Source organism: Lampris incognitus, chromosome 5, assembly GCF_029633865.1.
Source record: "Lampris incognitus isolate fLamInc1 chromosome 5, fLamInc1.hap2, whole genome shotgun sequence".
NCBI lineage: Eukaryota > Metazoa > Chordata > Actinopteri > Lampriformes > Lampridae > Lampris > Lampris incognitus.
Window position 1 is genome coordinate 47,756,611 of NC_079215.1, and position 54,036 is coordinate 47,810,646.

Sequence of the window (54,036 nt, forward strand, 5' to 3'; positions counted from 1 at the left end):
ATCCAATCCCGCACTTTACGGCATTAAAGATGTAGTGCATTTAAATCGTATTTCCAATATAGGTCCACCCCTCCATCATGTGCTCTTGAACTGTCTCCTCTATTGAGAGCTCATTCGCGCTTGTTAGTATCGCGATACCGGGTGAGATCTCGGTCTAGCCACATGACCCATCATAACACACACAGGGGGCGGGGCCGCGCACTCAGGGGTGAGATCATGGCGGCTGACGGAGAATCGCTGGAGTCCTGGCTCAGTAAGTTCATCCCTGGGATGGGGATTTTCTCAAATTATGTACATTTTAGACAGTTACGGGTTTCATGTACGACGAGAGGCGTGTGGTAACGTTATGGATACTCACATAACGACGCGTCCCCCCCCCCCAAAATAACTCGCTGTCAAAAACAGCTGCTGTGCGCGGAGGGGTGCTGCAGGTCAGATGAAGCTGTTGTGACCACATGCGTGGAGTTGTTGTCAGCCCTTAGCTTCACTGAGCTGGTGATACCCAAACCCTATTTTCTCTTAGTCCCACGGAGTTATTTTGGTTTTCTGGATAGCAGTCTGCCTGTTGTCTTTATAGTCGGCGTCTGGGTAACTAAATGAATGAGCTGAGTTGCCTTCGAGTTTAAACAGATCAAACACCACGGAACCGTCTAACTACACGAAATCATATGTCGAAAACGTGTTAAATAATCTCTAGATTAATGTGCACTGGCCTGTCCAGACCTCGATTCTTGCAAGGGGACGTTTTGAGGCTTGGAAGTCGAGGATCGACGAACCCTTGGATTTAAATCCCTCTATCACAACCAAGTACCAACCCATGGGCAGACTAGCCTTTGTACAACGAGTAGTTAGCTAACGCTGTGGATTAACGTTGATGTTAGATGATATATTTTTCTTTCACAGATAAAGCCACCAATCCCTCCAATAGACAAGAGGATTGGGAGTTTATTATGGGATTCTGTGACCAAATCAATAAGGAACTGGAGGGGTATGGTCATGTTCAGTTAATGTATTTTCTGTGATTCATAGCAACTGATCACTGTCTTATAGATTACTGCCCATGTCCCTGCACGGGCAAAGAAATAGAATAAGACCATTAAATCTCAAAGAACCTATACTACTGGTGTCTACTAAGACCAGAACAAGATTCCCCTCCACTAATCTAATATTTTTTTTTCAGTCCACAGATCTCTGTGAGATTGTTGGCTCACAAGATTCAGTCCCCACAAGAATGGGAGGCAGTACAAGCCTTGACGGTATGTGGCTTAACCTTTTTTTAAGTTTAATATTAAGTGTTATTATCCAAAGGAGTTGAATCAAGTGCAACTGGACTTGGTATATATCCGTGAAGACGTTTCGCCTCTCATCCAAGAGGCTTCCTCAGTTCGCGCCTTTCTGACTAGACGAAGCTAGTCTGACTGGCTGGTGATAAGACTCAGAATTTGTCCTCTTGGAGTCGTTGTCAGAGCTATAGATGTCCATGGCTCTTTGTGTCCCGATGTTTATATCTATACATCTATAGCTCTGACAACGACTCCAGGAGGATAAATTCTGAGTCTCATCACCAGCCAGTCAAACTAGCTTGGTCTAGTCAGAAAGGCACGAACAGAGGAAGCCTCTTGGATGAGAGGCGAAACGTCTTCACAGATATATACCAAGTCCAGTTGCACTTGATTCAACTCCTTTGGATAACCATGACCTGGATGAATGAGAACATTCACAGACATCAAGTGTTATTATTATTATTATTATAAAAACAACAAGTATATAATATAGTGTATACATAATAGATAAATGTATAGCATAGTTTGTTTCTAATATATTAGTACATGATATAATACAAGAGCATAAGATATAAAGTTATGATAATATATAAGCAATATAATCTTACTACTACTACTACTTTCAGCTGCTACCGTTAGGGGTCGCCACAGCGGATCATCCGTTTCCATTTCTTAGGCAATATAATACAATATATAAGGATAATAATGTATTAATTATTCAGCCATAACAAAAGTCTGTATAGTTGTGACATAGCTGTTGTGCATACACGTACCTCCTCCAGTATTGTATTTATTATTTAATTTATTTTGTGAGTGATATATTCAAGTACTAGAAGCTGCTGTAAACTGGTGTCAAATTCCTCATATGCATAAGCACACTTGGCCAATAAAGTTGATTCTGATTCTAAAGCATCTGAGCACAAGATGAAGAAATTCATCTGTGTTGTATCACTATTTTATACTCACTGCCCCCTCTTCTTGGAACTCCCTCCCCAAGCATATCAGACACTGCTGCGATCTGCCCACATTCAAGTCATTATAATCCGGACTTGCCTCTTCAGACTTGCTTTCATCTGTGATTTATGTGGTTTATGATGTTTGTTTTTCTTCCCCTTTTGTATCTGTCTAAGTCGGAGAGTACTGCTGGTGTCATGTGTGGCTGCCGCTTCTCCCTCTCGTAGCACCCCCTTCCCATCCACCCCTGTATGTTTGCGTTATGTTTATCTGTTGTCTTGTTTCACCCCGTTTATTGTAAAGCGACTTTGAGTGTTAGAAAAGCGCTATATAAGTTTAATTTATTATTATTATTATTATTATTATCCTTTCCACTTTTGCAGGTTCTTGAAGCTTGCATGAAGAACTGTGGGGGAAGATTTCGCAATGAAGTGGGAAAATTTAGATTCTTAAATGAATTGATAAAAGTGGTTTCACCCAAAGTAAGTAACTTAGATGTCAGAAGTCACCCATCCGCTAATATTGGTGCTCCATACTATTCTAAACTGTAAAAAGTTATTCCTTTTCAGTACCTCGGGGACAGAGTCTCAGAGAAAGTCAAGGCCAAAGTGATCGAAATGCTGTACAGTTGGACGATCTCTCTATCAGATGAGACTAAGATCTCTGAAGCTTATCAGATGCTGAAAAGACAGGGTAAGAACTGGGATGGGAAACAACTTTCACAATTCAATATAAATGTATTACTAGCAAGTTAAAACACAATGTGAGTGCAGCATAATGGCAATATAACATCAAAAATCTGGTTATTAAAAGAATTAAGGTTTTCCCATTATTAGAATATGAATGTTTCCTTTAAGGTATCAAAAATCTGGTTATTAAAAAGTTCAAGGTTGTCCTGTTGTAATTAGAATATATATGTTACTTTTTAGGTATTGTTTCAGTTGACCCAACTCTCCCCCCTGATGGTACACTATCACAATCACCTTTATCACGTCCCAAGAATCCAGTGTTTGCTAATGAGGAGAAGAGCAGGGTAAGAAGAGATCTAGCTTTAAGATGTAATAGAACAGAGTTTAACATTCAAAAATACACTACTAGCACCCACACAAACTTTTTTAGATCAAAGGCTTTGCATTACTCAAATAAAAATGGCATCATAGGGGTGCATTGAGGGTGTTGAAATTGCTCCCTTAATTTCAAGAATGTTTGCATCAGTACTGTTGATGTCCTTGTTTCTCACGGGTCCAGTCACACTGTGACATTCACATGATACGGTCCCAATTGCATGTTTATTTTGCTTCCACTCAAGTTGATATATGAATGAAATTTGTTTGTTCAAGTCCTGGGAGCTCAGTTTGCTTTGGCTGCCCCTGCCTGAGTCGTCCGTGGGAAAGAGGTTAAGATATTACTGATTTTATTGGTTGTACTCTCCTGTTCCTGCAGAGATTAACAGAGCTACTGAAGAGCAAAAAGCCTGATGATCTGCAGGAGGCTAACCGTCTCATCAAGAACATGGTCAAGGAGGTAAGACTGTAGTATTAAAGGAATATTTTTTGAAGGCTATTGCTATTTTATACTCCCCACTTACGTAGTACATAGATAGGTTTCATTTTCACAGTCGTCCATCCCTTTTTACTTCGTGGACTCGAGGCTCCATTTTGTCATCTGAAGTTTAATGCAATTAATGGGGGACAAATCCACAATCCTTGTTCATTGCAAAAAAAGAAAAACAACACTACGGTTCATAGTTTTTATTGCCAAATTCCCTCTTAGTGTTTGCTTTGTTGTGTCCCAGAGGGAGTGACTCCAGTCAGTAATTGCTTGTAGGCTTTGTTTCAGGAAGTAGCAGGGTAGGAAATAACCATAACTTTAAAAACGACCGTACATTTTTAAAATGACCACTCGAATTTGCTATGATAGACTGCTATAGCATCATGGTAGCTTTGGCTGAACTGCGGAGTGGTTTGTTTTTGCACTTAATGAGGATTGTGGATTTTTCCTCCTTTAATTGCATTGAACTCTAGATGGCAAGCCTGTATGTCCATTATGAAGAAAGGATGGATGACTGAAAACGAAACCTACTTATCTACTACATGAGCAGTGAGTATGAAATTGGGATAGATTTCAAAAATTCAGAACTATTCCTTGAAGTGAAACACAGCAGCTCAAGGTTGAGGAAGTTGTCAGTCACACTGTATGTCCATGTAAACCCTTGCTGCTGTACTTACACTTCAGTTTGTAAACATTGTCTTTTGCAGATGTAAAAATCCACTAGGTTTCCTTTTTCAGGTGAATATTAGACACAAGCTAGTGGCTGTGCACTGAAATGTACACATTTCTTGCTTTTAAGTAAAACGCATGGGTTTGAGCAGCCATTTAGCTTTGACAAGTTCTGTTGGTGCCAGTAGTCATTTGGGATGTATGCCATTGAGCTTAGGCACTTGTCAGCAGCCCCCAAGATGTAAAAGTATTTTTTTTCTTTTTTTTTTGAGGATGAAATGAGAATGCTGAAACAGAAGCAGCAAAAGAGCACCCTGGAGGAAGTCAACAACAGCGTCAAACTCCTCAATGAGATGCTATCTCACTTCAGCACAGACGACTCCACGGATGGAGATAAGGAGCTCATTAAGGTTTGTTTCCCTCTCATCTACCACCAGTCACTGTTTCTAAATCATCTATTTCTTTCCATTTCCATTGGTCACTGTAGATGCGGTAGAACCATTAAGATTGTTCCGAAATATATGGCCCATATCCGTCCTGCACTCCAGGCAACCTAAAGCGAATCCCTGCTGTTAAATTTAAAATTTTATGTCCAACATGGTTGTGAGACCAGCTATGTTATATGGTTTGGAGACAGTGGCACTGACGAAAAGACAGGAGGCGGAGCTGGAGGTGGCAGAGTTGAAGATGCTAAGATTTTCACTGGGAGTAACGAAGAAGGACAGGATTAGGAACGATTATATTAGAGGGACCGCTCAGGTTGGACGGTTTGGAGACAAAGCAAGAGAGGCAAGATTGAGATGGCTTGGACATGTGTGGAGGAGAGATGCTGAGTATATTGGGAGAAGGATGCTGAATATGGAGCTGCCAGGGAAGAGGAGAAGAGGAAGGCCAAAGAGGAGGTTTATGGATGTGGTGAGGGAAGACATGCAGGTGGCTGGTGTGACAGAGGAAGACACAGAAGACAGGAAGAAATGGAAACGGATGATCCGCTGTGGCGACCCCTAACGGGAGCAGCCGAAAGTAGTAGTAGTAGATGTCCAACATGCACACTTTGTGGAGTTTGATGAAAACGGTGTCACTAACTAAGACAGAAAACGGTTAAGGATTGATTCACATCATAAATTTGGATTTTGAACAAGTTACATAAGTCTTTCTTATAAGCTCGACTGGTGGTTCCGCTTCTCTTTATGGGTTTTTTTTTCTTTTTTCCCACGCCAAATGGTCTCTTGGATGGGTATCAGTAACGGTGCTACTACTACATTAACGGGACTACTACTCTTACCAATACTGCTTATCGATATGGTACTTTAACAGTACTCTTATCAGTTCTTTTTGTTCTTTTTTAAGCGAAATAAAAAAAGCAATCAAGAACAGATTCAACATTGCTTTATTTGCTCATGCTTGGACAAAGTGTTACTTTTCATCATTAACCCATGTTTGTATAATTTAGTTAACTCCGTGTGGGCTCTAGGCGGCTAGTATACATAACGCACGTGAGGTGGATGGGGCAACGAGAGATGAATTGCGAGCTAGGCAGTCAAAAACTGCATTTCTCTGCCTGTACTTGATGCACTTTCGCTAGATGTTTCCTAAGATTGCTTGTGTTTCCACCTTTACATGCAAAAGACTTGTTGCACTTGTGGCAACGAGCATTGTCAGCATCGTCTCTAGTGAAGTATAAGCAGACTTCTGACCATTTAGTTCTTTCTCTGCCATTGTCTACTAAGAGCAGGCTGTGTGTGTGTGTGTGTGTGTGTGTGTGTGTGTGGGGGTGAAAAGAGGAGCCGAGTGCGTAAGTCTCCCCTGCCGGTACATAGCCTCTCTACCGCCAAGACTCCTGCAGTGCCTCCTCGTGGCCACACACGGTAACTGGGTACCTTGCGGTCCCTGGCTAAACTGTAGGGGATCTCGGAGCTACAGTGGTCCCCAGAGGTCTAATGCGCAGGCCCATGTGAAGTGGATACGCCCTGGCATTGACCAACCACTGTCCCACTGCCTTGTGGGTAAGTGTAGGACGACAAAGGCTAGGGGAGCACACCCTGAGAGATAAGCAACGTGCATGGCGGCGCACGATAGGCGGTCCTCTGACAGACTGGAGCTCCGGCAGCCTCCTGCAGCTGTGGAAGAGTGCTGGTCGTCTTGGGCCCCCCTTGCCACCGGATCCCACCCTCTCACAGTGAAGAAGTGCTGCTGGGACATGCGCACCCCCAGCGGCACTGTAAATAATCTCTTTGCGCAGGTATCCACCTCTGCCTCGGTGAGACCAGCAACCGGAATATGGATCAAAGTCTGGCGGCGATGGGGTGTCTGGTGACGGGAGCAGGTATGAATGCACTGGAAGCTCCTAATCAGACCCCTGCACGCCAGCGGCACAGGGCTATTCATGGTCGCCAGCAGCTGGGCTTGAGTGGCAGCTGCTCTCGGCAGACCCCTGTGTGTCTGAGCAGCCCTATTTAGGAGCCACACTGCTCACCCCAACTGGGGAGGGGCCTAGAAAAGGTGGCCTAAACATTGCCCACTCAAAACATCCTGGATAGGCTACCGCACCTATCGGGACATTCCACTCTGCGGTCGAAATAAAAAAAAGAAAATAATTCCCTTTAAACTGGCAACATGGAACATAAGAACTCTGCTGGACGTTAATGCCGAAAGACCTCAGCGAAGGACTGCACTAATTGCAGCGGAACTCAATCGCTACAATATTGACATTGCTGCACTCAGTGAAACCAGGTTCCTGGATGAAGGCTCCCTGAAGGAGGACACCTACACCTTCTTCTGGAAGGGATACCCTGCAGGAGGACAACATCAGCATGGTGTGGGATTTGCAATAAAAAACAGCCTCCTACCAAGACTCACTGAAACACCGATTGGCATAAGTGAAAGACTCATGTCGCTCAGGATCCCTCTGGCCAAGAAACGTTATGCCACCCTCCTAGGTGCCTATGCACCAACACTGCCATCAGAGGATGACGTAAAGGACCGCTTCTATCAGTCACTAGATGAGGCTCTCCGTCATATACCCAAGGAGGACAAGATCTTTTTGCTGGGCGATTTCAATGCCAGAGTGGGGAAAGACAACAAGGTGTGGAGTGGTGTCATTGGTGGGCATGGCATTGGGAAAGTCAATGCAAATGGACTGCGCCTCCTAAGCCTCTGTGCTGAGCATGGCTTGACCATCACAAACACCCTCTTCCAATTAAAAAACAAGCACAAAACATCCTGGATGCACCCACGCTCCAAACATTGGCACCTATTGGACTACATCATTGTGAGACGTGCTGATACAAAAGACGTCTTACTCACTCGTGCAATGAGAGGTGCTGAGTGCTGGACAGATCACCGGCTCATCATGACCAGGCTCCAGGTGGAGGTACGCCCTGCTGTTCGTCTCCAAAGGTCAGGAAAGAAGAGGCTTGACTGTACCCGGCTAGAAAAGGCTGAGGTCCAGAACAATCTCCGCCTCTCTCTGGCTGAAAACCTGGAAGACATTGAGCTTCTCTTGAGCACGGATGATTCCATTGACAGGAAATGGTCTTCCGTGAGCTCCAGACTCTACAAGGCAGCATCCCAATCCATCGGTTACAAGAGCAGAAAACACCAGGACTGGTTCAATGACAACACAGGCACAATAACTTCCATACTCAAAGGCATGCATAAAGCACACAGTGCTGTCCTCAACAATCCCACATCAGCTACACTCCGGCAACAATGGCAAGCATCCAGGAGAGAGGTGCAGTCAAAATTGCGTGCCCTGCAGAATGAGTGGTGGATATCGAAGGCAAATGAAATACAATCCCATGCCGATAGAAATGATATGCACAACTTTTATGATGCAGTGAAAACCATCTACGGCCCAAGAAACTGCTCTGTCTCCCCCCTGAAGTCTGATGATGGTACCACCCTCATAAAAGACCAGAAATTCATCACAAAAAGATGGGCAGAACATTTTGAGACTCTTTTGAACCAGCCCTCCCCAACCGATCCCTCGATCTTGGATGAACTACCTGTCCGCCCCACCATCCAAGACCTTGACCTTCCACCAACCTTTGAAGAGGTTCATTGTGCAGTTAGGTCGCTGAAAAATAACAAGACCCCTGGCCCTGACAGTATCCCTGCAGAGATTTTTAAACAGGGAGGCTACCTCTGCACCCGTGCACTTTTCCTGTTCATCTCACACGTATGGAAGAACGAAACTGTCCCTCAGCAGTGGAGGGATGCTAACATCATCTCCATATATAAAGGCAAAGGAGACAAGTCCCTCTGTTGCAACAGCCGTGGCATTTCACTACTGGCTGTTGCTGGAAAAGTCCTGGCCAAACTCATGTTACACAGGCTGGTAAAACACATCTCAGAGGAGCTGTTGCCTGAGTCACAGTGTGGGTTTAGGAGGAATAGGAGTACTGTGGACATGGTGTTCACAGCACGGCAACTCCAAGAGAAGTGCAGGGAGCAACATCAGAACCTCTTCATAGCCTTCATCGACCTGTCAAAGGCTTTCGACACAGTCAACAGGGACATCCTATGGAACATCCTCCTGAAGTTTGGCTGTCCACGAAAGTTTGTCAACATCCTTCAAAGATTTCACGTGGGGATGATGGCACGTGTGACCATTGGAGGCCAGGAATCTGAGCCCTTCAGGGTGTGCACCGGGGTACGTCAGGGGTGCATCCTTGCTCCAGTTCTTTTTAACATCTTCCTCCTGTGTGTGACATTGCTGCTCCACAAGGAAATCAGGAAGGACAGTGGGGTTACTGTGGACTTCAGACTAGATGGAAACCTATTTAACATCCGTAGGCTCCAAGCGGTCACAAAAATGACATCGGAGCACATCATTGAGTTACAGTACGCAGATGACTGTGCAGTTGTGGCCCACACACCCGAGGCACTACAAGCTACCCTTGCAGCTGCTACAAGGGCGTATGGTAGGCTGGGGCTCTCTACAAATGTGAAAAAGACTGAAGTAGTATGCCAGTGGGCATCTACTCCTCCATCTCATTCACCAACCTTCAACATCTCCGACAAACCACTTGCAACAGTGGAATCCTTCAAATACCTGGGCAGCTTTCTCTCTGACGACTGCAGCATCGACAGGGAGATGCAAAACCGGATTAAACAAGCGTCATCCTCTTTTGGCAGACTTAGGAGAAGGGTCTTTCAAAACAAAGACCTCAACCTCCACACCAAAATATCTGTCTACTTGGCAGTTGTCATCACGACTCTCCTCTACAGCTGTGAGGCGTGGACCCTGTACAGCCACCACCTCAGGATGCTTGAGGCCTTCCACATCAGATGCCTACAATGCATCCTGAGGATAACCTGGCGTGACCGAGTGCCCCATACTGAAATACTCCGCAAGACCAACTGCATCAGCATGGAGGCTACCGTCACCCAGCACCAACTTCGATGGCTCGGTCACGTCATCAGGATGCCAAAGGAGCGCTTACCGCGTAAAGTGCTGTATGGCCAGCTACATCTTGGCCGCCGCTTGGCAGGGGGCCAGAAAAAACGGTACAAAGACCAGCTGAAGACCATCATAAAGAAGTGCGGCCTGAACCCGAGCCAGCTGGAAGACACTGCCGCCCAACGCTCCATCTGGCGGCAGCTCTGTCAACAAGGGGTGCAAAACCTCGAGAAGGACCGCGGTGATCGACGGACCAGAAGACGTCTGAAGAGACATGAAGCCAGTACCACACGTACACCCCCAGTCAGTGATTTCACCTGTTCTGTCTGTGGCAGACATTGTGGATCGCGGATTGGGCTTTACAGCCATAAGAAGACTCACAAGTGACAGAGGCAGGATTGTCATCATCGGACACGACGGACAACCTAAAGGAAGGAGGAAGGAGTGTGTGTGTGTGTGTGTGTGTGTGTGTGTGTGTGTGTGTGTGTGTGTGTGTGTGTGTGTGTGTGTGTGTGTGTGTGTGTGTGTGTATGCACGTGCATCTGACAGAGCAAGGCAGAGAGCTGGCCCCACCCCTCGGCTTGCACATACGACAGGCTCTGAGAGAGAGAGATCTCTCTTCTGGATTGGTATTAGCGAAAATGCATCATAGACAAATGTCTTAAATCTTATTGCAAATTAGAAACAGAGTTGGTGAGATAAAAGGTGCAAGATAACATTTATGTAGCCTAAGTAAAGAGGAAATTTCTTTTTTTTTCTTTTTTTCTTTTTCTTTTTGGATTCCCCACTTTTTCTCCCCAGTTGTACTTGGCCAATTACCTCACTCTTCCAAGCCGTCCCGGTCGCTGCTCCACCCCCTCTGCCAATCTGGGGAGGGCTGCAGACTAGTGGAGTCACCAGCCACTTCTTTTCACCTGATAGTGAGGGAGTTTTCCCAGGGGGACGTAGCACGTGGGAGGATCCCGCTGTTTCCCCCAGTTCCCCCTCCCCCACCGAACAGGCGCCCCGACTAACCAGAGGAGGCGCTAGTGCAGCAACCAGGACACATACCCACATCCAGCTTCCCACCCACAGACACGGCCAGTTGTGTCTGTAGGGACGCCCGACCAAGCCAGAAAAGTGGGGATTCGAACTGGAGATCCCCGTGTTGGTAGGCAGTGGAATAGACAGCTATGCTACCTGGATGCCCTGAAATGTATTTTCTTAATTTTTCCAATAATGACAGCAGAACCGTTAACGTCGGCCCTTATCAATACTACAGTCTTTAATAATTTAGCACTGGTGCCCATTTAATACCGGGTTTTGGTACCCATCCCTACTCTTGGGGAATACATAAACTGCATTTACCATGCTTGTCTTTTCAAAAGCATCATATTGTTTCCCGATGGGGGACTAGCTCTCTGCACAATACATTTGCCTGAGATTGCGATGCACAAGCATGAGCAATCTGCTATGGACTGGATGCTGTGGACACTGTTCACCTCAGTACAGTTTCTACTGTTGGGATTTGCATAGCGCTTGCTCAACCAATTCTTTGCCAGCAGTCCGATCAAGAAAGCTTACGTGATATTCTCTACCATAATACACACCCTCAACATTGCCAAATAACCACTTTGCACTCACTTAGCTGTTTATAGGTGTTGTCTGGTCTTGCTATAAAACAGGGTTCGTCAAAAGGCAATCCATCCCAAATGGATTCATTCATTATCCATAATCGTGAATTAAGCAATTGTTTATATACAGATTTTGTTTCTCTTTAGTGTGCGTGATCATTATGTAATTTTATGTACAGTGGTTGAATGGCTCCTCTAGAGCTGTTTATCAGTGAAATATTTCATATGCCTCCAATTTGTGGACTGGTACTTCTTTCCCAGTGATACTGTTATGCCTGAATGAATATTTAGTCTCATAATGCTTGACTTCCCATTGTTTGTCATTCTTTCTTACAGGATTTGTATGGTGATTGTAACAAATTCAGACGGATTGTCTTCCAGCTCGCCACTGAGACTGAAGATGACGACAGCAGCTTGGGTGAGAATTCTTCCAGTTGCAACTCCATTGACTTTGTGAATCACGTTTCATGACTTCAATTGCCCATCTTTGGCAGGTTTATAATTTACAAGGGTCATGGCATGACACTAGACCAACATGTCGTCTTCGTTCTGGTCGGTTCTGAAACTTGTGTGTGCAAAACTTTGCTGTCACTGTCAAGGAAATTTGATTTTGTCAGTATCACAGTATGCTATGAACTATGTCCAAGTCTGACCTTTGACCTCATGCATTTACTAGGAGTCATCCTGCAGGCCAGTGATGACCTCTCCCGTGTCATAAACTCCTATAAGGAGATTGTGGAAGGGCAAATCATCAATGGAGATAGAGAAGAAGCGCTTAAAACACCATCGACCAAACAGAGTAAACATTATCACTGTCTAAGCAAAATTTTGTTTATGTGACCTGTGTATTTCTTAATATTTTGACACAGAAGGTAATATCTATCACTAATGACTACCATCACTCATCTTCCTTGCATCTTTACATTGTTGACATTACATCTTTGTTCTCTCTGTCCTTTCTGTCTCTGTACTGCCTGTCGGACAGACTCCAAACCACCAGATGGCACCACAAACCAGTCAGAGATCCTAATCGACCTGGCAGGTCTGGACCTCCAGAGTCCTTCTTCACCTGACCAGCAGTTCATAGCCTCCTCCCACTCCATTCCTGCTGATCTGCTCCTTGGGTCTGATACCACCAGTAGACCCCAGTTCCCGAGTATCAGCAAATCCTCCACAGCACTCTCCCTGCTAGATGGAGAACTATTATCTCTGGGTAACATATCACATAACTATAGTCAGTCCTATCACTCATGCTACATTTTTTTGTTTTTTTACACAACAGTGATGTGCCTCTCATTAATTAGATGCAACTATTGTTACTACTACTACTACTTTCGGCTGCTCCCGTTAGGGGTCACCACAGTGGATCATTCGTTTCCACTTTTTCCTGTCTTCTGCATCTTCCTCTATCACCACAGCCACCTGCATGTCTTCCTTCACCACATCCATAAACCTCCTCTTTGGCCTTCCTCTTTTCCTCTTCCCTGGCAGCTCCATATTCAGCATTCCTCTCCCAATATACCCAGCATCTCTCCTGTACACATGTCCAAGCTATCTCAATCTTGCCTGTCTTGCTTTGTCTCCAAACCGTCCAACTTGAGTGGTCCCTCTAATATAATCATTCCTAATCCTGTCCGTCTTCATCACTCCCAATGAAACTCTTAGCATCTTCAATTCTGCCACCTCTAGCTCCACCTCCTGTCTTTTCATCAGTTCCACTGTCTCCAAACCATATAACATAGCTGGTCTCACAACCATCTTGTAAACCTTCCCTTTAACTTTTGCTGGTACCATTCTTTCACAGATAACTGACACTCTTCTCCACCTACTGCACCCTGCCTGCACTCTCTTCTTCACCTCTCTTCTGCACTCCCCATTACTTTGGACAGTTGACCCCAAGTATTTAAACTCATCCATCTTCGTCACCTCTATTCCTTGCGTCGTCAACATTCCGCTGTCCTCCCTCTCATTTACGCATAGGTATTCTGTCTTGCTCCTACTGACTTTCATTCCTCTTTTCTCCAGTGCATACCTCCACCTCTCCAGACTCTCCTCAATCTGCACCCTACTCTCGCTACAGATCACAATGTCATCTGCAAACATCATTGTCCACGGAGACTCCTGTCTGATCTCGTCCGTCAACCTGTCCATCACCATTGCAAACAAGAAAGGGCTCAGAGCCGATCCTTGATGTAATCCCATCTCCACCTTGAACCCATCTGTCATTCCAACCGCACACCTCACCATTGTCACACTTCCCTCATACATATCCTGCACCACTCCTACATACTTATCTGCACCTCCCGACTTCCTCATACAATACCACACCTCCTCTCTCAGCACCCTGTCTTATGCTAGCTCTAAATCTACAAAGATACAATGTAACTCCTTCTGGCCTTCTCTATATTTCTCCATCAACATTCTCAAAGCAAACATCGCATCAGTCGTTTTCTTTCGTGGCATGAACCATACTGCTGCTCGCTAATCATCACCTCTCTTAACATCGCTTATATTACTCTTTCCCATATCTTCATGCTGTGGCCGATCAACTTTATTCGTCTGTAGTTGCTACAGTTCTGCACATCGCCCTTGTTCTTGAAAATCGGTACCAGTATGCTTCTTCTCCACTCCTCAGGTATCCTCTCACTTTCCAAGATTGTGTTAAACAATCTAGTTAAAAACCCCACCGCCATCTCTCCTAAACATCTCCATGCCTCCACAGATATGTCATCAGGACCAACTGCCTTTCCACTCTTCATCCTCTTCATAGCTTCCCTCATTTCCTCCTTGCTAATCCACTGCACTTCCTGATTCACTATCCTCACATCATCCAACCTTCTCTCTCTCTCTCTCTCTCTCTCTCTCTCTCTCTCTCTCTCTCTCTCTCTCTCTCTCTCTCTCTCTCTCTCTCTCTCTCTCTCGCTCTCTCTCTCTCTCATTTTCTTCATTCATCAGCCCCTCAAAGTACTCCTTCCACCTTCTCAGCACGCTCTCCTCGCTTGTCAGCACATTTCCATCTCTATCCTTGATTGCCCTAACATGCTGCACATCCTTCCCAGCTTGGTCCCTCTGTTTAGCCAATCGGTACAAGTCCTTTTCTCCTTTCTTAGTGTCTAACCTGTCATACAACTCAACATATGCCTTTTCCTTTGCCTTACCACCTCTCTCTTCGCTTTACACTGCATCTCCTTGTACTCCTGTCTACTTTCTTCATCTCTCTGACTATCCCACTTTTTCTTTGCCAACCTCTTCCTCTGTATAATTTGCTGTACTTCCTCATTCCACCACCAAGTCTCCTTGTCTTCCTTCCTCTGTCTTGATGTCACACCAAGTACCTTCCTAGCTGTCTCCCTCACTATTTCTGTAGTGCCTGCCCAGCCATATGGCAACTCTTCACTACCACCCAGCGCCTGTCTTAACTCCTCCCTGAACTCCATACAAGTCTTCCTTCTTCAACTTCCACCATTTGATCTTCAGCTCTGCCTTCACTCTCTTGCTCTTTTTGGTCTCCAAAGTTATCCTACAGACCACCATCCAATGCTGCCTAGCTACGTTCTCCCCTGTCACCACCTTGCAGTCTCCAATCCCTTTTAGATCACGCCTTCTACATGAGATATAGTCCACCTGTGTGCACTTTCCTCCACTCTTGTACGTTACCCTGTGTTCCTCTGTCTTCTTGAACTATATATTCACCACAGCCATTTCCATCTTTTTTGCAAAATCCACCACCATCTGTCCTTCCACATTTCTCTCCTTGACACCATACCTACCCATCACCTCCTCATCACCTCTATTCACTTCCCCGACATGTTCATTGAAGTCCGTTCCAATCACCACTCTCTCTTCCTTGGGTACCCTCTCCACCACGTCATTCAACTCACTCCAGAATTCTTCTTTCTCTTTGATCTCACACCCAAATTGCGGGGCATATGCACTGATAACATTCATCAACACACCTTCAATTTCTAGCTTCATACTCATCACTCTGTCCGACACTCTCTTCACCTCCAGCACACTCTTGATATACTCTTCCTTCAGAATTACCCCAACCCCATTTCTACTCCCATTCACACCATTGCAGAAGAGTTTCAACCCACCTCCGATACTCCTGGCCTTACTCCCCTTCCACCTGGTCTCTTGCACACACAGTATGCCTACCTTTTTTCTTTCCTTCATATCAGCCAGCTCTCTCCCTTTACCAGTCATAGTGCCAACATTCAAAGTTCTGATTCTCACCTCCACACTCCTACCCTTCCTCCTTTCTCTCTGCCTCTGGACATGCCTTCCCCCTCTCCTTCGCCCAACGGTAGCATAGTTTCCACCAGCACCCTGCTGGTTAACAGTACCAGTGGAGGTCATTGGTAACCCGGGCCTTGACCATTCCGGTATGTAAATCTTATCTATTTATTTGATTTGGCAAAGATTTTACACCGGATGCCCTCCCTGACTCAACCCTCCCCATTTATCTGGGCTTGGGACCGGCACTAAGAATGCACTGGCTTGTGCATCCTCAGTGGCTGGGTTAGATGCAACTATTGTTAACACTTTAAAAAAAAGATAACTCTGTGAACTTGCAGGGATGTATGTCATTGGCTGGAAAGAAAAAAAGTAATGAAATGTATATGTTTGTTTCCAGGTCTTAATGACCCTGTTTCTGCTCTAAGTACATCAGCCATACCAAAAGATGAAAACTGGAATGATCAGGTGACATCTTTTCAGGTCAGCATATTATGAGCAACTGACTTCCAGCAATGTTAACTCCCAGATGTCCCAGACTGTTCCTGACTAATAATGATTACATTTGTCATCATTTGCTCTAGGAATTCGGCCTGAATTTGGACCTTTGTGGCATCAGTTCTGTTCCAGCTACTGCACTTTCAATGCCTGAAGCTGTTGCAGATGCTCTCTCCACTACAATAGCAGCAGTTAGCCTTCCTCATCCTCCAAAAGCAGATTCCACCTTAAGCTTCCCTGGCCCGGTCTTCTCTACACCGCCTTTGTCCACGGAATTGGTCTCAACATCAGTCATCCTCCCACAGCCAATCCTTGGTCCCGAATCTACAAGTGAACCCCTGGCTGCTCTTTTCCCATCACACAGCACAGCCTTCACCTTGCTCCCATCTGCTGCTACATTAACCAACCCAGCCATCCCACTAAAGGTATCCGGTTCAGGTTTCTTCTCTCCCAGTGCTTCTGCCCAGTCAGTCTCTCTCACCCACACTCAGCAAGACTTTGACATGCTGGACCTGGGCCGCCCTAAAACGTGAGTATTAGTTTAATTGAACGATTTATTTATTGGGCTAGTCAGGACTGGTTTTGGAGAATTCTCACATTACAGTTGAAGATGTGATGGGCTTTGTTTGACTTTTTAGTTTCATCCAAACACAAATGTAGTATCTTACAACTTGTAACTGTTATGACAACTGCAGGGTTCCTATTGAAACATGGAATGGTAGTTAATTTTGTCATTAATCTGTCATTTAAAATCTTACGATTAGTCAGCAAGTTCTTTGTTGTCTCTGTAAATCTATAAATGATAATTTTGTCATTTAGACACTGATTGAGTCTTTTGTAAACCATACAGTATGCCTGGCACAATGGACAATTTGCTGGGCATGGGCGAAAGTTTGGCTGCTTCCACTGCTTTGTCTTCTTGTCCTGGTATCCGGCCTTCTACATCCATCCTGCCGCTTGTGGGAGGGATGCAAGCAGACTCCATTCAACCATTTGTAATGGGTCAGGCTGATGATAGCCCGCTGTTACGCTCCCTGTCCCCCGTCCTTCCCTTGAGCCAGGCCAGTCCAGCTTGGGGGCAAGAGATCTCCCTGGCTGATGTCCATGTCTCTCTGGATGCCATTAAGCCAAGTGGGTACCAAGATATTTTAGAACCTGAATTACTTTATGTTTATTCATATATATAGTGTTATGCTCATAACCATTTACCATTTTATGACAATACTGTTGAACAATTGTTTTTTCTGACTGTAATAAGTAGATTCTGCACTATGACAATAGCAGAACATATCGATTAAAAAAGCTCTTGCTTTTATAAAATGAGAATGATGATGATGATGGTGCTCCACAGGCCAGCCACAGTACGAGCTCTTGCAATTTACCGGATGTTTTGTTTCAGTTGTATATCAAACTATCACTGTATAATCAAATGTGATTGATAAATACTACTCGAGATCGGGCAAACAATTTATGGATTATACAGCCTCCATCACCTTCCCCTACCAGTGGAAATAAAAAATAAACAACGTAGCTGGCTGAGAACAACGGAAATTTAGCGGGAACCGATGCACTCTGCAGAACAAACACTGGTGGTAGGCGATCTGGTAGTCTTTCCTGACTAGCAAGACAGCTCTTAAAACCTCTGTTACCATAGCTGTGGCTTGTAAATGTCTGCCTGTTCAGGAACAAGATTGATAAGGTCCTGCTACTGATCCAAACTAAGGTGGACTTTAAAAATTGCTCTGCGATCTGTCTGACAGAGACAAGGCTAGACGAGCCTATTCCAGACTCAGCTGTGTTCTCCCCTGGATTTACAATACATTGGGCCGACAAGTCGGCAGCACTCAGTCAAAAGTCCAAAGCAAGCAGCATCTGCTTCATGATCAATGACCGCTGGTGCAATGATTCCACCCATCACTATCAGTACAGCACCCCTGGCTTGGAATACATGTCCATCAAATGTAGACCATACTACCTACAAAGAGAGATTGCATTGGTTATAATGACAGGTGTTTACATTCCACCCATGCAGGCAAAAGAAAGCGGCCCTGAGCCATCCATGAGCTAGGCAACATATCTCCGATTAACAATAAAACCACCCTGACTCAGACATAATAGTGTTGGGAGATTTTAATAACACTGACTTATCACAAGAACTTACACTTTACAAACAACAGGCTGACTGCCTAATGAGACAACCAGATTCTAGACCCCTGCAACCGCTCATTAACTGCAGCTTACTCAGTGTATGCAAGAACGCCCCTAGACAACTCAGACCATGCGATGATCTACTTGGTCCTGACTTATAGACAGAAAAGTAGAATTGTTAAACCACAAACTAAAACCGTTAAAAACTGGTCCAGTGAAGCAATTGAAACACTAAGGGGCTGCTTCGAATGTACCAACTGGAACATTTTCAGTGAGTCATGTGATACATTAGATGAATACACAGATACATACATAGGCTTCTATGGGTAAAGCTGTATGCCATTTAAGTCAGTGAGGTGTAAACCTTGGTTACGTGTGAATTACTGGAACTGCACAAAAAGAAAAATGCTTCCTTCAGAAATGGAGACAAAGCAAAATACAAAGCGGCTAAATTTGAACTCAGACCTGCAATAAGGAAAGCCAAAGCCACATGTGCCAAAGATCTTGAGGGAAGATTTCAAGTCAAGCCAATTTTATTTGTATAGTCCATCACAAATTTGCTTCAAGGGGATTTACAGCAACACAACATCCTGTCCTTAGACCCTCAAATCTGGAAATTGACAAGATTTCCCAAGAATGATTCCAAGACGATACAGAAATGTCTCCAGGAAATGACAAATTGCAAAAAACGCTCAATCTTTCCCTGACACAGACCCTAAGCTGCGACATAAACTGAATGCTTTCTGTGCCCGATTTGAAAAGCCCATTGCTTTCTTGGCCCCAACACAATCTTCAACCTATTTACCCCCACCTTTTATAGTTGAAATAAGTGAGGTCAGCAGCGTGTTCCACAAACTGAACAAAAAGAAAGCAGCAGGCCCAGACCATCTGACCCTAGCTTTACTCAGCAATTGTCTAGACCAGTTTGCTCCAGTATTTACTGACACCTATAATATCTCACTCTGTCTGTCAGTAAATGGTCCCTGCCTGTTTCAAAAACTCCACTGTCATTACCATCCCAAAATCAGCTAAGATCTCTAGCCTCAACGCCTACAGGCCAGTAGCCCTGTCATCAGTGGCCATGAAAGTCTTTGAAAGACTAGTCCTGGCTTACATCAAGTCATGCACATTTTCCTTGATGGATCCACTACAGTTTGCATATTGTCCAAACTGCTCCACAGGTGATGCAGTCAACCTGGCACTGCACTCACTACACCCTTCAACACCTGGAATCTAATCACTGCTGTTTATTGACTTTGGTTTGGCATTTATACCATCAACTCCTTCTCCTGTTCAAGAAACTCCAGGACATGGACATCAACCCTTCTGAGTGCCTTTGGTTTTTGGACTTTCTGAGCGACAGTAGCCAGGTTGTTCAAATCGGCAATCTAGCGTCTCACCCCCTCACCCTCAGCACAGGGGCACCACAAGGATGTGTTCTGTCACCACTGCTCTTCCCCCTCTTCATGAATGTCTTTGTATCTACTGACAACTCCATTAAGATACTGAAGTACGCTGATGACACCAAGGTTGCTGGGCTCATTTCCAAGGATAATGAAATCCTCTTATCGTCAAGTGGTAGAGTGTAATCACACGGTGTAAGGATAGCAACCTGGTCCTAAACATAACCAAAACCCAAGAAATAGTCATAGATGGGGCGTCCGGGTAGTGTAACGGTCCATCCCAGTTCGAATTCCCGTGTTGCCTCCGGCTTGGTCGGGCATCCCTACAGACACAATTGACCTTTCGTATAGTCCCGCCCCCCTTAGTTACTGTTGCTATGCCCGTCAAGCATTTCAGAACTATCCAGGAAGTAGCCGGAAAACACTAAAACATGAAGGAAGAAATCAGCGCATTGTGTGGGTAAAAGTAACAGTAATAATACGTTAGCTGTATTAGCTATCAATAATAACTAGTAGCAAGCTTAGCTTGGAGCAGACAGGTATTTTTGTTGATTTTGGATTGATTAAACTGGCCATGGGGTCTGCTATACTGCGAAATCTATTGCCGACATTGCGCTTCTTGTGTTCTGGGTTTCGGGAAGGTAAAGAAAATTACACCCCCTCCAAACTTTTCAGAAATCTAGTATCCGATTTGCAGATCCCATGGGCACACCGTTTCAGCATTTTGCTGTGTGTTTGAAAGCTTGACGGACCGTTGCTAAGGTAGAATTGGACAAGCACCGTTCTGGGCCGGTACTTTGCGAAAGGTAGAATTGGACAAGCACCGTTCTGGGCCGGTACTTTGCGAAAGGTCAATTGGCCTTGTCTGTGGGTGGGAAGCCAGATATGGGTATGTGTCCTGGTCGTTACACTAGCGCCTCCTCTGGTTGGTCAGGGCGTCTGTTCAGGGGGTGGGGGGATTTGGGGGAATAGCGGGATCCTCCCATGTGCCACGTCCCCCTGGTGAAACTGTTAGGTGAAAAGAAGCGGCTGGCAACTCCACATGTATCGGAGGAGGCATGTGGTAGTCTGCAGCCCTCCCTGGATCAGCAGAGGGGGTGTAGCAGCAAATGGGAAGGCTTGAATGAGTGGGGTAATTGGCGGGATACAGTTGGGGAGAAAGGGGGGGAGGTCAAAAAAATAGTCATGGACTTAAGACGGAACAAGACAATAAAGAAACCAATTCAAATCAACAACCAGCCAACTACCATAACCAATTCCTTCAAATTCCTTGGCATTCCCATCAGCAATAGCTTGAAATAGGACATTAATTCCAACCACCTCATCAACAAAGCCCAAAAGAGACTATACTTTCTCAAACAACTCAAAAAATTCAGAGGCACACAGCATTTACAGGTACAGTTTTACACCGCCATCGTTCAGAGCACCCTAACCCTGTCAATAACGAGCTGGTATGGAAGCACACCCAAAGATGCAGTAAAGAAAAAGCATCAAGAATTACCAGCTGCAACCGCTCTTCGCTGCACTTCATATGTACCCAGTTCATCATTAAGTTCATCATTAAGCATGCAACCAAAATAATCAAGGACCCCCGCCCCCCTTCCACCCAGCTCACCGCCTTTTCCAGCTAACTCTTCACTAGGTGGTGCTATAGATCCTTGGGTGGAGGGACAGAACGCTTTGACAGAAGGTTCTTTCCCCATAGTGATTCAGAAACTGAAATTTATCCCCTAGGCCCCCCCCCCCATGATGCGGACTACTCAGTCAATTAATCAAGTTGCATTTTTTTTAGGGCGCTTTTTCGCTGCAACAGCCTGACACTTTGTCCTTTCTCTGGTGACTTTAAATGTATATATTTTACTTTGCACTGTTTTGTACTTTCCTGTCTGTCGTCTTTGCACTTCTGCTGTTGTGTGTAGTGAATTGTAATGATTTCTTCAATACTTGTACTGAAAGCCAAATCCACCAGCCTAGCTATGTGGTAATAAAAGAAACTTGAACCTTGAAAAGTGGGGAAAGAACAAAGTTTATATAATTTAATCACAAACACATCTAGTCTTACACTTTAGCAAATGACTGCATGCTTGTCATTGGAGACATGATTCACTTTTATCAGATCACAAATATACATTAATGTACAGATAAACATGCCTGTGTATCCAGCCAATCTTATCAAAGTTGATAAGTTGACCTCCCTGAGGTTTCTTTTTCCCCCCTCTATTGACCTTCCTGAGGTTTCTTCATATTGTTTCTCCATGTTAAAGGTTTTTTTTTTTTAGGGAGTTGTTCCTTATCCGATGCTAGGTTCTGAGGACAGGATGTTGTATTACTGTAAAGTCCCCTGAGGCAAATTTGTAATTTGTGATATTGGGCTATGCAAATAAAATTGGCTTGACTTGACTTATCTCCGAGATATACAGATACACAGGGAAATGTAACAATTCTGCAAGTGTAATTAACACTAATACAAGAATTATAGTTTTTCTAATTGACGGTTCAATACCAGTAGCTGTAGATGTATTGTCCTTGATTATGATGCTGTTTTTGGACTGAAATAAACCGCTGTGGGCAGCAAGTAAATGGCTCAGTAAACTGAACAAGACACAAATAAAATTTGACTAAATTTAAAGGAAACTTTCATTGAAAGACAATGAATAAGCCCAACTATGTTGTAAGTAAAAAGCCTCTCTTATTTCTTTAGTATATACGTAAAGTCGGTAATACTTTATCTAAGGGGGTCGGAAATTACCTAATAATTTCCTAGTAATAAGGTGGTAATTATCATTTAATTTCTTAGAAATAATGTTGAAATTTCCTAGCAATAAGGCGGAAATTTTTATAGGTAATTTTACAGCTAACCCTAACCCTAACTACAAGGTAATTTCAACCTTATTTCTAAGAAATTATGTGATAGTTACCACCTTATTACTAGGAAATTACAAGGTAATTTCTGACCCCCTAACATAAAGTGTAACCATGAAGTCTAATATAGTGACAGGAAAATGGAGGAGATAGTTTGCTAAACATTGCATTTTATACAGTTGTATGCTGAACAATTGTTTCCTATATGGTACTTGAGGCGAGTCATGGCCCAAGCTGTCTGGCTTTTTTGCTCTTGTGGCAAATTTTAAGCATTGATTTTTATTTTATTTTTTTTACTTTCTATGTCCTCAAATAACGAGTGTTACAAGTGCTTGATTTTAAGTTCTTTGATACATGCGCAAATAAACAAAAGAAGGAATAAAGCCAAATATAACTCGTGGCATTGTAAACTCATATGTATGTCCCTTTAGCTTGCTGACCCACAAGGCTTTTCTTGAGAAATAATATATATATATATATATATATATATATATATATATATATATATATATATATATATATATACACTACCGTTCAAAAGTTTGGGATCACATTGAAATGTCCATATTTTTGAAGGAAAAGCACTGTACTTTTCAATGAAGATAACTTTAAACTAGTCTTAACTTTAAAGAAATACACTCTATACATTGCTAATGTGGTAAATGACTATTCTAGCTGCAAATGTCTGGTTTTTGGTGCAATATCTACATAGGTGTATAGAGGCCCATTTCAAGCAACTATCACTCCAGTGTTCTAATGGTACAATGTGTTTGCTCATTGGCTCAGAAGGCTAATTGATGATTAGAAAACCCTTGTGCAATCATGTTCACACATCTGAAAACAGTTTAGCTCGTTACAGAAGCTACAAAACTGACCTTCCTTTGGGCAGATTGAGTTTCTGGAGCATCACATTTGTGGGGTCAATTAAACGCTCAAAATGGCCAGAAAAAGAGAACTTTCATCTGAAACTCGACAGTCTATTCTTGTTCTTAGAAATGAAGGCTATTCCATGCGAGAAATTGCTAAGAAATTGAAGATTTCCTACACCGGTGTGTACTACTCCCTTCAGAGGACAGCACAAACAGGCTCTAACCAGAGTAGAAAAAGAAGTGGGAGGCCGCGTTGCACAACTGAGCAAGAAGATAAGTACATTAGAGTCTCTAGTTTGAGAAACAGACGCCTCACAGGTCCCCAACTGGCATCTTCATTAAATAGTACCTGCAAAACACCAGTGTCAACATCTACAGTGAAGAGGCGGCTGCGGGATTCTGGGCTTCAGGGCAGAGTGGCAAAGAAAAAGCCATATCTGAGACTGACCAATAAAAGAAAAAGATTAAGATGGGCAAAAGAACACAGACATTGGACAGAGGAAGACTGGAAAAAAGTGTTGTGGACGGATGAATCCAAGTTTGAGGTGTTTGGATCACAAAGAAGAACGTTTGTGAGACGCAGAACAAATGAAAAGATGCTGGAAGAATGCCTGACGCCATCTGTTAAGCATGGTGGAGGTAATGTGATGGTCTGGGGTTGCTTTGGTGCTGGTAAGGTGGGAGATTTGTACAGGGTAAAAGGGATTCTGAATAAGGAAGGCTATCACTCCATTTTGCAACGCCATGCCATACCCAGTGGACAGCGCTTGATTGGAGCCAATTTCATCCTACAACAGGACAATGACCCTAAACACACCTCCAAATTGTGCAAGAACTATTTAGAGCAGAAGCAGGCAGCTGGTATTCTATCGGTAATGGAGTGGCCAGCGCAGTCACCAGATCTGAACCCCATTGAGCTGTTGTGGGAGCAGCTTGACCGTATGGTACGCAAGAAGTGCCCATCCAACCAATCCAACTTGTGGGAGCTGCTTCTGGAAGCGTGGGGTGCAATTTCTCCAGATTACCTCAACAAATTAACAGCTAGAATGCCAAAGGTCTGCAATGCTGTAATTGCTGCAAATGGAGGATTCTTTGACGAAAGCAAAGTTTGATGTAAAAAAAATCTTATTTCAAATACAAATTATTATTTCTAACCTTGTCAATGTCTTGACTCTATTTTCTATTCATTTCACAACATATGGTGGTGAATAAGTGTGACTTTTCATGGAAAACACAAAATTGTTTGGGTGATCCCAAACTTTTGAACGGTAGTGTATATATATATATATTATTTTTTTTTGTAAAAAAAGACCAGGCTTCAAGCGCAAAAAAAGTGAGAAATTACAATACCGGAATATTTCTGTATCCATTATTTAAAGTTAACATTCAGTTAGATTTATAATTATCTGTAGCTTAGCAAGAAGATAGCGACTCAGATGGTCAATAGAAGCGTTGGGTGAAATATTTCACAAGCGGTCCCACCACATTGGCTCCGTTTAAAAAGACAATTAGGACACTGAGGATTGACTGATACCAATACAAATGAACTTGACATCCCTGCAGCAGGTTTGAGCAGACTCATGGGACTTGCAGAACTGTTAACTATACTTCAGTCTTTAGTACCTTGGCGTTATATTCACCAGTTTGTTTCCCCCTGTTTGTGTACTCATTTAGGCAAGGTGTGTCCCATTACAGCATACGACAAAGATGGCGTCCGTGTTCTGCTGCACTTTTCCACTAACTGTCCACCTGGCAGGCCTGATGTACTTGTGATGGTTGCGTCTATAATCAACACAGCCCCACTGCCAGTCAGGAATATTGTTCTGCAGGCTGCTGTGCCAAAGGTAATGCTGGCGTATCCATCTTTCCACACAAATTACCAGGACAGAGTCGCATGTTGCAGTTAAGATAAAACATACGCACTCAGAGCCAGACTGTCCTTGTAAAGTCAATTAGTTGGGTGAAAACAACCTGTTACTCAATTGTGGGAAGCTGTGGAATTCTTGTGTGTTGATGTCTGATCTGCCCCCTCTTTTTGTTCCTCTCTAGTCAATGAAAGTGAGACTGCAGCCTCCCTCAGGAACAGAGCTGGCTCCGTTTAACCCAATTCTTCCCCCTGCTGCCATCACTCAGGTGGTGCTGCTAGCCAATCCACTCAAGGTAAAACTCAACTTGGATTTTTGTTGTTTTTTTTAATGTTCATTTGATTATTTATTTATTCTTTTGTGTATGCATTCAGAGTACAGCTGTTAGGTTGTTTTTGTCTATACACAAGGGATAACCATGAGGGAAATAATTTTTAATAATTTATCTCTAGTCAAATGGTTAAATGTGCATTTGACCACTTTGCTGTCGCAGAGCCATTTTTGCTGTGCAGCGGTAACACTGCCGTGATCTGATTGCGTGTGCATGTGTGTGTGTGTGTGTGTGTGTGTGAGAGAGAAAGAGAACTGAGAGAGATGCAGACTAGAGGGCACCAGAATGTTTACATACTGTAGAGCAGAGGTTCTCAAACTTACTACTCAAAGGTCTGCGTCTGATTTTTATTCAAGGTCAGAGATCCGGAACGATAGCCAATAACAAAATAACATTTATTCAACTCACAACTTTTAAGCAACATACATTTAAGTTCAAGACAGTTAAGATAGAAAAAATACATTCAAGCCTAGTGGAAGAAATTACATTCTTTGTTCACTTAAATGTTGTCATTTCCTGGTCTTAGAGGCTGCATTACAGTAAAATGACACCATTTTCTGAACTTTTTAGGCTGTTTTAGCTGAGTGAAATGAGCCATAAATGTCTCTACCTGCTCGGTCAACCATCATTAAGACTAATGTCAAAATTTTATTGTGTAAATATCTTATGAAAGCACCAATAGTCACCCTTAAAATTTTGTCACATTATCGACATCAAGTTATTCAAAAATGGTTATATTTGATTTTGTCATTATCGCCCAACCCCAGTGGAAGTAACATTTCTATCCATTCACTGAATGACTGTCATGATCAGAACTCTTAACACAGAGATAGAAGAAGTGAATATAGGAAGGCTGAACGTATATGGAAAAACTCTAAACCACCTCCATATGAAGGAGTTGCTATTGAATCTGAACCAAATTATTAAAGATGTGGGAGCTGCTTACTTTTCTAACTTGATTAATATTAATAAACATAATCCAAAAACATAATCCAGTTGGCCGTGTCCGGTAAACTTACCGGGCACGGCCAACTGGGAGGAGACCCCGGGCTAGACCCAGAACTTGCTGGAGGGACTACATGTCCAATCTGGCCTGGGAATGCTTTGGGATCCCCCAGGAGGAGCTGGAGGGCGTTGCTGGGGAGAGGGACATCTGGAGCGCCCTACTTAGCATGCTGCCACCACAACCTGACCCCGGAAAAGTGGCTGAAGATGATATGAGATAATAATCCAAGCCCTGTGATGGCCTGGCGGCCTGTCCAGGGTGTCTCCCCGCCTGCCGCCCAATGACTGCTGGGATAGGCTCCAGCATCCCCGCGACCCTGAGAGCAGGATAAGCGGTTTGGATAATGGAATGGAATGGAATCTCTAATGTGTAGATGCATATTTATGTGTATAGTGTTATATGTGTATGGGTACATTTACTGTATGTATTCTGGCATTTTAGGGGAATCGGTGGGTGTAGGATTGGCTAGGCCTGGGAGAGCTTTTGTCTGTGTATGTGCAAGTGTATTGATGTTGTTTGCTTTATGTATTGTATATTTGTGTTAAGGCCCCCCTTGAACTGGTTCGTCTCAAGGGGTTTATCTTTCTAATAAAATATTACAGAAATGGTTGGAAATGGATGAAATACTTAAAATGTGATTTATATGAAGGCACTTCTAAGACTGGTTTTGTTTGTCATTGCCTTATATGCATGTCTCATGCATACAAGGGAACAAAATTACGTTTCACAGGGCCCTCAGTGCCAAATAAAAACAAATAACACACAATAAATACTAAAAACAAAAAGTGCATTAAAAACAAGAATTACTTCACAGACCTAAACATCACAAGCCCACCTGACACGGACTTCTCTTTAATTTGCTCAGTATTGTGTGGATATATTAGTCGAGCATTACATAAATGTGGAGAATATAACACTTTTTAGAATGTTTTCACACTTGGGATGATAGTTTGAGTCTGAAACCCTGAGATTGTTTGTCTAATTATTTGTCATTACTGCTGCTTTGGTTTCTCACTGAAAATTCTACCGAACTTTGGTGTAGTTGTGTAATACTGCATGTCATCATTGTCAGCCATTTTAAGGCCACTGTCCGGTATTGGTCACTTTACATCACAACATAGAAAATGGTGTGCTCTCTGAAGTCTTGGTTTTGCTCATGTTAAATTGGTGCCGCTTCGAAACTATGGAACACCATGAATGGCCTGGGTGCATCACGTGCAGTCATACTGCATCAGTAATAGGAGGCACTTTGCTTGAAAGAGATGGTTTTTGAGAACACAGGCAAGCAATTAGATGTGCATGTTCTGGAAAACTTTTTTTTTAAACTTTTTTCCCGCATGTTCTCCCAATTGTACCCGGCCAATTACCCCACTCCTCCGAGCCGTCCCGGTCGCTGCTCCACCCCCTCTGCCAATCTGGGGAGGGCTGCAGACTGCCACATGCCTCCGCCGACACATATGGAGTCAAGTCAATTTTATTTGTATAGCCCAGTATCACAAATTACAAATTTGCCTCAAGGGGCTTTACAGCAACACAACATCCTGTCCTTATACCCTTACATTGGATAAGGAACAACTCCCTAAAAAAAACCTTTAACATGGAGAAAAAATAGGAAGAAACCTCAGGGAGAGCAACAGAGGCGGGATCTCTCTCCCAAGATGGACAACGTGCAATGGATGTTGTGTTTACACAATTTACAGAATTTACAGAATACAACATTGAAAGAGGATAACAGAATTATAATGGAATTATACAATTTATGAAGAATATGATGCCCAGGATGCCAAGCAGTGTCCAGACGCCACCGAACATCCCCAGTACCCGAACCACGCGACCATTATCACCATGCAAAAAAGAAAATTAGTCACACATCTTAGTGAGAGAAGGATATAATATTGAAACAGGATAACAAAATTATATAGATTTATAAGATATATAAAAAGAAAACCTGATGAGGGGGATGCCAAGCAGTGTCAAGGTGGCAACCACCGTCACCATGGAGACCTGGGAGGAGGACAGACTCCACATGCACACAAGGGAGACTCGCATGACACCATTCACACTCAGAAAAAGAGAAAGGAGAAGACATCATTCAGAGAGAGAGAAAAGACATGTGAGAGAAGAGAACAGTTTGCAATAGTCAGTCATAATCAGTTAAGTCGTCAATTAGTCATCTATACACTACAATCTCGTCGGCAGAACAGTGGTTGGTAAATTCATTGAGACAGAAACAGACCCGACATTCAGTACAGGTTGTGAAGAACTCAACTTAAAGGCAACTAATTGTAAACTAAGGCAAAAAGATGAATTTTAAGTTTGGATTTAAAGGACTCAACAGACTCTGATTGTCTAATGGCAGCAGGCAGGTTATTCCACAAGAGCAGGGCCCGATAGGAAAAGGCCCTGCTCCCAGCTGACTTATTTTTAACTTTGGGTACACACAGGCGCCCTGTATTCTGAGAGCTAAGAGCTCGAGATGGAATGAACGGTTTAAGGAGATCAGACAGGTAAGATGGGGCAAGCCCATTTAGGATTTTATAAGTCAGCAGAAGCACCTTGAAGTCTGATCTAACATGGATAGGAAGCCAATGAAGGGAGGCAAGAATTGGTGTAATATGGTCACATTTTCTAGATTTAGTTAGGATTCTAGCTGCAGCATTCTGAACCATCTGAAGACTTTCAGTACTAGAATGCGGCAGACCTGAAAACGGAACATTACAAGTCTGGATGAAACAAATGCATGTATTAGCGTCTGCACCAGCCATGGACAGGAAAGACCATATTTTAGTGATGTTACGTAAGTGTCTTGGCGGTTTCTTTAATTAGCTTATCAAAAGAAAGGCTGGGATCAAACGTAACACCAAGAGTCGCCAGCTGCTTCTTTCACCTGACAGTGAGGAGATTCGCCAGGAGGACGTAGCGCTTGGGAGGCTCACGCTATCTCCCCCCCCCCCAAACAATTGCCCTGACCGACCACAGGAGTTTCTGCAACACTTAATCTACATTTTCTTGGCAGATTTAAATGAGAACAGTTGGGTTTTGTCTGTGCACGTTGTCCGTCTTGGGAGAGAGATCCCTTCCTCTGTTGCTCTCCCTGAAGCTTCTGCCTTTTTTTTCTCCCTGTTAAAGGTTTTTTTTTTTTAGGGAGTTGTTCCTTATCCGATATGAGGTTCTAAGGTCAAGATGTGTTGCTGTGAAGCCCGCTGAAGCAAATTTATAATTTGTGATATTGGGCTGTACAAATAAAATTGACTGACTTGTGTTTAGTTACCGGAGTCAAGGCAACACACACCCACACACACACAAATAAATGCATGTGGATTATAAGAGGGGTAAGCCTCTTCCCTTATGTGCACAAGCTGTTTGTGCTCTTGCTACTAAATAAGTACTTGAGATATTTTCCTAAATTAGCGTATTTCCAAGCATTTAGTGGCAGTTGGTGACAATTGAGTAAAACAAACTGTTCTATTACATTTGAACTGGTTTTAACTAACTCATAGTAGCTCCAGGTGAATGAGGAATCAAAGTCAAAAACAACAAAATAGAAACTTGCAATATTGGCTCCCTACCAAAAGCACTGTAATGTGCACTATTACAACAACCAAGTTGAGATATGATAAAAATTATTTATCATGATAAGTCATTTCTACCATGTTAGACACATAGCAACATAATTTTAGTTCATAAATTTAAAAAAAAGTTTACTGCTTCTTTAAATAAGATGTCAAAAGGAAGTTAATTTTTTAAACAACTGATCTTAGTAAAAATGTTGGAGCGTTAAGGCCTCTATAACTACATGAATTATAATAATGTTGCTTTCCCACTTTTAATTATTATAGCTGTTTATTGGCAGCTATAATATGCTTATACATGTGCTCCGTGTCTGTGCTGTGAATGAACGCTGCTCCGCCTTATTAGGCAATGCATGACTACCCTTAAGGAATGTGTTATTGAGCCTGCACTTTTTATATTAACGTGGGGTGAGCTGGAGCTGTTGGGTTGGCGCTATTGCACAACCCAAAACAAATACTCTGAGCTGCATGAAATGGGCTTACAACAAACCATACTAGAAATATATAAATCAGAAGCTCATCCTTTCACCATATTTGTAAAACTCTTGAGGCTATTGTAAACTAGATTAATCAGAAGTCACAGTGTCTGTGTTCATTTCATGTACATATTTTTATTCCATGTATATGTAAATAATAAATGTGTACATATTTTTATTATTTTTATTGTATATTATATAGTGGTGCAGTGGTTAGCGCAGTCACCTCACAGCAAGAAGGTCCTCGGTTCGAGCCCCGGGGTAGTCCAAACTTGGGGGTCGTCCTGGGTCGTCATCTGTGTGGAGTTTGCATGTTCTCCCCGTGTCTGCGTGGGTTTCCTCCAGGTGCTCCGGTTTCCTCCCACAGTCCAAAGACATCAGGTGAATCGGCCATACTAAATTGTCCCTAGGTATGAATGTGTATGGGGGGGAGGGGGCCCTGTGATGGACTGGCAGCCTTTCCAAGATGCCCCCCCCGCCTGCCACCCAATGACTGCAGGGATAGGCTCCAGCAGTCTGCGACCTTGAGAGCAGGATAAATGATTTGGATAATGGATGGATGGATGGATTTTCATTCCATCTCTTTTTAAGACATGAAGAGTTGAAGCAAACGACTTGGATCTGTGCTTGAGAAGTGTTGATCTGATTTGATAGTGATAACTGTTTACAACACTATGGCTAAATTGAAGAGACTCAAATAGTGGCTGTGATCCCATAATGAAGGATTCCGAGATGAATACCAGTTCAGAATAAGGAGGATCTTTTATGTGTGAAATCTGTTTTGGGGTTATTTGTCACTATAATTTATAAATGACTGATAATGGCTATGCAAAATGTAGGCAAATGTTGTGGCATACAGCTAGCAAGCAGAGAGAGAGATTGAGCATTGTTGAAGGGGGAGAACATGAAGTGGTCCAGCTGGTCAATGAGAGATTCTTGCAAGCAGTTAAACTCTGCCCAGATCCCTCTATAAATGTTATTTGGCAAGACTGCACAGGCTAAGCTTTCGATTTTAGACCGCTGCATTCTTCTCCTGAAAACTGAGCCGCAGCCATGCCCTACAGAGAGGGTCATTCAACATGGTGGGAATAGGGGTGTGCTTTTGCATTTGAAGTATTTAAACAGCAAAAATAACCAGTGATAGAAATAATTCTTATTTAAAATTCTTTCTTTTTTAAAAATTATACGCAAATGCACTAATATTTGATGGCTTTTTTTTTTCGTTATACAATGCAGCTTTCTGTTTCTCTTACAAAATAGTTTTTGTTGTTTTGCACAGTTGAAGACCTTGCTCAGTGTGAGTGAGTGAGTGAGTGAGCGAGTGAGCGAGTGAGCGAGTGAGCAAGTGATTGTGCAAAATGCATATGGTCCCCTAGTTACATGCATGTTAGGGTTAATACTCCTGTCTGTGCCCCTGACTTAGGCATGGCAAGACGAACTGGAGTTGGTCCCGGGGTGCTGCACGACAGCTGCCCACTACTCCTAGCTACACAACTAGTATGGGTTAAATGCAGAGGAAGAATTTCCTCCAAAAAAAAAAGTTACAGCTGCTCAATACAATTAAGTTGAACACTCCATTGCAGGGAAAATGTAGTGACATTTCATTCATTTTGCTGGTGGTTTATCATCCATTTTTGCTCTATTCATCTGGGGTCTGATATCTGTGTGTGCTGTGTGAATCAACACACACATACACACACACATGTTTTTAATTCTATCAGTCACTGAATTAAAATGGCACACTTTTTCTTCTTTTCATGGTAGCGTGACAGTAAGTGAGAAACTTGAGATTTTCAATTCATGGCCGTGTCTCGCGGGTAAAACTGAGACTTGACAGGTGTGCATGTTTATGATCAAATACAGTTGCCCTCGATGCCTCTCACCATTTTTCATTTCAGCGAGCATGCAGACATTTTTTTATTTCAGTATAAAGTGCTGCAGTTCGCAAGAGGTTTGCATTAAGCTGGAAGGCTAACTTCTTTTATGCATTTTGCAGGAGAAAGTTCGGATGAGATACAAGTTGACGTTCACACTGGGAGAGCTGCAGTGCACAGAAGTTGGAGAGGTGGACCAGTTTCCTCATGCTGAGAAATGGAGGGCACTATAGCCCTTTCTGTCCCTTCAGGGTAGCCACACACTACCCATATTCATGTAACAATTTAGCCTCCTAATTAATCATGGCAGCTAAATGTTCAAAATGAAGCCATTATTAGAAAGCCTCCTTTGAAAACTTTGAAAGACTTTATCCATAGTCTTTTATGTAAGTTTGAGGTTTTGCTACTTCAGTCTCTTTCCCAACCAAATACTGTGGCGTCTTTATGCATGCTCAATAATCCAGGTAAGAAAATCACAGAAAGTCGAATCAGTTCATCTGGACACAACGTTTATGAAGAGAGAAATTTTTCATCACTCATCTAAGTGACCTCTTCAGTCTCAACTGACTGCAGGTATCCCCACCCTCATAAACAATACAGTGGCATAACGACCGAAACCAATGATTGGTTTCATATGCAAATTGCTTTGACCATTAATTAGAGTTACAATGGCCATGTGTACTATTCACAGAGGATTGGGGAGTGTTTGTAATACAGCATTGTAAGATGATGACAGATGCACTCTTAGCGCCCCCCCCCCCCCGGATCAGGGATGATGGTCATTCCCTCTTCACATAGATGGCCTCTTTGATTCCTCATTCAAACCAGCGCTCCTCCCTATCAAGGATGTGCACATCCTCATCCTAGACTTTGGTGTACACATAGTCCAAACCACAACTACTGAGCCAGAGGAATCCAGCAATGATGCAGTAACGCATGGTGTGGACAACTTGAGCATAGGTCAACAAAGACTTTCGTGTGGGAAAACATTATTTATTATTAAGTCATTAGGCACTATTACCATTAAATAGTTTGCCATTTTGTTCGCTGTTAACATTAAATCCCGTCAACCGTCTTTCAGGGTTTTCAGAACTGTCTGCAGAATTTTTGAGTTTCTGTCGACTTCAGTCAGACACTTGGCATAATGTTTGGTTTCTTGGTGATATAAATGAAAGGGAGGCTTGAAATTGAAGTCAAAAGTGGACAGCAAAAGCAAGGTCACATGAACATGTGTTCAGAAAACCCATTTTCACATGATGGTTGTGAAGGAATATGTTTCCTGTTAAACTGAAATGAACTCAAGGAGACAATGGTTCCACTGTTACTAACTGAAGAGGTTACTCATCCTATCCAGATCTTCTGTACTAGATACTTCTAAGTGATGGTAATATTTTGGGGTGTCATCCTACCATGAAAGTTTCCAAATGTCATTCCGCATCATTCATCAGGATATTTTCTTTGGTTCTAAAGTTATTTAATATATTGGGGCAGGCATGTGTTGCAGTCATTCAGTATTTATTTCATTTTGTGAAAATGTCTTATAGGTTCAATAGTTTAATGGTTTGAAACTTTGCTGGATTGGCCTTTCGCGTAAATATTCACTGCCTAATTCCTCATGTTTCTACCCATGATGTGACATTTACTTTCAGTATTGCAGTCATGATGGTCAAACTCACTAATACGCTTTTTTAAGACACTTTAAATTGCAAAATATTTAGAGATGTCTTTCAGACAATGAGTATTGCAACACACACACACACACACACACATATATACACTGCTCCAAAAAATAAAGGGAACACCTAAAAACACAATATAGACCTCGATGAATGAAATATTTCAGCTGAAAATCTTTATTTATTAGACAGAGGAATGTGTTTAGAGCAAAATAACCTAAGAATGATCAATGGAAATCAAAATCATTAGCCCATTAAGGTCTGGATTCAGAATCATACTCAAAATCAAAGTGGAAAATGAGAACATAGGCTGATCCAACTTCTGTGGAAATTCTTCAAGACAATTCAAAATGAGGCTCAGTAGTGTGTGTGGCCTCCACGTGCCTGTATGCACTCCCTACAACGTCTGGGCATGCTCCTGATGAGACGACGGATGGTCTCCTGAGGGATCTCCTCCCAGACCTGGATCAGGGCATCGGTCAACTCCTGGACAGTCTGTGGTGCGACATCGCGTTGGTGGATGGTACGAGACATGATGTCCCAGAGGTGCTCGATTGGATTCAGGTCTGGGGAACGTGCAGGCCAGTCCATAGCATCAATGTCCTCGACATACAGGAACTGCTGACACACTCTGGCCACATGAGGACGAGCATTGTCATGCATGAGCAGGAACCCAGGGCCCACTGCACCAGCATATGGTCTGACAATGGGTCTGAGGATCTCATCCCGGTACCTAACGGCAGTCATGGTACCTCTGGCTAGCACGTAGAGATCTGTGCGGCCCTCCAAGGATATGCCTCCCCAGACCATCACTGACCCACCGCCAAACCGGTCATGCTGGAGGATGTTGCAGGCAGCAGAACGTTCTCCACAGCGTCTCCAGACTCTCTCACGTCTGTCACGTGTTCAGTGTGAACCTGCTCTCATCTGTGAAGAGCACAGGGCGCCAATGGCGAATCTGCCAACCAAGATGTTCTCTGGCAAAGGTCAATCGGGCTGCACGGTGTTGGGCTGTGAGCACAGGCCCCAATTGTGGACGTCGGGCCCTCATACCATCCTCATGCATTCTGTTTCTCACTGTTTGAGCAGAAACCTGCACATTAGTGGCCTGTTGAAGGTCGTTTTGTAGGGCTCCGGCAGTGCTCCTCCTGTTCCTCCTTGCACAAAGGACCAGATAGCGGTCCTGCTGCGGGGTTGTTGTCCTCCTGCGGCCCCCTCCACGTCTCCTGGTGTACTGGCCTGTCTCCTGGTACCTCCTCCATGCTCTGGACACTGTGCTGGGAGACACATCAAATCTTCTTGCCACAGCACGCATTGATGTGCCATCCTGGATGAGCTGCACTACCTGAGCAACTTCTGTAGGTTGCAGATACCGCCTCATGCCACCTCTAGTGGTGAGGGCACTAGCAAAATGAAAAACTAACCAAAGATCGGCCAGAAAAGATGAGGACAGGCAAATGGTCTGTGGCCACCACCTGCAAATCCATTCCTTTTATAGGGGTTGTCTTGCAAATTGTCTAATTTCCACCTGGTGGAAATTAGACAATTTACCAACAGGTGAAATTGATTCACAAATCAGTGTTGCTTCCTAACTGGGCAGGTTGATATCTCAAAAGTGTGATTGACTTGGAGCTACATTGCATTGCTTATGTGTTCCCTTTATTTTTTTGAGCAGTATATATATATATATGTGTGTGTGTGTGTGTTCAGATGCAGGAAAAAAAGTTTTAATACATAGCAGTATATGCCTGTTTCATACGTCGCGCATTCATCAGCTGCTAATGTCTATATATATATAGATATATATAGAGAGAGAGAGAGAGAGAGAGAGAGAGAGAGAGAGAGAGAGAAAGAGAGAGAGAGAGAGAGTGTTTTTCCGCAACCCGTCAATGCTGTTGATAAAAGTGCTCAACAAATGAGGAGCGGGATATATAAAACTTTGTTAAAAGAAACACTCAGTGGTAGGGAAAGTGCTCAACAAATAAGGAGCAAAATAATCCAGTGAGTCAAGTAAATTATGAGACAGTACAAGCCTGTTTCATGCCATAAGCAATCATTAGCTGATTGCTGCTTGTACTGTCTCATAAAGAATTTACTTGACTCACTGGATCATATTCATATATATATATGCGGTGCGGTCGCCTCACAGCAAGAAGGTCCTGGGTTCGAGCCCCGGGGTAGCCCAACCTTGGAGGTCGTCCCGGGTCGTCCTCTGTGTGCAGTTTGCATGTTCTCCCCATGTCTGTGTGGGTTTCCTCCGGGTGCTGCGGTTTCCTCCCACAGTCCAAAGACATGTAAGTCAGGTGAATCGGCCATACTAAATTGTCCCTAGGTGTGTGTATGTGTGTGTGTGTGTGTGGGGGGGGGGGGGGGCTGTGGGGCTGTGATGGCCTGGCAGCCTGTCTAGCATGTCTCCCCATCTGCCGCCCAATGACTGCTTGGATAGGCTCCAGCATCCCTGCGACCCTGAGAGCCGGATAAGCGGTTTGGATAAGGATGGATATATATATATATATATATATATATATATATATATATATATATATATATATATATATATATATATATAGATTGTAGGCCTTTTAGCAGCTGAAGCCCAATCGCCCAATTTTGTAACCAAGTGCAAGTGGGGCTTACCAGAGGCCAGGATCAGCTCAGCATATCACTACACAAAGTTAAATTGCTCTGTTTATTTGGTGTAGCCATCCAGCTAAAAATTTATTTCTGGAAACAAGAAGCGAAAGTTCATATTTTATAATGGGCTGAACACAATGCATGATAGTGTTCCTGCTTGTCCTATTAGACTATTTGATAGAAACCAGGCTAAAGAGGTAGTGTATTTCCCCTGAAGCAGCCTGAAATATTTATAACATTTTTACAGGAATCCTGGCAATGATTTTTAAAGGAATTGAGGAAATAGGTTGGTGTTTCACAGTCTTGACATGAATACACTTAAGATTTAAGCCTACAATCTCCCTCAAACAACTGTGATGCAATATTTTTGTAATTTTGGAAAATTAAATTCTTAGAGCACTACTGACATTTGTTATAGATTGTTATTCTTATTTATTTGTCACAATAAGTTAAATAATTGTGTAATTGGGGGGGGAAAGTTGTTGCGCATGAAAAATAAAAAAAAACATTTGAATTTTCACCCCTCTCGTCCGCTTTCTTTTGGGGGGGCGGCTTTACATTATTATCAGTACTTACGGGTTCACTTTTGATGGGCTATGTTGAGATATGACACCAGTGTATTTGTATGACTGTGTTACTGTGTACTATTATTGTTTACGACTTTGTTTGTCCACAAGTGGGCGGTGTTGCGCTTGCATGCGCGGATTGATTACGTCACTGAGACGCTGTTCATTTTTCTTCTTCTCCCAAACTACCGAATAAACGGAGGCTGCATTTTTTTCCCTCCTGCAGAAGTTCGGTAGTCAGTACGATTCTTTATAACGGTTTAATAATCCACTTCATCTGCGCAGAGATAGACATAAAGTATTAGTCTAGTCTTTTAACAGGTTATGGGCCCAGATAACGTTGGATTATTTAGTAGCTTGATAAAAGAAGTACACAAAGTGTGATAACCTCGGATGGCGGGATGCGCGCAGGTTAGCACGGAGTAGCAAGTTAGCAAGTGTGAAGCTAGTTAGCATCGAGAGAAGCTATCGGGAAGCTAACGGAACGCTAAGCTAAGCTAACGCTACCTAGGGAGATGGAGCGAAAGAAGAGCAGGTGGCCCACATTCAACGGACAGGCCGATGAGTATGAACTGTGGGAAGAGCGAATGCTCTGTTGCATGCATGGTGTGGGGCTGAAAACCACCATTCTTACCGAGCCCGCGGGACCTTTGACAGCGGAAGAGCAGGCCCTAGACGAGGAGCGGAACGCGGACGTCTACTGCGCATTGGCGCCTTTATTGGACAACACAAGCTTGGGACTGATCTTCAGAGAAACGAAGAACAACGGTAGAGAGTCTACGGGTGTTGCGGGAACATTACATTGGTAAGGGCAGACCCCGGATTGTCACTCTGTATGTAACATTGACTGGGCTAAAGAAAGCTGATAATGAGACGATCACCAAATACATTATCCGAGCTGAACAAATCATTACGGCTCTCAAAGGGGCGGGAGAAGCACCGAGTGAGGGACTAATGATGGCCATGGTGATGAGGGGGTTACCCGAGAGATATAAGCCATTCACTCTAATGGTGACACATGGCGACAGTGAGTTGACATTGGGACAATTTAAGGCCAAATTGAGAAACTTTGAGGCGGCAGAAGATGTAGCTAATGCTACAGCATCGGACGAGACGTCCGAGAGGGTGATGAAGGCCCACGCAGCGCCTAAGAAAAAGCCAGTGAAACGCTATGAGGGAGAAGATGATCAAACGGTGTGCTGGCGATGCGGTGACAAAGGCCATCGGAAATCGGACTGTTCACGCAGCTTCTGCCGGATCAAGGGTCACACGGACAAAGTGTGCAAGAAGAAGGACCGCGCTGATGGAGCCAGATGTGCACGCGAGCAAGGTGGCGGCGGCGGTGGTGGTCACGGAGCAGGTCGAGGTCAGGGACCGGGGAATGCTGCGGAAGAAGACTACATCTTCAGGGTGCAGGCTGGAGAGACCAGCTCAGCAGGACCAGGACGACGGCAACAGTTCAAACCAGGATTGATTGTGGACTGTGGGACTTCTTCCCACATAGTTAATGATAAGAAGAAGTTCAAGAGCTTTGACAGCTCGTTCGAGCCAAAGAAACACTGCATGGAGCTAGCGGACGGTAAGCGCACCTTTGGTGTGGTGCAGGGCAGGGGAGATGCTACGGTATGTCTGCTCGACAGTGAGGGGCGACGGTGTAGAGTGACACTGCAGAACGCACTATATATTCCATCGTACCCCCAAGAGCTCTTCTCTGTGAAGTCTGCGACAGCACACGAAGCCAGTGTGTTCTTCGAAGAGGGCAGAGGTGCCCTGATGTCACCGGATGGTACCAGGTTTGACATTTTTGTACAGGGGAAAATGTACTATTTGCAAACTGAATGTGTTGTTGAAAAGTGCCATGTGAGCCATGATATAGAAACTTGGCATGAGATAATGGGCCACTGCAACTATGACGATATCATAAAGCTACAGGATATCACTGATGGTATGCATATAAAGGGTAAAGTGTTTAAACCTGACAAAGAGTGTGCAGTATGCATAGAAGGGAAGTTTACCCAAAACAGGAACAGGAAATCTACAGACAAAGCCAAGACACCACTGGAGTTGGTAAACACTGATTTAGCCGGTCCTGTGGCAAACGAGTCCATTAATGGTTTCAGGTACATGCAATCATTTACAGATGTGTGCACAGGGGCTGTGTGTGTTTATTTCTTAAAAACAAAGAGTGACACAGTGCAAGCGACCGAGAAATTTCTGGCAGATGTAGCTCCCTATGGGACAGTGAAATGCATAAGGTCGGATAATGGAACTGAGTTTACAGGCAAGGAGTTTCAAACCCTGTTGAGACGGAACAAAATAGGACATGAGACGTCCTGCCCATACTCTCCCCATCAAAATGGCGTTGCAGAGAGAGAAGGACGCACACTATTCGAGATGGCAAGGTGTATGCTAATGGATAGTGGTCTACCAAAGAGCCTCTGGCATTATGCTGTACAGGAGGCAGCCCACACCAGAAACAGATGCTTCAACAAGCACACAGGCACTACGCCATACACAGCAATGACAGGAAAAAAGTGCAACATGGCTAGAATGCAAAAGTTCGGGACAGAATGCTATGCTTACCAGCAGGACAAGGGAAAGTTAGATTCTAGATGTGAGAGGGGGCGTTTTGTAGGACACGACAAGAACAGCCCGGCCTACCTAGTCTACTACCCTGACCAAGAGAAAGTACAGAAACACAGACTAGTTAAGTTTGTACACAAGGCAACTAGTGAAAATGAGACTCAGACACCAGGTCTGCACCCAGAAGACTGGGTAAGAGAGAGAAAGTCTGTTGAGACAGCTGCAACTCAGCCTAGAGTACAGAAAAATGTACAGACTGACGGTACACAGTCAGCACCCAAGGATGATGACGAGGAGCACCCAAGGGTGACATCACAAGCCTCAGCCAATGGGAGGTACCCCCAAAGGGAAGGCAACCCTCCGAGATACCTGATTGACTATAGTCAGGGCGACAGTGATGACAGCTCACTCACTACTATAGATTATGCATACAGGGCAGTGTGCGGTGTCCCTCTGACCTTTAAAGAGGCCATAGAATCGCCAGAATCAGAAAAGTGGTCCAGGGCAATGGACGAGGAAATGGAGTCTCTAAGAGACAACAAAACATTCACCCTTACGAAAGTGCCAGAGGGCAAGAAAACAGTGGGAGGAAGGTGGGCGTATGTGATAAAGACAGATATAGACGAACACGACAAGTACAAGGCTAGATTTGTAGCAAAGGGATATAGCCAGAGAGCTGGGGTGGATTATGGGGAGACATTTTCGCCGACAGCCAACCTAACAAGTGTTCGAGTGCTTCTACAGAAGGCGGCTCAATATGACTTGATTTTACACCAGATGGATGTAAAGACGGCCTATCTTCATGCCCCCATAGACTATGACATATACATGGAACAACCTGAGGGTTATATTGAGAAGGGAGAAAAACTAGTGTGTAAACTAGAGAAGTCAATCTACGGCCTCAAGCAGTCTGGCCGCAATTGGAACTTACTGTTACACGAGTGTTTGACAGGTGATGGTTTTACACAAAACCAATCAGACCATTGTGTGTACTCCAAGGAGTCAAAGGAAAGGATGTCATTGGTGTATTGCCCTACAGACGAAATGGTTGCGGATGTAATGACGAAGCCCGCATCCAAGGTAAAACTGAAGACATTTGCTAAGGCAATGTTGGTGTGTGAAATGTGAGTGGTATGGGTTATACCAAATTTCTTTTCATTTGTTCTATGAATAAGAAAAGGTATACAGTAAGCACATGATTCATAAGTGGGAGTGTTGAGATATGACACCAGTGTATTTGTATGACTATGTGTTACTGTGTACTATTATTTTGTTTGCGACTTTGTTTGTCCACAAGTGGGCGGTGTTGCGCTTGCATGCGCGGATTGATTACGTCACTGAGACGCTGTTCATTTTTCTTCTTCTCCCAAAACTACCGAATAAACGGAGGCTGCATTTTTTTCCCTCCTGCAGAAGTTCGGTAGTCAGTACGATTCTTTATAACGGTTTAATAATCCACTTCATCTGCGCAGAGATAGACATAAAGTATTAGTCTAGTCTTCTAACAGGCTACCTCAACTATTACAATTCATAATATAGACCCTTTTACTGTTTGTAAACCGTGATGACGTAGGTGTGGATGCGCGCGCATTTAGGCAACGGAATTATGGTGGAGTTAGCTAGTTTGTCAAACTATTGTAACCGGTTATTTTCTTGCCCGGTGCGGGATTCGATACGGGGTGTACTGCACCACAAGGCGACATCACTAACCGCTCGGCTAAAGGGTCAGATCCGTTAGCTAGGAGCTAACGTGTCTTATTAGTAGTTTACAGTCGTCACCCTCTCCCGGAAGCGCGCCCTCGCGCTTTGTTATTCTCGCGCTCCGAAGAGACTTCTGAGGATCTGCGCACTTCCGGATCCCACCGCTGCCACCAATGTAACCGGTTATTTTCTTGCCCGGTGCGGGATTCAATACGGGGTGTACTGCACCACAAGGCGACATCACTAACCGCTTGGCTAAAGGGACAGACCCGTTAGCTAGGGGCTAACGTGTCTTATTAGTAGTTTACACTATGCAAGGGGATTAGCGAACGGCAACCGACTTCTAGATCCGTGTGGTATTACCGAGTGGGTGGAAGACGTTACTAAGTGGCCTAATATCCAGTGGACAGATATATATATATATATATATATATATATATATATATATATATATATATATATATATATATATATATATATATATATATACATACATACATATTTGGTGGAGAAACCGAGCGTATACACAAGAGAGAAGTTGCGGGCATACAAGTCACTGGATGCTTACAAATATGTTGTCTGTGGTGACGTACAAAATGTAAAATACCATGACATAGACTCTGAGTTTTGTGTCCTGAAATCCGAAGTCTTGCCAAGTCAAAGACAAGGACACAAGACGGCTATGTACGAGGCATGGGTCATCATAAACAAACCCGAGAACTACGTCCTCACAGCCAATTGTACCTGCATGGCAGGGTGAGTATTTTTGTCCTGTTGCTTTTCTAGTTTGCTCAGGGTTCGTGATATCGGCCTAGTTGTTGTGCAAACATGAAATCTGCTTCTATTTTACTGTAATTTTCTCCCCTCATCACATCAAAATACGCCTTTCCCTGTAACTCAGTCATGATAAATGGGGCATGAAATTCTCATGAACTACACACAGTGTCTTGTTGATTAAGAGTTCCAGCTGTGGATGGTATTCATTTGCAGTGGAAAATGCAAAATTATATAGTAGAATTTACAGTCTTCTCAGCCACAGCCTAATTTTGACTGAAATTAAGTGTAAATTGTTAAGTGTTAATTGCAAGCCCTGGTCATCAAATTAAAACATATATTGGATAAGTCTATGTTTTATTCTGTCTTTTTCATATTGCAGACTTGGGTCATGCTGCAGCTGTGCAGCAGCAATTTTATTTAAAGTTGAGCTCTGTGTTAGGATGGGGAGGACAGAGAAAGCAGCAGTTACAGCTGAAGCATGTGTGTGGAAAGACCTCAGCAGGAAAGATGTCAAGCCAGCTCCACTTGGGGAAATCAGCTTCCATAAATCAAAGAGGCTAGGCAGGCAGCTTCCAAAACTTCTAGGGGGAACAGTGTCAAACCAGGAGGCATGTAATAGTTGACAGAGGCTAGATACGTTTCCTTTTGTCATTGTGCATTTAATTCATTTTCAAAAGTTCTCCTGCATATTGTAACACCATAAACTACCCTGAAAACCGAGCTTTTTTATAATACAGAGATGAAAATCATAAAGACATATAGACCCTGGGTCATTTCAATGTATTTGTTTGACCTTTACCTTCAGATTATTTATTCTGGAAAACAGATTGTCTAGTTTCTATTGTGTACTGTTTCTGTTTTAATGCTCTGCTTCATGACTTGAGTAAAAAATTCAATCAAGATTCATAAAATCTTGAAAAAAAATATTATTCAACATAATAATTGTCTTCTTGTTGCCCTGTCATCAGAGTTGACCGATGAGGACATCCGGGAACTGCAGGTTGTGGACCCGGAGTTTTGCATCTCCTTTTTAAGCTTCTCATTTTCAGCCTGTAGTTTTACACACTCCTGCTGCAGGTTGACATAGTCATTCTGAAGCTGAGTGTACCTCAGGGTCAGATCATCATATTCTGTCCTTGGGACTGGGATGTCCTCTTCAGCTTTAACAGAAAAGCCAACAGTTAGGATATGCCGGCACAAGCTCACAACAAATTGGTTGATTGCACAACAAAAATATCGCCGTACCAGGACAGTGATCCATGCTGCTGACTTGTCCTGGAGTTTCAGAATGAGCAGGCTGATTTGGTGGAGTGTAAACCCTTTCATCTCTTCTCCTTTTCCCATGGTACCTTAAAATAAAAAAGCTAAATTAATGAACAGAAATACTGATCAGAGGCCATATTACAGGAAATTCCTAACTTGCAATCCTATCTTAACTGTTTGGTTACGATTAGATATTAGGTTATGATTTGCTTAATACCAATTGGAGAAAAATCATATCTTAGACATCCCTATCGTCACTTTAAACTTAAGACGGTAAATATTTGTAATACAGCCCCATTTTCTCAAAGCCAGCAGCTGCAAGCTCCAAAGTGCACTGAATAGCATGAAATGAAAGAGGGGAAAAATAATTCTAAAACGATTAGGGTGTGTTAAGCCTAATTATTCTTACCTTTCCACCTTTGCCTCGGGGTTCTGACTTTGTTTTGTGTACTTAAACACAGAGGGCACAAAATCAGGATTCTGTGAGTCCAGTGACGCCTCACCTGTAAATAGCCAGACAAACCACATTAGCCAAATAATACCAGCTAACACTGCTTATCGGTTACTTTAGCTATTAGTCTCCATCTAAACCAGGCATTCCAGTGAAACCAAAGAGATAGATAACTTACCTGATATAAAATGGCCACTGCAAACGCCAGCATTTTGGATCGGGTCCTCAGTCCAGTTTTCATCAGTACGTTTGCTGGCTTGCAACCACAGGCGCCTCCGGTTGCTCTGAAATGGCCGTGATCCCGTCGGGATTCGGTAGAACTTCAGTCCGCTGTTGGTAGAGTAGCGATTCGTACAGCCAAACACACAACAAGTGGACATTTTGATGCTGGTCATACTTCTGAATAAACTTTGTAATCTCCTCTTCCTGGTCTGAATCCGTGAATGAATGGGAGACTTGGGGGTAGCGTTTCACTTCCGTTGCCTAAATGCGCGCGCATACTTTTGATGACGTAGGCTGTAAAATGGTCTATACACAATACATAATATAATACACCGCTTCCGGTGTGGGAAGATGGCTGCGCGAATTCGCGTTTGCAGCGGCCTCACCCAGTGCCGGTGTCGGAAGATGGCGGCGCGAATTCACATTTGCAGCGGCCTCACCCAGTACCGTCCATGCAGTGTCTGACTGCGTCTACGTTTTGCCTTCGTTTGATGGCTGAGAGAGATGGTGCTGGATCGGCTGGGAGAGCGGGGCAGGCTAAGCTAACTGCTAGCCCATGCAGACCAGCAGTTCCGATAACACCGAGGGCGGTCTGACAACGACCTCACCTGGCGTTGACTATGGTATTTTTGATGTCGTCGTGAGGAGTGCGGGGAGGAGGTGTGTCGAGGTTGTCTGGCTGGGAGAGCTTGGTCTGCTTCGTGCTGTGCTGGAGCTGCGCCCGAGGAGGAAACGCCGAGGGCGGTGGGACAGGACGCGGGAGCAGGGCGGGCTAAGCTAACTGCTAGCCCATGCAGACTGGCGGTTCCGAAATTCATCGTTCGTTCCCTGGGACAGTGATTTTTTTAGTTTTTTCTTTAGTTTTGATATATGTGTAACCGGTTATTTTCTTGCCCGGTGCGGGATTCGATACGGGGTGTACTGCACCACAAGGCGACATCACTAACCGCTCGGCTAAAGGGTCAGACCCGTTAGCTAGGGACTAACGTGTCTTATTAGTAGTTTACAGTCGTCACCCTCCCCGGAAGCGCGCCCTCGCGCTTTGTTATTCTCGCGCTCCGAAGAGACTTCTGAGGATCTGCACACTTCTGGATCCCACCGCTGCCACCAATGTAACCGGTTATTTTCTTGCCCGGTGCGGGATTCGATACGGGCTGTACTATACCACAAGGCGACATCACCAACCACTCGGCTAAAGGGTCAGACCCGTTAGCTAGGGACTAACGTGTCTTATTAGTAGTTTACATATGTATTAGTTGGGATGTGTGGTCTTGTAGTTTTTGGATGTGTTTTGTTTTTGTGTTGTACTGCTATGGGCTGGGGGAAATGGCGTTTTGTTTCATTTCATGTTCGCAAGCGCATGAAGTGAAATTCAATTCAATTCAATTTATTGTCATTAAAAACAATGTGCAGGCACATTTTAAAATGAAAGGAGGGCTCTGGCTTCACCAAACAGTGCAAGACAGACACAGACAAACACAGCAAACACAGTATAAGATATAAACACATGAAGACCAAAAGCTAAAAATAAGTTAAAAAAGAGCAAGAGTACAAAATATTTAAGATATCTACAGACAGTCAGTGGGTAGCCAGGTTCAGGTGGGCAACAGCTTGTGGAAAGAAGCTGTTTTTGAACATGGTAGTGTGCGCTCTGAAATGACAAAGTGTTCCTGATTCCATAAACAAGGGCGTAGGTTAGGTTGCAACATTGGTAGGGACAATTTTGAATCATTTGTTGGACTAAATGTGCAGGCCCACCCCCCAATCCATCAGACCTCAGTAGCAAAGCCATGATAGGTAGACCAGTAATCATAACTCAGGATCCCACTCACCCTTTTAACCCATTCTTCACATTGCGTCCATCTGGTCTCAGATTCAGGTCCCTCACCTGGAGATGGCCGCTTTAACACTAGAACGACCAGGATTTCACTCATACCCAAAGCGACCATGGGCGGTCCTAATTACGGTCGGGTTTTAAACTCTATATTCTGTCAAGACAAATACTCAATGGACCTTTCGCAAAGCCCCCCCCCTTAGTTACTGTTGCTATGCCCATCAAGCTTTTCAGAGCCACCCAGGAAGTAGCCGGAAAACCCCAAAACAAGAAGGAAGAAATCAGCACATTCCCAGAGAAAATAAGTGATGTATTTTGGAGTAATTCATCCTTAATATCATCCCGCGAAAGGCAGGAGGGGTTACAGTATACAGGAGGGATACATTCAGAATATTAAAAGTAAAACTGACTTGCGTGGACTCCGGGCTGCCGAGTGGGACTGTAATTGAGGGTAAAGCTTACCGGTCACGATCAAAGAATGAGAAACCCCATCAACTAATTCTGAAACACATTGTGGACCAATTGTGCTCTTGCACTGTAGGGTAAGTTAAATATTTCAGTTATTATTGGTATATTTTTAATAATCCATTGTCAACATCACTGTATTATAGTGTTGATTTTGGCCAAGGTTCCCCATGGCGTTCTTTTACCCAGGCTTTTTCAGGGGTTCTGTATGGGCTCATGAGGGTCGCAGGGCGGCCAGGGACATGCCCCGGGGCTGGGAGAACCGTCCCATGATTTTTTTTTATATAACCTTCGGACCAGAACCGGTATTTTCAACAAAATAAGGCAAACGAGATGCCTCTGCGGCCGGGATGACTTTTCCCAACGGCCGGTCTACTCGCCCTGCTTGGGGTCCTGTGACTACAGATGACATCACTACTTCACGCATTATGATTGGGTAGGAGCTTAGGCAGGGGCTAGTTCAGTTTTGGAAGCAGTTTCGGAAAAGTTGGATGTACTACTTGCAAGGAGGCAAAAACCCCATTGTTTGCCTCTGAAAAGGTTCATGGCACCCACTTATCAGGCAAGTGGAGCAATGGAACTGTGAGTAGTGTCGCCAAACGCATGCGAAATAAAATCTATAGTGCAGTGCACGAAAGGGCCATTGAAATAGCAAACAAAAAGAAAAGCAAATACTTCCGAACATGGCTCTACAGCCAAATTCGCATCTGTTTGAAGAGACGTATGCGTCGTTCAGTTTGGCGTATTTAATTGCTAAAGAAAGGTTAGCCTTCACAAAAATGGACAAGTTGATCCCACTTCAAGGAAATAAACGGCTTAAAAATTGGACCCATTCAAAGATCTGACCATGCTTATGCACATAGCCAACGATATGAAAAGCAATTTGCTCTCTAAGCTAAAGTTGATTGAATCTCCCATTAGCTTCATAATTGATGAATGCACTGTCCGCGGGATTACTTACTTGATTGTTTATCTCTGATGTGATATCACTGGTAATGGAGACATTGAGTTTTTGTTTTTTGTTTTTTTGATCTAGTGGAACTCAAACAGGGCGGCCTGGTGGCGCCGTGGTTAGCGCGGTCGCCTCACAGCAAGAAGGTCCTGGGTGCGAGCCCCGGGGTAGTCCAACCTTGGGGACACTGCCGCATTTACCTATAGACTTGGCAGGCTGAAGCCTAGGGACTCAAAATCTAGGGGGCCAGCGGCAAGGTTGGCCTATTACAGTGTCAAAAAATATTTTGACACTGTCATAGGCCTTTCTTACACATGCTGTCATAACACACTGTAGTCTCTAAACAACACTTCAGTAATTTTTTCCCTTGCATTCCATTTCAGAATGATACTGTCTTAAGCCAATAAGTTGACACTACACAGTAAAATTCTGAGTGTTAAATTTAACTTCCTGAGTGTTAATGTAACCGGTTATTTCCTTGCCCGGTGCGGGATTCGATACGGGCTGTACTGCACCACAAGGCGACATCACTAACCGCTCGGCTAAAGGGTCAGACCCGTTAGCTAGGGACTAACGTGTCTTATTAGCAGTTTACAGTCGTCACCCTCCCCGGAAGCGCGCCCTCGCGCTTTGTTCTCCCCGCGCTCCAAAGAGACTTCTGAGGATCTGCGCACTTCCGGATCCCACCGCTGCCACCAATGTAACCGGTTATTTTCTTGCCCGGTGCGGGATTCGAGACGGATTGTACTGCACCACAAGGCGACATCACTAACCGCTCGGCTAAAGGCTCAGACCCGTTACCTAGGGACTAACGTGTCTTATTAGTAGTTTACATTAATTTAACTCAGCGGAGTTAAATTAACACTCAAGTTTTTTTACTGTGTAGCATTGATTTCTGTATGGATTTTGCCCTTCCAGGAAAGCAGTGAGCTAGATAAGTTGAAAATACAGCTGTGCAAGTATCTGCAGAGGACGTTGCCATTTTCATCGGTCAGGTTAGTAATAAAACTATTGTGGTGATACACAAATGAGGGTAGATTCACCAGGGGTTGCTGCTCCTTTAAGGCAGACATTTTAGAGCGCTGACGTAGGCACTGCTTAGCGTGTCCAGGGGGAGCCATGTTTGCAGCAGCCTAGCGGTTAGCTGGTTGCCACGAGAGATTGAGCTGTATCGGTGTTGTTTTGTGTGGCGAGTAAACGGAATTGACTCGACTCGGTCTCTCCGTCTCCTCATTCCTGCAGTCCCACATTGGTGACCCCGCAACGTTGATAACGAACATGTCGACCCAAAGCGATGACGACACCGCTCCGGCTCCGAGTGATGCTAACGGTGTGGCTCATGTTAGCGCTAGCATCTCAGCAGCAACGGTGAAGTTGCCCGACTTTTGGCAGCACAGTCCCCGGCCATGGTTTCAGCACATTGAAGCCCAGTTCGAGCTGGGAGGAATAACGCGGGATGTTACGAGGTATTTCCATGTGGTGGCGGCGTTGGATGCCCGGACGACGGCCCGAGGTATGGGGCTACAGGAAGCCCCCCCCCCTCGGCTGTGGGAAAATACGGCGCACTCAAGGCATTCCTTTTACAGCTGTTCGAGCTATCGGAGATGGAGAAGGCGGATCGCCTGTTGTCACTCAACGGACTCGGCGATAGCGAACCTGAGCTACTGGAGAAGATGTTGGCCGTTTTGGGCTCGGCGGACCCCTCCTTCATTTTCACCCATATTTTTCTACGGCAGCTCCCAGCGCCTGTGCGCACAGCGCTAGCCAGCTCCCCCCTCTCCTCCACCAAAGACTACCGCGCTCTGGGTGCGGAAGCGGACAGGATTTTCCTCGCCAACCGGCAGCAGTTCGTTCATGCCATGCTCCCTGCACAGACATCGCCCCCGCCTCTGGAGGACGCAGCGGGCACCGCGGCTGCGGTGGCTGCCCGCCGCCAGCGTGCCAGGGCCGGCGCTCAATAGCAGCAGGCTGTTGTTTATCAAGGACGCCTTATCTGGCCGGCGGCTGCTGGTCGATTCGGGCGCTCAGCGTAGCATCCTACCTGCATCGGCCGCGGACACCATGGCCGGCGGTCAAGGCCCCCCGATGGATGCCGCGAACGGCACGCCCATACGTACCTACGGCACCAGGTATGTGGACGTGTGTTTGGGCGGACTGCGTTTCAGTTGGGACTTCGTTATGGCCGCGGTGTCGGTTCCCCTCCTGGGCGCGGACTTCCCGTGCGCCTTCAGGCTGCTGGTGGATGTTACGAACTGTCGCTTGATCGATGCTGTCTCTTCCGCTACATACCCGTGCACACTGGGAGGTGCAGGGACGCTCGGCCTGTCAAATATGCTCGCCGCCGGAGATACGTATCAACGACTGCTCGCAGAGTTCCCTGACCTCACCACACCTACGTTCTCGTCAGCGGTGGCCAAGCACGACGTGGAGCACCATATTGCCACCGACGGCCCCCCGGTCTACGCACGTGCTCAGCGCCTCGACTTAGCTAAGCTCGCGATCGCCAGGGAGGAGTTTTCCACCATGGAACGCCTCGGCATCGTGCGCCGCTCGGACAGCCCGTGGGCCTCCCCGCTGCACATGGTTTCTAAGGCTGACGGCGGTTGGCGCCCCAGCGGCGATTTTCGTCACCTGAACAATGCCACAACCCCTGACCGGTACCCCGTCCCGCACATACAGAACTTCTCCACCCACCTGGCGGGGGCCACCATCTTTTCCAAAGTAGATTTGGTGCGGGGCTACCACCAGATACTGGTCCACCCTCGGGACATGCCCAAGACAGCGGTCATCACGCCATTTGGACTCTTCGAGTTCCTGCAGATGCCCTTCGGTCTCAAGGGGGCAGCGCAGACGTTCCAGCGGCTGACCAACTCTGTGCTACGGGATATGCCATTCTTGTTTGTTTACTTGGATGACATTCTCGTGGCCAGCGCATCTGCGGAGGAGCACCTGACGCAGCTCCGGCAGTTGTTCGAGCAGCTCAGTGCGCATAGACTCATAGTCAACCCAGCCAAGTGCCAGTTTGGCCTGTCGTCCATCGACTTCCTCGGCCACCGCGTCTCCCCGCAGGGAGCCGTTCCGCTTCCTGCCAGAGCGGACGTCGCCGCCAGTTTTCCATGCCCCTGCACTGTGGAGTCCCTGAAGGAGTTCCTGGGCATGGTGAACTTTTATAACAGGTTCATTTCCCACGCAGCTCACCGCATGCGGGCCTTGTATGAGGCCCTGCGGGGCAAGGAAGCCAAGGGCAAGGTAGACTGGTCCCCGGGGATGGACGAAGCTTTCGACAATGCCATGGCTGCGCTGGCCAATGCCGCTTTGCTGGCGCACCCGTCCCCCACTGCCCCGATTGCCCTCACAGCCGATGCCTCTGACTATGCAGTTGGAGTGGTGTGCAAGCAGTGGGTGGGCGGCGCCTGGCAGCCCCTTGCCTTCTTTAGCAGACAGCTTAAAGACAACAAGCGGAAGTACAGCACTTTCGACCGGGAGCTCCTGGGTCTCTTCCTTGCCACTCGACACTTCAGGTTCCTGTTGGAAGGCCGCCGTTTCACTGCCTTCGTTGACCACAAGCCGCTGACATTTCTCATTGCCAAGACTTCTGAGCCGTGGTCCGGGCGCCAACAGCATCAGCTCTCTGCCATCTCGGAGTTTACCACGGACATCCGGCACATGGCTGGCAAGGACAAATTGGTCGCTGACTGCCTCTCCCGGGCGGTGGCAGTGTCTGTTCACTTGGGACTCCATTACGCTGCCATGGCTGCAGACCAAGCTGCTGACGCGGACCTCCAGGCCTATCGGACGGCCGCTACGGGGCTGCAGTTGGAGGATGTGGTGTTTGACAGCGCCAACGCCACGCTCCTCTGCAACGTTTCCACGGGCCAGCCCCGCCCCATGGTGCCCACCGGCTGGCAGCGCCGTGTTTTTGATGTTATCCATGGCCTTTCCCACCCGGGTGTGAAAGCGTCCACTAAATTGGTGGGGGCCAAGTTCGTCTGGCCCAGCCTGAGGAAGGACGTCAAGGCCTGGGCTGACTCCTGCATGGCGTGCAAGCATTCCAAAGCACACTGTCATACCAAAGCCCCCTTGGCGCCATTCCTGGTGCCCGAGAGGCGTTTTGACCATGTGAATGTGGACCTGGTGGGCCCCCTGCCCCCCTCCCACGGGTTCACTCACCTTCTCACCATGGTGGACAGGACCACCAGGTGGCCGGAAGCTGTTCCCCTGTCATCGACCACGTCTACTGAGGTAGCCCGGGCATTCATCGGGTCCTGGGTGGCCCGTTTTGGCACGCCGGCTGACCTCACCTCCAACAGGGGCCCGCAGTTCACGTCGGACCTCTGGACTGCAGTCACGGAGGGGCTGGGAATGAAGCTCCACCGCACCACAGCGTACAACCCACAGGGCAACGGACTTGTGAGCGGTTTCATCGGTCTATGAAGGCCGCTCTTCATGCCAGCCTCACGGACAGCAACTGGGTCGATCGCCTCCCGTGGGCCATGCTCGGCCATAGCTCCGCCCCCAAGGAAAACCTCCAGTCCTCGTCTGCCGAGCTGGTTTATGGCAAGCCGCTGCGTGTCCCGGGTGAGTTTCTCCCGGACGCCGTGGCCCCTTGGTCTGCAGCTTCTCATCGGTCTGTGGCCCGGGATGGTGCCAACGCTTTCACTCCGATCCCTACATCTCACCACTGCCTCTCTCAGTCCTACGTCCCTAAGAATCTGCTGTCGGCCAGGTACGTCTTCATCCTCCACAACAGCCACCGTACCCCCCTGCAGCCCCCCTAGAGTTTTCCAGGAAGGGGAGCCTTGTTTGCAGCAGCCTAGCGGTTAGCTGGTTGCCACGAGAGATTGAGCTGTATCGGTGTTGTTTTGTGTGGCGAGTAAACGGAATTGACTCGACTCGATCTCTCCGTCTCCTCATTCCTGCACTCCCACATGGGCATCATAATGGACAAGCACTTGTCTTTTAAAAAACATGTCAGTAAGGTAACCAGGAACGTTAAGTTCAATTTGAATATTTTAAGAGCATCAGGCATCAAATGTCTTCATCTGCCGCAAATCTTTTTCTACATGCCATGATTTTCCCTCGTTTGTCGTATTGTATAACCACTTGGTCCCAAGCAGGAGTGACCACCCTCAAGCCAGTATATTCTCTATATAAATAGATTTAAAAAATATTGGATAAAAAATCAAGGGAATTTCACCACTGGCATATCCTGAAAAAATATAACTTTATTAATTTTGATAATTTTTTTGTTTTATTCAGATGTATGCCTGATGTTCAAGATTATTCATGGACTCGCCCCCCCCCCTCCGCAGGAGCATGCCTGGCCTCTCCCGACAGTGACAGAACTGTAAGGGTCAGGACCAGAGCATCTTGGGTACCACAGTTTAGGAAGACTACTTTTGGTCAATCAGCATTTTCAGTAAAAGTGGTGGGAAAGTGGAATTCCCTTCCCCCTAATGTCAAGGGGTCAGCCAGCTTTGCGGTGTTTAAAAAGCATCTTAAGCTTTGGTTAAAATCAGCACAAACGTGTAATCACAAATAAATGTCCTTGCTTTAATATTTTGCACATATTTTAGATTTCACTCAGGGTTTTTGTTTTACTTTTTATTCAGAGTAGTTACTATGTTTTTCATTTTTCTTAGCCAGGGGCAGCCTAGGGTTCTGGCTGGAACCAGCCCAGGTGCAACATGACCGTAGACTGTGCGAAATTTATATTTCTTGCCATTGAATAGGCCAGGTTGATTTTTATAGCTGTTGTCATAGTTTAGGTCATATTGTTATTTATTGATGTTTCAGGTCAGTTTACTAATTATATTTATTGTTGCTGAATAGATGAAATCCATATTATGTTGTTGTCATATAGGCCAGATTAGTATTTATATCCACTGTTTTAAATAGATCAGATTGTACTTTCACTTTTGAGATTGGTTTTCTGATGTATTGTCATGTTTTTATTTTGTCTTGATTGTTCTTTGTCTGCCTGTTCAATAGTTTTCTTATGTATTGTTACGTTTTAACTTCTGTATTAATTGTTGTTTGTTTGCCTGCCCAGGGACTGCAGATGCAAATTAGCTGCCGGCTAGCTCTGGTGCAATTGTAAAATTGTGCGTTGTCCCTGTCAAATAAACAATAAACTAAACTAAATAATAATAATAAATCAATCTTATATAGCGCTTTTCTAACACTCAAAAGTCGCTTTACAATAAACGGGGTGAAACAAGACTACAGATAACACACAGCAGTACTCTCCGACTTAAACAGATAAAAAAGGGCAAGAAAAAACAACAACAACAACAGC

General features: G+C 44.8%; 1 protein-coding gene across 1 annotated transcript; it reads left to right on the forward strand.

Moving 5' to 3' along the window:
- Positions 1–216: 216 nt before the first annotated feature.
- On the forward strand, positions 217–33,208 carry LOC130113021 (ADP-ribosylation factor-binding protein GGA3-like). Its single transcript, XM_056280538.1, has 16 exons — positions 217–253; positions 904–988; positions 1,181–1,256; positions 2,807–2,930; positions 3,167–3,270; positions 3,681–3,761; positions 4,730–4,867; positions 11,811–11,892; positions 12,151–12,273; positions 12,460–12,687; positions 16,111–16,178; positions 16,295–16,737; positions 17,059–17,339; positions 25,165–25,334; positions 25,540–25,650; positions 32,737–33,208. The coding sequence occupies exons 1-16, from the start codon at positions 217–219 to the stop codon at positions 32,845–32,847; spliced, it is 2,262 nt and encodes a 753-aa protein (XP_056136513.1). The 3' UTR covers positions 32,848–33,208.
- The last annotated feature ends 20,828 nt before the right edge of the window (positions 33,209–54,036 follow it).

Bases quoted from the DNA above. Each gene is read 5' to 3' on its own strand.
- LOC130113021 (XM_056280538.1), top strand. From the start codon at position 217: ATGGCGGCTGACGGAGAATCGCTGGAGTCCTGGCTCA. The intron at 254-903 runs GTAAGTTCATCC...TTTCTTTCACAG, and splicing joins ATCGCTGGAGTCCTGGCTCA to ATAAAGCCACCAATCCCTCC. The intron at 3,762-4,729 runs GTAAGACTGTAG...TTTTTTTTTGAG, and splicing joins TCAAGAACATGGTCAAGGAG to GATGAAATGAGAATGCTGAA.